At 36.2% G+C, this 72,089-nt stretch overlaps 2 protein-coding genes across 2 annotated transcripts; both read right to left on the bottom strand.

Moving 5' to 3' along the window:
• Positions 1-33,098: 33,098 nt before the first annotated feature.
• On the bottom strand, positions 33,099-35,739 carry LOC124898517. Its single transcript, XM_047412156.1, has 4 exons — positions 35,543-35,739; positions 34,671-34,743; positions 33,551-33,764; positions 33,099-33,232 (listed from the first exon to the last, which is right to left on the bottom strand). Exons 1-4 carry the CDS (start codon positions 35,737-35,739, stop codon positions 33,099-33,101), a joined length of 618 nt encoding a protein of 205 aa, XP_047268112.1.
• A 459-nt stretch (positions 35,740-36,198) lies between these two features.
• On the bottom strand, positions 36,199-46,081 carry LOC107852078. Its single transcript, XM_047412155.1, has 2 exons — positions 45,662-46,081; positions 36,199-37,191 (listed from the first exon to the last, which is right to left on the bottom strand). The coding sequence occupies exons 1-2, from the start codon at positions 46,079-46,081 to the stop codon at positions 36,199-36,201; spliced, it is 1,413 nt and encodes a 470-aa protein (XP_047268111.1).
• Positions 46,082-72,089: the final 26,008 nt, after the last annotated feature.

The following is a 72,089-nucleotide window of genomic DNA, read 5'->3' as shown; positions in this document are numbered from 1 at the left end:
TAAAGTTTTTATTTGTCCTAGTGTTTCCCCATGGGGTGCACCCGTGATCTTCGTATGAAAGAAGAATGGGTCCCTTAGTATGTGCATAGACTACCGCCAGTTGAAAAAGGTCACGATTAAAAATAAATATTCTCCTCCTAGGATTGACGACCTTTTTGACCAGCTTCAGGGTGCCAAATGTTTTTCAAAAATAGATCTTCATTTGTGTTATTATCAGTTGAAAGTTAGGGAGTCAGACATTCCCAAGACAGCCTTCCGAACCCGATATGGTCACTACGAATTTCTGGTCATGTCCTTTGGGTTGACTAATGCCCCTGCAGCCTTCGTGGATCTTATGAATAGAGTGTTCCATCAGTTTCTTGACTTGTTCGTCATTGTATTTATTGATGATATTCTGATCTATTCTAACAGTAAAGAGGATCATGTCAATCACCTCTAAATCATTCTTCAGACCCTTAAGGATCATCAGCTATATGCCAAATTTTCTAAGTGTGAATTCTAGTTAGATGCTATTTCCTTCCTGGGGAATATTATGTCCAGTGACAGGATAAGATTGGATCCCTAAAAAGTTGAAGCAGTGAGAAAATGGCCCAGACCCATGACTCCAACTGATATTCAGAGCTTTTTGGGTTTGGCGGGGTATTATAGAAGGTTCGTAGAGAGTTTTTCTTCCATAACTTCTCCACTTACTAAACTGACTCAGAAAAAGATGAAGTTTGTGTGGTCTGACTTGTGTAAAAATAGTTTTGAGAAGTTGAAGGACAAGCTAACTACTGCTCCCATTTTGACCCTTCCCGAGGGTGTAGATGATTTTATGGTTTATTGTGATGCCTTCCGTGTGGGACTTGGTTATGTATTGATGCAGCGTGGTAAGGTGATAGCTTATACATCTAGGCAGTTAAAGGTACATGATCACAATTACCCCACTCATGACTTGGAGTTAGCAGCCGTGGTGTTTGCACTTAGAATCTGGAGGCACTATCTCTATGGAGTGCATGTGGATATTTGTATGACCATAAGAGTTTGCAGTATGTTATCTCACAGAAAGAATTAAAACTCAGGCAGAGGTGCTGGATGGAGCTTTTGAAATACTATGATATGAGTCTACATTACCATCTGGCCAAGGCAAATATTGTAGACGACGCCCTCAGCAGGTTGTCTGTGGGCAATCTTTCTCATGTAGAAGAAGGAAAGAAAGAGATGGTGAAGGATATTCACCGCCTTGCAAATATCGGAGTGCGACTCTTAGATTCCAAAGATGGAGGGGTGATTGTTCATGAGTTAGCTAAGTCATCCCTTTGTGCTGAAGTTAAGGAGAAGCAGGTTAAAGATTCCATCTTGATGCAAATCAAGAAAGATGTGGGTCAACAGAAGGTTATGCCGTTTGAAATTATTGGTGATGGTATTCTGAGATTTCAGGGTAGGTTGTACGTTTCGAATGTTGATGGGCTATGGGAAAAATCCTTAATGAGGCATATACTTCGAGGTATGTCAGTTACCCAGGATCTACCATGATCTAAAAACCTTGTATTGGTGGAATAACATGAAAAGTGATATAGCTGATTTTATGTCCAAGTGTTTGAACTGTCAACAAATGAAGGTAGAACACATGAGGCCAGGTGGTACTTCCCAAGAGATAGCGCTACCTTTATGGAAATGGGAGATGATAAACATGGACTTCATTACAGGACTTCCGAGATCCCGAAACCAGTATGATTCTATATGGGTGATTGTAGATCGGTTGACAAAGTTAGCCCACTTTTTGCCCGTGAGGACTAATTATTCGGGAGAGGTTTATGCTAAGATTTACATTGAGGAGATAGTTTGATTGCCTGGGGTACCAGTGTCCATTATATTCGATAGAGGTACCCAGTTTTCATCTCAGTTCTAGAGATTTTTTAGAAGGGTTTAGGTACACAAGTGAATTTGAGCACAGCTTTCCACCCTCAAACGGATGGGAAAGCTGAGCGTATCATTCAGACCCTCGAAGATATGTTGAGGGCATACGTCATTGATTTCAAAGGTAGTTGGGTAGATCACCTGCCACTGGTTGAATTTGCTTACAATAATAGTTACAATGCCAGCATCAAGATGGCTCCTTTTGATGCTTTGTATGGGAGGAAATGTAGATCTCTGATAGGATGGTATGAAGTGGGTGAGACTCAGTTATATGGGCCTGATCTTGTTCATCAGGTGATGGACAAAGTGAAGATCATTAGAGAACGACTCAAGACTGCTCAGAGTCGTCAGAAGTCCTATGTCGATGTTTGGAGAAGAGAACTAGAGTTTGAAGTTGGTGATTGGGTGTTTCTCAAGGTTTCTTCTATGAAAGAAGTTATGTGGTTTGGAAAAAAGGGTAAATAGAGCCCTCACTACATAGGCCCATATCAGATTCTAAAAAAGATTGGTACAGTTGCTTATGAGCTAGAATTGCCTACAAGTTTGGGTTCCGTTCATCCGGCATTCCATGTATCCATGTTGAAGAAATGCATTGGAGATCATTCTATGGTATTGCCAGTAGAGAGTGTGAAAGCAACAGACTCCTTGTCTTACAAAGAAGAGCCTGTTGAAATTTTAGATCACCAAGTTTGAAAGCTGAGGAGCAAAGAGATAGCCTCAGTAAAGGTACTGTGGAGGAATCAGAAAGTCGAAGAAGCAACTTGGGAGTCAGAAAATGATATGAGAATTAGATATTCCAATTTGTTTGCTTCGATGGAGGATGAGACAAAAAGTACTATTCCTATCTTATCTTTCCTAGTCCTTTATTATGCTTGAAATCATGTCCTTCTGTGTCCCGCATCATCATTCGGGGACGAATGATCCTAAGGGGGGATAATGTAACGCCCCACATTTTGGGCTAAAATATAGACCATGATTCCGATGTGTTGATAAATCCTGAAGCCATAAGATCCTATGCCAATACAGTATGTTAATTATTTGTGTAGTATGTGAATTCATTAAAGCTTGAATTTAGACAATAGGGGTCTTTCAACTCAAGGACGAGTTGAAACTATTTCGATCGGCTAAGTTTTAGTGGATGTTGTAAAGTGTGTCAGCTTCCATCGACCATAACTCCCTGTATATGTCGAATTAGGGAGCGTACTATATGTAAAATGATAGATCTTTGAGTTAGCTTTCCAACGATACCAATTTTGCTAAAATCCGACACCCGAGCAAGAAGGTATGGCCTTTCAAAGTGATATGCGTCGCCTAACCAATCACCCATGTCCACTAGAAAGCATAGGCAATAGCCTAGGCAGCGCCTATGTAAACATAGGCAATGGGTTGGGCAGCGCCTATGTAAAGAATTCAAGTGACTTAAACACTCTGTTTTGGGGAAAAATGGTTCTTTTCCACCCTTACTTAGACCTAAAACATGAAATTCAGTTCCAAGGACCCCAAAATACACCTTCATTCATCAAAAGTGCTCAAATATTCTCCTTAGAGTTTCAAAATAAAAATCCAAGAAACTCGAGATTCAACCGGGGGTTTTAGGAACAAATTGCATATTTTGAATCCTCTCAACGTAGGCTTTGAGAAGCATCTAATATTCATAGTAATCGAGGTACGTGGGGTTATCCTAAAATCTCATGGGTGTAGTTTTTATAAACATGCATGCTTTTAAATGGGGGTTTTCAATCAAATGCTAATAACTTACTTTCAATATGATTTCTAAGTCATTTACTTTATGTCATGGGAATTTTTTGCCTATATAATTCAATGGTTGAAACCATGTATATGTGATTTGAGATTTTCCATGGAAGTTTGATAAATATGAATGATAAATTGCTCTCAAATTCCCATGATAATGTATTGATACCCCATATCATATTGTGACCAACAAAAAAGAGTATGAATTTGAAATAAATAGTGTTCACAACTTGTAAATGATGAAGCACCTTGGTTTTTACATGATTATGCATATGTGGAAGTGATATTGAGGACTCGCAAGTCGGGTATGACGATACCCTACAGAATATGATATGTGATTGAATCGGATAAAATTTGAATGCATTGATTTTACATGAGAAAGGTGGATGCCCAAAGAAGGCGTTTGAGTGTAAGGGCTCATCGCTGGAAAACGTGTTTGCCAACATGAAAATTTGGTACCAGGCTAAGTGATCTTGTGTACTTGACTTTATGTCATTCCCAAATTGGGACTATAGGTAGAAAACCAGGCTAAGTGATCTTAGGCACTATCAGTGGGTCGATACACCATTCTTTGTGGTCTTGTGTGTCTCTTCCTCACTTATACTCAAATCTCAGCCGAAATCGAGGTTTGATAGTTGGTGTAAATTATGTAGGGTATTCCAACTAGCTCAGTTGTATTTCATTGTTGTTGAGAAACTATTGCATTACACCCATGTGTTTTCAAATAATTTGATATGAAATTGCTTTATAATGGATCTCAACTATATTTTGTAAAAATAATATGTTTTGTTTTGATATTTCTGCATGCCAGTACTTTTGTGCTGACCCCCTCCCCTCTCTAACCTCTCAGGTTTAGAGGCCCAGTCTAGGGGTCAAAAGAATCAGTAGATCATTCAAACAGAGTTGCAGAGACAAGTGGTGATCCTTCTATGTTTTGGAAGGTCTTATGTCCTACAGTCCTTTTATCTTATATTTAATTTTGTGGTCTACTGGGGGCCTTGTCCCAGTTTATATACGGTTACTTGACTCAGTTGTTTGTTAGAGATTTTTGCAGACCGTTTTTTAGAGGTTGATTGATGTTGGGGGCACCTTATTTCCCCATTATTGTTTCTTTTCATATTTATGACCATGTTTCTGAATTATTGTGTTTCCTCCGCATTACTTTGATCATATGAATTAGGTGCATGATTACCAGACAGATAGGGGTGTTTCGGGCCTCCATGGTTTGAAATGTTTGTCACGGCTAGGCCCTTGTTAGGGTCGTGACAAGGAGGCATAGGAAATCTAGCTGGCTGAGATCCCGCCTGAGGAGGTAATAAATAAGAAGGCTAAAATTCAAGCCTTGGAATACCATACTCAGATGCTGACACAGAAGGAGGAACAACTCTCAAAGTTTGTGGATTACCACAAGAAGATGCTTGTACCACTTTAGGTTCCATTCTTGAAGTCAAAAGAACACCATAGGTAGGCCCTGGTATAGACAAAGGTACAATACTCGGAGCTAGAGGAACACCAGGTGCACTAAAAAGACCACCCTTCAAAAGGGTCAGTAAGAGAATCAATAACCCCTCTATGACTAGGGTAGAAAATTATATAGGATCAGACTAGGCCCTACATCTCCAGCATACTCAACTCAAGGCTCTGAGAGGATCCCTCTAGTACTACACATCAACATGCAAAATAAGAAGAGGTAGTAGAATAACTTTAGAATCATAGGTCATTCGCTACCTTTAACATGCTCAAGATATTGCCTGGATCAGCTACCGTGCGGTGTACTCAATCCTGGATCTATACTAAAAAGGCATAGTAAGGGTGAGTATAGTCTTCTTGTACTCGATAGGTATCATAAGCCGATGGAGCAAAGTAGAAAATAAAGAATTTAAAATACACACTATAGGCACACCACCTGTAATCAGAAAATGTCCCAAATTGTAGCCCACGCCATCTCCTCTAATAGTTCTATAATATACATATACCATATACAAGTACGAGAAAGGAACACAAATATACACGTATATAAAATACAAGTATATGAAAGAAGTACAAATAGATAGATATCACATCAAGGTAATGATATAATATAGAATGAGAACAAAATATTCATGAAATACAATGATGATGATGATAATGATAAGGATGTGATGATGATGTGATGCTCGAGGTTATTGCACAACCTCTATATACACCTATTGACCTGTGCTTCTAGGTAGGACCTACGGGGGGTTTGTAACCCATATACAATCCAATAACCGATACCAATATCCATGACTTCCTCTGGCACATCACTTGATAAAGGATATATAAAAATGTCACAAGCCAGTGTTTCCACTATTCCAACATGTACCAATGTTTCTAGTGCATATAATATGAGGATACAATGCTCACAACTAAGCAGAATGAGAAATTCCAATAACCGACCAATATACCAACCATGTGAGCCAAGATTCACACAGTATGCCAACCATTCATTAATTTAATGTAATCCACATGCCTAAATAGAGTAATATACAAAAATATATGCCATTAATACTGCAAAAATTCAAATTTAGGCCTTTCACCAGAAAGGTACCACCAAATACACATATATAAGGCAAACAACATCATTTAAGTTCCCAAACGTTCACATATAGCAAGTAATGTATCAAAACCAAAAAATAGAAAAAACATAAGCTACCATATGGGCACAACATAATCATATATATTTTCTAATGATTGGTTTCCACACGCCTAACATAATTTTATGCCAATATTAAGTATCCATCCTGATATGAAGGAAGTTAAGCCATAAACTAGCTCAAATGTCGAGAACCGATGTAGAAAGCCTTTATCATGAAGCTTTCTTCTCACGCACGAACCCAAAATCAACTAAAATACACAAATATTAAATCTACACATCAAAAGAAAGCCAATGATACCTATATTGTCCGCATTCGGGTGAGGGTCAAAATGAACCCTCAAAATGAGTTTTCAAAAAAGAAGGGTAAAACTAGAATTTTAGTTTAAAAATATATTTCTCATGATTAAAGGAACTTATAAAAGAAAATCCAAGTGAAAATTGGTTGGAATTGGTGTTTAAATTAAATAATTCTCAATTTTAGCCCTTACGGGCCACAATCCTTATATTCCACCTTTGAATTCAAGTTTTAAAAGGATTTAAATGAAAAGAATCAAGAAAAATAATTAAAACAGAATTTTAGAGCTTACCCAAGCTAAAAATAGATGAAATGACCTCAAGCTCCAAGTCTCAAAAATGGTGAAAATTTTTTTAAAATAGGGAATATTATCCACCTAGGTATCACTTAAGCAATCACCGGTCCTCTTAAGTGAAATTCATTTAAATGAGCCTGGTGTAACTTAAGCGACACTTTGGTTGTCAAGACAAGTCTCTCAAGTGACCAAAATATCATTTAAATAGTTCACCATCTGTGTGGTGCACTGACCTTTCGAGATTCATTCGGAATCCCAAGTATGGAAACAAATAATGCCATTAGACTGAATTCGAAGCTCTGGACTCTATGAAGATATCATATTTTTGAAAAAAAAATTATTTTCACAAAGTTGACCCTCAAAAACCAATTTTACAATTTTTTGAATCGAGGGTCGAAATGAGATATAAAATCCATTAAACCACACCAACCATGTTACCAACCTAAATATGCTTGACCTTATTTTTTTATCTTAATTTTTTTGGAAATTAGGACTAGGATAACTATAGGACTTTATTCGGCTTGTAATTTAGGCTTGGTGGCTGGTATTGTAAATTCGGGAACTAATGATTCACCCTTTGACAGCACAATTACATTTTGGGTCTAATTCTCAACCAACTTCCTTTTATTTGTCCCTTTTCTCATTTATTTCTTATTTAGGTTGGGTGTGATTTCTTTATTTTTCCTTTTTCTTTTTCTTTTCTTTCTTTTCGATTTTCTCTTTTTCTATTTTTTCTACCACACCCTGATGATAGGCGAAATTACGCGCCTATATCAATATATTTTGCCCATATTTTAGCCTAGTTTCGAGAACTAATTATCTATTTCGTACACTTTTAGTCCTTTTTCCTGTAAATGAGCTAACAAATGTGATTAGGAAAGTTTCAGGTATAAATGATGCAAAATACAGCAATTTATGGCTTACTTGACGCAAAAGAAAGCTCACAAACGAGATGGAAAGGAGCTGGACGCATAAAGGACTAAATCTGCTGCATGGAAAATCTGTCCCGGGCTAAAACAGCATTTCTGAAGACTTTGGGACTTACAGACACAAAGCTGGATTTTTGCCATAATACATTAACCTAGTGCAATTAGGTTATGTGTTTCATCATTCTATTTGGATTATAATTTTGTAACCTTACCCTAGTACAATTGGGTCAAGGATTTCATTAGTATATTAGGATTTGGTTATTTATTTTATTAGTTTAGTAGGAGTAGGATAGGAGTATTATAAATACCCTATCATGTTAGAGATTTTAAAAAGAGGGAGGGGAGACATTCTGACAATTCATTCATCTCCTTACAATTAAGACATCTTCCTACAACCCATTCTCAATTCTTCATTCTTCTACTCTTAAATTCCACAACAAGAGAATCGTTACTTGCTACGGAATCACTAAAACCACACGCCAAACACCTACTATTCACGCCATCCACCATGCAAAGCGTGATATCCTTCGCATTCATGGGTAACTAAATCTCTTAGTTGGGGTTATGGAAGCCGAATGAGTTACTATCTATAGCTATGAGTTTGTGAGTTCAAGACAAGTATATTGCTTATATCATTATTCTCTTCATCTTAAATCTACATTCTTTGCGGTTCAAACACAAGAACACGCCATTCTAACATCTAACCTGTTCGAGAGAAAGGTTATTTGTCTAGAAAAGAAGACGCATAGACCAACGCCAGTCTAACATCTGACTTGTTCGAGAGAAAAGTTATTTGTCTGGAAAAGAGATAATGTCAAGGTAGTAGGACACCCTTTCCTATTAAAAAGCTAGTGCCGTACCTGGACTAACTTCTTGGAGAATTCGTACCGTTAGTCACGCTTTAAGCTCGAGAGAGTTAAAGTGAAATAGTCCTTGTTTAGGTCGAGAGACGCTTGGATTTACCATCGACTACAATTCTCTATAAGCAATTACATGTCAAGACTCTACACACTCATAGCCAATAGAGACGTATACCTCAGAAGGTGGACATAACCCCAACGCCTCAATTCTCATTGTTTACAACACACGTGACAATCTCTCTTTATTTTGCTATTTTCAGTTCTTACATTCTTGTTTTGGTTACATACTACAATCCCCCCTTTCCTACGAGACTTGCACTAAAAGTCTAGTAATTTCTCTTGCTTGTTGGCCAAGCTATTCTCTGTGGGATCGATACCCAACCCAGGTTGGGTTCTATATTTGCTAACGACCGCTTTACACTCCCACGAGAGCTGTAGATTGAGCGTTATCACACCCAACCTTATAGTCTTTTTTATTATTCAAACGCTTCATTATAACTAATTTTAACTACACACCTCTATGGTATCTAACCTTAACTTAGGATATTTTCTTGAGTTGAGGTGCATAATGTACAAGGAGAGACCAGAGCCAAAATAGGTTCATTATAATCGAATTGGGAAGGTGATAAAGTTAAAACAAGAAAATAGTTTAATGTAGGCTCAAATTCATGGATTAAAGGATACTTATTACGATTTGGATGGTCCCGAATTAAAAAAATAGCCTATGATTATGTCCTAACTAACTATATTACAATATGGGAAAGATTAATTAGGAAAGTTTTGGATTAAATGCACAAAGGGAACTAGGTAAGCATCTCACGCACACGTGGTACATGGTTATATTACCAAAGACTAACAATTCAGTTAATGCAATGCTAGGGTATTATTATTTTGTCCCTAATCCTAATACCATAATAAGATTCACAATAGTCATACACATATATACATCACAAAAATTACAAAAATCTTTTTGGGGAGTTATCAATTTTAAGAAACACTAAAAAACAAATAGAATATGTCAACTGCCCTTAGGTTCCTAATTTTTCTCTTAATTAAACACAAATAGAACATAACACATATACGAAACAAACACAAAATAGCCTAAATATGCTAGTTATACTAGGATAATGCAGTCGACAGGAAAAGAAATATCGCGAGAAAAACCCTCAATTGTTGTATACCCCCACCCCAACTAAAGAATATGCACTGTTCCCAGTGTACAACTATAATATAAAATAAAAGAATGAAGACATTCTTGGGATCCTCTAGGTGTCCGTATCAAACTTGTCTCCATATGGGGCATCTCATTGCTCATCCTAGAAGATGGTGGTGGGGAATAACTAAAATACATGCCTACTACTATCTCATCTCATCTCCACTCCTTAACTACTGTCGACACCTTAAAATCATAGGAAACCCTTTTTAGGGCTTGATCAAAGTCCATGGCGGGGTTTTGTAGCTCCACCTTTCGACCTTTATTGGTCCCATCAATCAGGGCCATATCCTCCCCAGCAAATAAATTAAATCTCATAGGTGGAGGTAGAGGTAATGGTTGTGTAAAGGATGGAATAAATAGAACCTGGCTATATGGAAGTGATCGTACCTTAGCGTGTAATGTATTCATCTTCTTATAGAAGCTAGATAAAGCAGAATTCTTGAACTCACACGACCGTGCAGTCATCATAGGCTCAAAGATATCAATAAGACCATGAAGCTCCTTAGTATAGTCTGCTATTTCGACCTTTCTTCTTGCTACAAACTGGGCCTCAACAATCTCAAGTGTAGTTCATACCTAAGGCTAAATCTTTCCATATAGTGAAACTAACTGACTCTCTGTCTGAGTGATGTGGGTTGTCACATTATCCTATCTCTCAACCATGCATTGAAAAAACTTGCACGGTACCCTAATTTAACTAGTAACTATGGGGTAAGGTGGCACAATAGATGTCTCAGCTAGCTCGGAGGTCGAAGATGGGGCCTGTGTAGATGTGGTCATAGCCATCTTACTTGTAGTATAAGTCTTAAGCTCAACTCTCTACTTGCTTATCTCAACATCCGTAGTAACATTCGGCCTCTCAACAAACACGATTAGAATAGATATCCCCTCAAACTAGATTAGAATAGCAGTAGAAGGTAGTGACACTCTCTATGCAAGGATCAAATTTGTCGTATCCTTTATCAAACTAGTGTTAGTTGTACACGTCACCTCAATTCGATGATCAACCTCAGGTATAGGCGGCACTCCGACCACATCACATAGCTGTTGAAGGAAATAGGAAAAAAAAGTAGTGGTCTCACCGAAAGCTCTAATATGGATCTCTAGCTGGATCAGTCTCGCAAAATCTAAGTTGTAGCTAGTAATCAGGCTGTCAATAAGGGTTGAACTATCCCATGTCACTATGTTGTTTGAAGAAGTCGAACTCAGTTTATGATATACCACAATGCACTAATACTTTTCTGTCAAATAATGCGATGTCTTCTTTATCTCTCCCTTTCCCTAAACACATATGGCCTCAGGCCCCAACTCAGCAATATGGGTGGCTATCAATCTTGCCAAATCAACTCACTGTCTCATGCACTCTAAATCTATCATAGCACACTTATCCCACACTAATCTTATCCTGTAATAGAACTCAATTGTCAATTCTAGTCCCTCATACTGTGGACAATACAATACTTGGAGAATGGTCGCCTTAGAAATATCTACGCCTCCTCTAGATCAATGTATGGGTCAATCGTGGCTTCTCAATCCCTCTACCCTCAGGTGGGGTAATCAAATAGATCATCGAGGCATACAAGGCATAGAATTCCCAAACTAGATCTGAATTATATAAATTTTAGGGCCTAGTCATCCACCCCAAATGATATCTATCAAAAGAGGCCCAGAGGTTTGGTGCTCCTCTTAGCCCCATTAAATCAATCCTAACCTTTTCTATAATACTTCTCTTTGAATGGCCTCCTCCTCCATGAAGCTATCTATCTAAGAAATATGTTGTAGCACCTCCATACAATATTTTGGTGAAATCTCAGTAATAAGCAAAATTGAGAAATATGTGGAATCAGATGTAAGGGCAACATATGGTGGTATAGGGGGCTGAGTATCCTGTGTAACTAGATGAGTACCTTGTACCAATGGTGAAGATATCTAATGGGCAAATTAGGTTACACCCTCTTAATATTAGGGTGCAACAGAGCCAAATATTGACTTACTAACCAAACTATATGTATCCTCCGCCCCCTCTCAGACTGGGAGCGAAGTGTATCCTTCTCATATCCTGAATAAGAATCTGATCTAGACTTAACCTCCTCATCTGAATCATCTTTTTTTCCTCAAACTAAAAAGTCTGTGTTGGTGTCTATATCGTATTCTTCATAAAAGGTCCTATTCAAAAGACTAGGCATGATGGAGCCTGAGCCTTAGCATGTGGTGTTGGTGGGTCCTGTGAAGCATGCGGAGGTTTTGATGATTTCGGATGAGCACACAAATCTACAATAACTACTACAGCTATAAAATATCTCTGTAATCTACCCCTCATATGTCGAGGGACCTATGAGGTGCTATCCTAGCTCATGAGGTACTCCTTTATAGAGCGACTCCGCTCGCGAGACTCATCACTAAGCCTAGACTGAACTCCCTTCTTTTATGCTACTTTTGATGATGTTGTACCTAAAAAATAGGTGTTAGTCCCTGAAAAATAAGAACAAAATAAAAAAATTGTAAAATAATTTGATTAACCAAGGTAGGGTACCTATGACCCCACTTAAGAAGATTGTAAGTAGTACTTATGGGGGTCATAGATACCCTTATAAGTACCAGAAAAAACCCTAAATTTTTAGGGCATCAAGTCTGATACTTATGGGGCACCTTATGCCCCGTAGGTACCACTTATTATGCCAGTAAGTAGCCTTGTAAGTGGCCATCAGAGAGTTGGTTAATATTTCTTAAACATTTTATCCCACATAGTGTATATTTCAACTTTTAGACTAGTTTCTCACCCCACCACAAGTGTCAATTTTAAGATCACAGGTGCTGCATAAGTATTTTTGGCTTTTTCCTTCACTATTCAACTTCTACTTCCATATGTGTTATGATAACATGTATTCCCAAACATAAATCATGCACAATTTCAATTTTTACCAATTTAGGTTGCATAAATTTCAAACTTCCTCATAAAGTGCCAATTTTAGGCTATATCATGCATTAGTTTTCAACTTCAATAATCAAGAACATTTTTTACTATAGTAGGAGCAAAAATTATTACCTGAATTCGAAGAGACATAGAGATAAAAGAAGAACAATGTGAACTTTAACCCTACTCTGTGATGATGCATCCAATGATGGGATTTTGAGAGATATTTTTGTATTTTATAGACTAAGAAGGAAGTTGAGGATTTTCAGTAGTAGTGGGATTTTAAAATTTAAAGTAATAGGGTCAAATGATTGGGTTTGAGTGTTTTCAAGGCGAGGGTATGATTGGATTGGTTTGGTTCAGTTGGGCCCGATAGTTTTTCAAAATTTTGACCCTTGATTTTTGTCAATTTACGGGGCCACTTATGACACGTAATTGATACTTATGGCGACTGTAAGTACCTTCATAAGTGACCTTTTAGTTTTTTTTTATTTCAATGACCCTCATAAGTAGGGTCATAAGTTGTAATTACGACCCCCGTAAGTTGGTCCGTAAGTATAACTTCAAAGAAATAAAAATACCCTAATAATTTCTCTAAACCTACGAAACCACATACTTGTCGTAGGTGGGAGTTACGGCCACCATAAGTGGGTCCATAAGTCCACTTACATGGACTTATCTGAATTTTACAATTCTTTTACCAGGTTCCAGGTGTTTTCCCATGCTTTAAACCTACAAACATAAAAAAAGTGAACACTAAAATATTGGGTTGCCCATAAATAGCACTTGATTTAACATTGCAACTGATGTGGATATGTTGGATACTCAAACGTCACCAACAAACCCATGGGTTGCCTTCTATGAAGTTCCTTCCTTAACATCGCGGCACGACTTGGTTGCCTTGGCTACTCAGACTTTGCCAAGGCTTACATCAATACAAACTTCCACTTTCTCAATATCTCCCATATAGTGCTTAATATGTTACCCATTCACCTTAAATGAGGGTTCTTCATCTCGCTTCAACTTAAGTCTACTATGCGGGAATACTCTAACCAAAGCGAATGGTCCATACCACCTAGAATTCAACTTTCCAAGAAACAAGCGAAGACTTAAATTATATAACAAAATCATGTCACCGGGTTGAAATACTCTTTTCATAATCTTCTTGTAATGATACAACTTCATCTTCTCCTTGTACAAAGATGAACTCTCATAAGCACGGAGCCAGAATAAATCAAGGTCATTCACCTTACTCATCCCCAAATTTTCAGCATCGCTCCACTCAAAATTTATCTTTTTCAACACCCATAGCACCTTGCGCTCAAGTTCAACCGATAAGTGGCATGCCCTTTCATACATAAGATGATATGGAGAGGCACTTATGGGTGTTTTAAAATCTTTCTGGTAGACCTAAAGTACATAATACAATTTTCTTGACCAATTAGTCAAACTAGTATACACAATCTTCTCCAATATGGACTTGATCTCACAATTGGAGACCTCAACCTGCCCATTCATCTGTGGGTGATAAGGTATTGCCAGCTTATGTTTCATACCATATTTTTTTAGAAGGGCCTTAAATAGAAGGTTGCAGAAGTGAGACACACCATCACTAATAATAGCACGTAGAGTGCCAAACCTAGAAAAAATATTCTTATTTGAGAATGCGGTGAAACTTTGACCTCTTTATGGGGAAGCACAACTACCTCCACCGACTTTGAAACATAGTCGACTACCACCAATATGTACTTCATCCCATAAAAACTCACAAATGGTCCCATGAACTCAATTCCCCCTACATCAAACAACTCTAACTCTAAAATATGTGTCATGTGGAGCTTATAATTTCATGAAATGTCTCTTTACCGCTGACACTAATCACAACCCTGAGCATAATCATGGGCATCTTTGTATATAGTGGGCCAATAGTACCCACACTATAAAATTTTGTAGGTTGTATGGGTTCCACCATGATGACCCCCAACTAGTGATGAATGTCAATCCTCAAGAGTGCTCATCATCTTTACCTCTAGAATAAACTCCCGAATAACTCCATCCATACACACCCAAAATATATAAGACTCATCCTATAAAATATTGCATACTTTATGCATGAATCATTTGCACTACTGAAATGACAAATCTTCCAGGACAAGGTCACTTGCCAAATAGTTGACAAAATCAGCAACCAGGGTATTAAGTCTTAAGATGCTGCCAAGAACCACTCATCTAGAAAAGTACCATAAATTTCTAGATCATCATCTAAGTTCAACATTGTCTTTTCTTCGAGGCAGGACAAGTGGTCTGCAACATAGTTTTCAGTGCCTTTCTCGTCTTTTACCTAAAAGACAAATTCCTACAGCAATAGTACCCAACAAATCAACCTTGGTTAAGCATCTTTCTTTGACATAAGATCCCTTAAAATTGCATGATTAGTATAAACAATGACTTTGGTCCCAATAAAGTAGGATAAGAATTTCTCAAAAGGAAACACCACCGTGAGTAATTCCTTCTTAGTAAATATAAAATTTTTTCTATGCAGGATTAATTACTTTGCTGTAATAGTAGATTGGGTGTAGAATTTTCTCACTTCATAGGCTAAGGAAAACTCCTAAAGTCACACCACTATCATCGCACATCACCTCAAAAGGCAAAGACCAATTTGGAGACACAATAATAGGAGCCGAGATCAATTGCTCCTTAAGGCACTAACAGGCCTTGAGATAGGCATCATTAAAAATGAACTTCACCTCCTTCTATAAAAGCTTACACAATGGATTAGCAATTTTAGAGAAGTCCTTGATGAATCTCTTATAGAACCCAACATGACACAAGAAACTTCTAATACCTTAAATTAAAATCGATGAAGGTAACTTTTCAATCACCTCTATCTTTGCCCTGTCAACATCAATACCCCTCTTTGAAATTTTTTGTTCAAGAACAATCCCTTCTTTCACCATAAAGTAGCACTTCTCACAATTTAAAACAAGGTTGCACTCCTTACGTCTCTAAAGTTCATTGGCCAGATGGGCCAAACAATAATCAAATGAGTCTCCAACAACTGTAAAGTCATCCATAAAGATCTCCATAAGACAATTCACCATATAAAAAAATATTGACATCATACGCGTTGAAAGTTGGTGGGAGCATTGCAAAGTCCAAAGGATATCCTCTTGAATGCAAAAGTATCATATAGGCATGTAAAAGTAGTTTTAGTTGGTCTTTAGAGAAAATAGAAATCAGATTATACCCCAAATAACCATTAAGAAAATAGTACCAACTTCTGCCTGCAAGTCTATCTAGCATCTGATCCATGAACGACATAGGAAAATGGTCCTTTTCTGTCCAAGTGTTCAACTTTCAGTAATCTATGCACATTCTCCATCTAGTAACCGATCTCATGGGTACTTACTCATTCTTCTTGATTAGGACCACAGTGATCCCACCCTTCTTAGCTAAACATTAAATTAGGATCACCTATTTACTGTCCGTAATAAGATAAATCACGCCTGCATCTAACCACTTTATAATTTATTTCTTCACCACCTCTTTCATAGGTGGGTTCAAACGATTCTGGCGCTCGATGCTAGGAAAGTAATCTGATTCAAGCTGAATTTTATGAGTACAAATCTCGAGTAAAATCCTCACAATATCTGTAATACTCCATTCGATGACCCTTTTAAAGTTTTCAAATACTGAAATTAATGCCTCGTCTTGTGAATCCAACAAATCAGCAACAATAATAACTGACAAGGTACAGTCGTCCCCCAAAAATTCATATAAAATATGAGAAGGGAGGGCCCTTAATTCTATGACCTGTGTCTCTTCAATAGATGATCGAGCTACCAGAGTCGCTTTATTATTTAAGTTAAGATCTAGATTTTTTGGTGCATAAAAATAAGAAACTCTTCCATAGAGTCCACTTACCATCTCATCACATTCATGAATGCCATCACTATCAATGTTCATGATCAGCGTCGTTAGTGCCTCAACACCAAATCTCTCCTCAATGGTCACACTCACTATATTATCCTCAACAATTTCTATCATAGATACCACTATGATTTCTTTTGGCTGCCGCATTGACTAACCCACATTAAAAGTAACCTGTTCCTCATTGATCTTGAGTTTTATATGTCGTATCTCCATGTTAACTAATGCCCTAGGATAGGAAATTCCTTCCTAAAATAATAGGAACATCAAAATCCACCTCACAGTCAAGAATCTCAAAATTAAATTTGCATATGAAGGATGCTAACTTCACCATGAAATCACATAAAATACCAATTGGTTTCTCCACAGTTCAATCGACCATTAATAATCTCAACTATATCAGCTTAGTGTCACCAACCCCAACTGCTTCTACATAACCAACGACATTAGATTGATACTAGCTCCTAAGTTATGTAATACTTGTGAAAAATTCAAAAACCCAATGATGCAAGGAATAATGAAAGCTCCAAGGTCCTCTTTCTTCCCCCTAACTTCCTAACTCTGTCGACTTATTGTAGTCTATCGAATTATCCCAATACATTGCATGTAGAATATAATAAGATATGTATCACCAACCGTGTTGTGGACACCTTTAGTGAATTTCACTCTTTACCTTTTTAGTCTCAGAGTATCACTTACTAACACTTATCTTAGATCCTAGATTAGCTATTACCATTTTGAGTGTCAATTTAATTAGATGAGGTTTGATAGCCTCAAATTACTGTTGTGATTTTATTTTCCTAATATCTACCTTTATTTTGAAGTAAGTATCAAATACAGGAAGGTTCTAACTTCTACAGTCATTAAGAAAGCAATCAAACCAAAGAAGATCACAATATATGCAAGAATATTGATCAAGAATGGCTTTGTACTTCCTCAACTTCATTATTCCATCAGGGTTCCCACAATCTTAGTTAGGTGGTTTAGCCATACATGTTTACAAGAACATCCATTGAATTCATAAAAGAAAGCACGTGAATAATCCTACAATACTTGAAGAATGAAAACCAAAATTCTCAAATTAATATTTAGTCTTAAAACAAAGAACAAAGGATTCTAGGATCAAAAATCAAATCTCTGAATCAATATAGTGTTGTGAATATAATGAGTATCTAAACTAATACAAAAACACCAAAAAGGTATTTATAGAATACATCAGAACCCTAAAAATTCTAACCAAAACAAAAATAGAAAACTAAGTCGATAACAACTTACGAGCCCACTTACGAGTCGTAAGCACCACTTATGGACCCCTAATGGGTCATAAGTCACAAAAATATTAGAATGATATAGAACACCAACTACAAGTGGCATAAGTGGTACTTACGCCCCGTAAGTGACATTCCATAACTCTCAGAACAAACTGCAGCTTTCAGCTTCTTAGAATATTTTTCTTCTGACACTTACTTGGCCACTTACAGTGGCGGTAAGTGGAATTTGTGGCCTATTAGTGGGCGCATAAGTAGGGACATCTACACACTTTAACTCCTTTTCTTATTTTCAGCTCCAGAACCTAGTTTCTTGCAAAACAAACCCAAAAAACACATCGTATCTAACAAAAAAAAACAAAGTGTTTGCATATTTTTTAGTTTTAAGCATCAAAAGTATCATAAAACCGCGACACACCAGTGACCTCCACAAATATCTGGCTACTCACAACCAATAAGTAGTATAAGCAACCCAATGCAACTCAAGTGAACCAAGGTTCTGCATCTTCTCATGTTAATCTATCAAGAACTCATAGGTAACCTCACCTATAATACCACTAAACCTAGGAGAACCCATGTGAGTAAATCTCTCAAACCTCTTTTGATCCTCAGAATACATAACGATACTTGCAACAATAGGAGACATAAGAAATCTAGCTGGCTAAGATACCACTTGAGGAGGTAATATAGAAAAAGGTTGAACTTCTAGCCTCAAAATACCATACTTAGATATTGGAATAAAAGGAGGAACAACATCAAAGTCCATGAAGTACCAAAGCAGATGACGGTACTACTGGAGGGTCCATGCTTAAAACCAAAGGAACACTATAGGCGGCCCTAGTATAGACAGAGGTATAATACTTAAAGCTGAAGGAACACCAGGTAAACTCGAGGAGCACCCTCCAAATGGGCAGCAAGTAAATTAATAACCCAGCCAAGACTGGGGTAAAAATACTCTGTAGGACTGAAGTAGGTTTTGTATTCCAACATACTCAACCCGAGGCTTAGGGGAGATCCCTCTAGTACTACCACTAGATGGGGCAGATCCTCATTCCCGTCCTCTACCTCGAGCTCATCCATGACTTACTACTCGCCCTCTAAACTGAGCCTTCTCCTCAAATAATAGCTCTAAATTTCTAGCCTCACAGGTCCTAGTCCTTATTATCAACATAAAAAGAGTGAAATACTACTTAGAAGACAAGGTACAAAATATCTGCATAATATAGAATGAAATATGGAAAGTTTTCTAAAGATATCTTATAGCCTCTCAAAGATAGATACAAATGTCTACATACTAATCTGCGAGACTATGCTAGACACCATATTCTCAAACTAATGAGACCAATAAACCTAGTTCTAATACCAATTTTTCATAACCCATAAACCAAGGGTCATGATGGCACTTGTTGTGACAATTCTTGAAAAGTAAGCCAATCACCCAAACTGATATAAAATGAGATATCAATACCAAAACTCAAGGACAATTACACATATATACTAAAAGAAAAAATACATAATTAAAGACACCATATAATATCCCAAAAACTAGTGTCACAGTGTAAGAACTACTTAATACATCTCAAATGTCAAAAATATAATGAAAGTCCAAGAAGGATCAAATCTATCTTTGAATGCAAAATAAGATGTGAAATAGATATGAAGAGGTGGTAAAACAACTTTGGAAATATAAGTCATCCGCTAGATTGAATATTCTCTATATACCGCCTGAATCATCTATTGTGTGGCACACCCATACCTAGATTTGCAATGAAAAGGTACAGTAGGGGTAAGTACGATCTATTTTTACTCGGTAGGTATCATAAGACAACTGAGAAAAGAAGAAAATAAAGCATATAAAATACACATTATGGGCGCATCACTTATAGTTATAAAATATCCCAAATTATAGCCCACACCGTCTCTAGTAATAGTTCTACGATATACATATACCAAATACAAGTATGAGAAAGGAACATAAATATACATATATACCAAATATAAGTATAAGAAGTACAAATAGAAAGTTATCAAATCAAAGTAATAATATAATAAAAAATAACCACATATGAAGATAATAATAATAACGATCAGGATGTGATGATGATATTATGCTCGGGGTTGACATACAACCTCTGTATACACCTACCGTGATGTGCTTTCTGTCAGGACCCATTGGGGGTTCATAACCTATATACAATCAAATAACCAATACCAATATCTATGACCACTATTCAGCATATCTCTTGATAGAGGTTCTATAAAGATATCACAATCTAGTGTTTCCAGTATTCCCTTAGTGGTACCAATGTCTCACAACTGTATAAAATATGAGGATTTAGTGCTCACAACCAACCAGAATGAGAAATTCCAATAAACAACCCATATACCAACTATGTGATCCAAGATTCACCCAATATGTCAACCATTCATGAATTCAATGTAATCCATATGCCCATAGAGTAATTTACACAAAGATATGCTAATGATACCACATAACTTCCAATTTATGACTTTTACTAGAAAGATAATACTAACTATAAATACATAAGGCCAACATTATTTAAGACCCCACATGGTCACACATAACAAATAATGTCTTAAAACCACAAAATAACAACTACAAAAACACCCACACTGGCATAATACAATAATGTATCCATTTCCATAACTGGTTCCCACACCCCTAATATAATTTTATACCAATATTAACTACCTAACCTAGTTTGAAGAAATTTAATCCATAATTTACCTCAAATGCCAAGAACCAATGAAAAAAACCTTCACCATAAAGCTTTCTCCTCATTCACGAACCTATAATCATCTAAGAATGCAAAATCCTAAATTTTGGTCCTTGAAAATTTCTAAGTTTTAGACTCACTTCCCAGACTATGACTCTTTCTATGGGTCGTAACGCGTCATTATGGTTCTTAGGGACCAATTTGTATCCTAGCAAGTATATTGATCTGGAGATCTGTCGTGACTACAACTAACGGCTATGAGTCGTAAAGACTCAAAATAAGTCATAAAGTCCCATCCATAGCCAAACTAGTGTGATGCCCTAAGTATTCTATCTTTACTATAACTTGGACGCTATAAGTCGTAGCATCACTTAATGAGTCATAGGGTAGGAGTCGTAGAATTACCACAAGGGTTCCCTCAGCTACTGTCCAGAGTACGACTCTTGGTGACAAGCCTTAGTGAGTCCTTATGAATCAATCATATAGTGACCCATAGACGCTGGTGATAATTCTTCAATTTTTAAGTTGAGGGCACTTTGGATATTTACCTCTTTACCAACTTTTTACCCATGACCATAAAATATCCTTGGGATGATATTTTCAATACTTTAGCACTCAGACCACTCTCTTAAACTCTCTAAATTCTTCAAGATCAAGATACTTAGGGTTTTTAAGAAGTTGGTCATCTAAGGGCTCAAGGATTGATTTCTCTCCATAAATCTTATTACATCAGGCATTTTACTCTTCCCTAAATCTTATTTTATGAAAATCATATATTTTAAATAGTTTCATTATATGGATTTGAATATGGATTTTGACATAGGTTGAGGGTTTTAGAATGGTTGACGCTTGAATTGCTTTCCCATGCTTTTCATAAGTAGTTCATGATTTGAACTAAATATTTTTGAACCAATGGGGTGCAGGGGTGTGGGAATTGGACTAGGGGTAGAGGTATTTTCCCTAAATTGATGTTTTAAACTTTGAAATTGGTTTTGAATAATTGTGTTCCCTCAACCCACTTGTGTAAATGACTTTGAATTGTGAAGTTGTTACTTGGTTTGACATACTGACCTATATTATTGTATTGCATAATTAGTAAAACAATGAAAATAGATTTTGGAGGCCTGGTTGTCTATGGTAATTTAATAAAAAAAGGGGTTTGAGGTATTTCCCTAAGTTAATATTATTGTTATGGTATAAATATAAGCTTGCAAGTGTAAGGGTGTGAGATACCTATGGTGTTCCATAACGGAATAATTCTTTGGTTAATAAATGAGTTATGTGAAACTTGCTTTAAATTGGGCTTAATGGGGGTTAGGTAGTGAAGCCGTGAATGTGTGAGCCTGGGATGACTTATACTGGAAACTCATATTTATCGACGTAAGGTTTGGTCTTGATGAGCATTTTCATGCATCACAGTTGATACATATATACATTTATATATATAGGGATGACTAGTTTCCTTGATGGCCTTTGCTTTCTCTCGGTATTTCTCTAATTCGTGCAGCTAACACGCACTAGGGCCTTTTCAGAAATAGACCTGATCCCATGTAGCTCGTGGGTACCTTTTTTATGGTTAAGCTACATAGTTGAGGATAATGTTTTACTTCATGCTAATCTTTGTTCCATATCCTAACATATTAATTATGTATGTACATAATGATGTTCATATGGTTTTGAATTAGATTTGACTTGGCATTATATTATCCCTTATCCCTGAGTTACATTCTAGTGCTCAACCCACTAACCATCTTCGGTCATTGTTTGCCCATGCAATGTAGGCACCGGAGATATTTCTAATTTTTTTGTGTAGTATTAGGTGGATTGGCTTGGTTCGTCAATCGTTTAAGGTGAAGTTGTGAGCTTTCATTCATTGGAAGACATGATCATTCCATCGGTTTCCATTCATAAACTAGAATTAAAGAGTTCACATTAACATTTTCATTGTTATTATCATTTTAGAGTTGGGAGAACGTCCCAACCTAGATTATTTTTCAATATGTAGAGGCTTTTTAGATATTACTAGGGATTGGGTATTGATGTTAACATTCTTAGTCATCCTTGATTTTACTATCTTTCTATATTGTTATATATTTAGATTTCAGCTGCTGCCAGGTATGTTATGTTTTATGTAGTTAGGCAAAGGGGGTGATTTTCGATCCTTGTTGAACTTGAGATACCCATCATGGATAAGCCCTATTTGAGTCATGAAAAAATTGGTATCAGAGCCTAGGTTTGGTGTCATTGGGTGTCAACAAAGTGGTGTCAAGTTGAGTCTATTTTACAGATGTGTAGCACACCACACTTATAAGAGAGAGGCTACAAGACATTTAGGAATGTTTCCCTTTCTTATGATCTACTTTCAAGCTGTAGAGTTTGGGGTATTGAAATCTCCTCTAATTCCTATTTTTTTGCTTTTTAAATGATGCCTCCCAGATTATTTGATGCTCATAAAAACTCCTCTATCCCACTTGGGGATAATATAGATAGGGCTCATGCTACTTATGGAGTTTGGGTCTAGGGTCACTGCTTTTGATTTCCTTAGTAGAGTTTTACCTATTCCTACTGATCATCCTCTCGCTGGTGATACTCCTACTCGATTACCTCTAATTGATATTACTAATACTAAGTTTCACCATTTTATTCATTTATTGTCACATTTAGTGGCATCTCAGTCACATTAATTAGGTCCTGTTAGTGCTGCTGTGAGTTCTTCTAAGGTCACCAGGGTTGGCTAGTTTATAAGGTTGAACTCACTAACCTTTGTTGGTTCTAAGGTTGAGGAAGATCCTCAAGGATTCATTGATGATATGGAGAAGACTTTCCATCTGATGTATACTTCTATCTCCGAGGGTGTGAAGGATATAGCATATTGATTTTATAAGGAATGGGATCAGTCTAAGGAAGATGATATAAAGTTGGCTTTATGGGAGAATTTCCTTCGTGCTTTTCTTGATTGCTTCTTTCTTCAAGAGTTTAGGGAGGCAAAAGTTGAGGAGTTCATAAATTTGAAGCAAGACAAGATGAATATTAAGGAGTATGCCTTGAAGTCTTATCAGCTATCCCGTTTTCATCCCGAGCTAGTGTCTAGCATGAGGGCTAAGATGAGAAAGTTTGATTTGGGCTTGTCTTAAGACTTTATAGTGGAGTGCAAGACCTTCTTTCTGAATAGTGACATAGATATCTCTAGGCTTGTGGTGTATATGTAGTAGGTTAAAGATGAAAAAAACAAACAAGCCAAGGTAGAGAAGAGGTAAAGTAAAAGATATCGATATCCTGAGTAGGGTGGTGGCCATCATAATAGTAGTAGAGATAGTAGGCATGGGTCTAAGAAGAGGTGGGGGAATTTTAGTTGTTCAATATCTAGTACCCCATATCCCAAGATATCTAGTGATTGCTGCGTTTTGAGAAAAAATGGGTTTAAGGAGCAAGATGCCTAATCTCAGACTAGTGAGGCCCAATCAACTTCATCTCATCCTTCTTGTAAATTTTATAGGAAGTTGCACCATGGATTTTGTGATAAGAGAAGGAATAAGTGCTTCATATATGGCCATCCTGGATACTTTCAGAGGAACTGTCTCTCAAGTAATATTTCTACGAGGGCTAATAAGGTACCATTTTCTACTTCTTTAGCTCCTGCACCAAAGGGTGCTACTTTTGGCTCTGGTACTGGTCGAAATTATCAATATACTCTTGCCACCCATCAAGATTCTGAGGCATCTCTTGATGTTGTTATCGATATGTTAAAAAATTTCTTTCATAATGTATATTGTCTACTTGATCATCAATCTACCCTTTTTTATCTAACCCCTTTGTGGCTATTCATTTTTGTTTTGGTCCTGACTGTATTCCTGATCCCTTTTTCTATGTCTACCCTGGTGGGTGAATCTACTAGAAGAGTCTATAAAGGTTCTGTGGTATCGATCTATGGTAGGGAAACCTTAGTTGATCTGATTGAGTTGGATATGTTAGATTTCAATGTGATCTTAGGAATGGATTGGTTACACGTGTGCTATACCTCTCTTGATTGTTGGACTCAAAGGGTTAGTTTCTAATTCCCGAATGAACCCATGATTAAACCGGAAATTAGTTCCCTAGTGCCTAAGGGAAGATTTAGTTTGTATATTTAATCCCGTAGGTTGATTTCCAAGGGGTGTTTCTACCATTTAGAGCATAATAAGGATTCGAGATCCGAAGGTCCCTCATTGCAACCCGTCCCTTTAATTTTTGAATTTTCTAAGGTATTTCCTAATGATTCCTTAACATTAACATTTTTGTTTTCTCACTTTGTTATAGGAAATTGTGATTCCTTGATATCTTTGTTTTATGTCTTTGTTAAAGGTAAGTATGGTGGTGTTTGGAGTTATATCGTGCGAATGAAAGCCTTGTCCTATTGTTCTGGGATGAATGATCCTAAGGGGGTAGAATCTAACACCCCAGATTTTGGTTGGTAGAAATTTTTGAGTCTTAGACTCACTGCCTAGACTATGACTCTCCCTACGAGTCATAACGTGTCAGTACGGATCTTAGGTACCAAATCATTCCTAGATAGTATGTTGTCCGGGAGTTTTTGTCGTGACTACAACTAAGGGATACAAGTTGTAAAGACTAAAAATGAGTCATTCTATCCCATCCATTGCCAAACCAGTGTGATGCCCAAAGTATTCTATCTTGACTATGACTTGGACGTTATGAGTTGTAGTTTCTCTTAATGATTCCTAGGGGATGGGGGTCTTAGAGTTACCAGAGAGGGATCCCTCAGCTATTGTCTAGACTACGAGTCGTGGTGACAAGACGTAGTGAGTCCTTACGAGTCATATAGTGACCCGTAGTAAGTGGAGATAATTTTTCAGCTTTTAAGTTGAGAGAACTTTGGACATTTTCCTCTTTATCCATTTAATAGCCATGACCGTAAAACACCCTTGGGATATTTTTTTCAACACTTTAGCACTCAGAGTCTATCAAACTCTCTAAATTCCCCAAGGTTAAGATACTTAGGGTTTTCGAGAAGTTTGTCATCTAAGGGCTCAAGGGTTGATTTCTCTCCATAAATCTTGTTGTTTCATGTATGTTACTCTTCCCTAAATCTTATTTTGTAAAATGTATGTGTTTTAAATGGTTTAATTGTATGGATTTAAATGTGGGTTTTGGCATAGGTTGAGGGTTTTGGAATGGATTACCCTTTAATTATTTTTCTATGGCTCTCATAAGCTGTTCATGCTTTTAGTTGAATATTTTTGAACTAATAAGGTGCATGGGTGTGGTAATTGGAATGGGGGTAGAGGTATTTCCCCAAAATTGATGTTTTAAACTTGGAAATTAGTTTTGAATAAATGTGTTCCCTCAACCCACTTGTGTAAATAGATTGGTATTGTGAAACACTTGGTTTGACTTACTGGCCTATATTATTGCATTGCATAATTGGTAAAACAATAAACATGGATTTTGGAGGCCTTGTTGGCTATGGTTGATTTAATGAACAAAAGGGGTCGAGCCATTCCCCTAAGTTAATGTGATTTTTATGGCATAGAGATAAGCTTGAAAGTGTAAGGATATGAAGATACCCATTGCTTGCCTTAACAATTGATTCTTTGGTTAATAAATGGGTTATTTGATACTTGCTTTCAATTGGGCTTACTAGGGATTTTGCAGTTAAGGCTTGAGGTGTGGGTCTCGAATGACTTATACTAGAAACTCCTGTTTGCTGACATAAGGTTTGGTGTTGATGACCGTGTGCATGTTCCACACTTGATATATATAAATATTTGGATGGCTAGTTTCCTTGATGGATTTAAATTTCCCTCAATTTTTATACGGTTTATGCGGATAACATATACTAGGGTCATTTCAGTAGGGGGAGCTGAACCATATAGCCTGTGGGTGTCTTTTTGACGGTTAAGCTACATAGCACGGGATAATGTTTTACTTTATGCTAAGCTTTGTTCCCTATCTCAGCATACTAATTATGTATGTACATGATGATGTTCACATGATTTGAATGGTATTTAGCTTAGCATTATGTTATCTCTTGTCCCTGAGTTACATGCTAGTGCTTACTCCACTAACCATCTCCGGACATTGTATCCCTATGTATGCAGGCATCAGAGATACTTCTGTTTTTCCTGTACAATATTAGGTAGATCGCCTCTGTTCGTCATACATTTGTAGTAAAGTGGTGAGCTTCCATTCTCCGAAAGAATTGATCATTCCATCGATTTCCTTTCTAAACTAGAATTAAAAATTTCACATTAATATCATCATAGCCATTGCCATTGTCTGAGTTGGGGGCATGTCTCGACCTAAATTTTTTTCATATTTGTAGAGGCTTTGTGGATATTACTGTGGATTGGGTATTGATGTTTACACTCTTAGTCATCCTTGATTTTATTATCTTTCTATTTTGTTATGTTCGGATTTCATCCGCTGCTAGGTTTGCTATGTTCTATGTGGTTAGGCAAAAAGGGTGGTCTCCAATCCTCAATGGACTTGAGATAGCCGTAATGGACAGGCCCTGATACGCCCAAATTACTACTTTCTTATGAAAGTGTAAGTGGTCGCTGTCAAATATAAAACCCAACTGGGTTGGGTGTTGAATCCGACAAGGAATACTGTGTTCACTAAGTATTGTGACTATTATTAGACTGTTGATCTAAAGTTCCGGAGTAAAAGTGGGGTTTTGATGTCTTAATAATGATCTTTCATTCTTGTATCACACAACGGTCCAACTAATGAGAATTAATACAAGTGTAATTTCAATGAAAATGAGTTAACTAGAGTTAGGCTCACCAAGATGTTCAAATAGTTAGGGTTGTGAACTTATGGTTGAATTCTAACTTATAATTTCAATTGCAAGAAGTATTGAATTCTAAGAATTACCCACTTGTTTCTCAACCTAATGGGTATTTTACCCTTTTCTTCTTTCGAACTTAAAGGATCCATGTATCATTCAATAGAACTCTCATGAGGGTTGATCCCATTAGGGTATCAACCCTTGAACCAAGGGGTAAACCTATGGATTTCATGTGAATCATCTCTTTTCCCAACATCCACTTTCTTATCAGACAAATGGTATTCATGGTCTCACTTCTCAAGTTTGCAACCATGAGATGTCATTATAATGAAGAAAGATTCATGCAATTTAGATAGATATTAGAAATCAAATGGATTCACAACTCCAAAGAGCTCTCTACATCAAGGCTCCCATAACCCTAGTTATGGAAGTTTAGCTACTCATCTCCATATAAGATATCAAAGATATATTGATGTTCATAAATAACTTCAAGAGAGTACTTACAAAAGTTATAATATTGTTCTTCTCAATCTTTAATGAAAAAAATAGAGAATAATAATTAGATCTAAATATCTAGCTTCAAATCTCAATGAAAATTGTTACACAACTCTCAATAGAGAAGGAAGTATGAAACTACTGTCAAAAGATATGGAATAAAACCTGATACTTAGTATTTATATGATTCCAGAACTGGGGTTTTAACATTCAAACTCGGAGTTACCAATTTATTTTCGATGGGTCGAGCGAAGATTCTTCGCTGGGGCGACGGTCCATCGCATAGACCATCGCTGGAGCTCCATTGATTCCATGTTCTATTTTTGGGAGATAGGTCGGGCGATGGTTCATCACAGGGTGGACGGTCCATCCCCTGGACCATCGTAGGACTTCTAGTGATTGTGCATACTATTTTGGGTGACAGTTTAGGCTGACGGTTCTTCGCAAGGTCGATATTCCATCGCCTGGACCGTCGTAGGACTTCTAGTGATTATGCATTCTATTTTGGGGCGACAGTTTAGGCTGATTGTTCATAGAAAGGTTGACAGTCCATCGCTTAAGCCGTCGCTTGTCATTTTTTCCTTGTTTTGCCAAGTTTATCCAAGTTATTCTTCACACTCAGTTCTTATCCTGAAAAAACTAAAGTACAATGTTAAAGACAACAATAGTTGCTTTAAAACACATAGTTATCCTAAGGAAAAAACCTAAAATATTCTATCAAAAGCCGGAACATCAACTCCCTCAACTTAAGGCAATTGATGAAGATGCATATACGAACAACATCATGATGGGCACTTCACAGTCAAACTAACAAGATCATACAATTATTCAACTGTCATTTCGGTTATGCAGTCTCAACACACATGGATCTACTATTGGCATTAGCTACTAATCAACATATTCACAGCCACAGATACAACACCCCAAAGAAATAACCAGAACAAAACTAACTGAACATGCCCTCATAGTCAAAGAGGTCCACCTCATATTACACAATTAAATCGTGGACAAAACTAAGACTCTCACTCTCAGAAAAGATGTTACAAACACAGTGTACACCCACAAGCTTGCCCTTATCATCTAACGTTCTCTCATGATTGACTCACCAAGATCAAGTAGGACTTGCTAAGGGTTGTAATGAGGTTTTAGGATCGGTAAGGGTTGATCATTTGGACCAGTGACTTGAAGTACAAAACTTCACTCTCTTTACCCTTTGCAGTATCTACTCACCAGGATTAAAGTTCCTTTACTTATTCACAATCTTTATTATCCATCCACGCCCTTGTCTTAACCTATATTTTTAGAGCACAATAGCATCAACCACCCTTAACTTAAGCTGATGTAGTCAGTTAAAGTACAAAATATCTACTTAGATTTCTAACTAGACCAGGGCCGGATGCTACTTCTTAAACCAACTTCATCTCACCCTCCTAGGCTGCTAACGATCCAACAGTACCACCCTCAACTTAGGCGATTTGCCTAAGTTGAAGTGCACAATGTACAAAATTGGACTAAGGCCAAAGTAAAGCGCTAAAACTTTCTAGCGAGTGATTCACTTATTTGGATAGAACAAACACTAATAAGGCTCAACTGTGTTTGCAAAAGAACAAAACTATTTTTGGTGGGTCATTATTTTGGTTAAGTGGACTGATAAAACATGGAGGCCTACTATCCTATCTTATTGGGTCACACACCCGACAATATTCAATGAATCGGGACATTTCCAGGTGTAACACTTATGCATGAACAGCACAGTACTCACACATGCAGGCACTGAGTTAATTCATATCCTACCAACTCTTAGGAATCAAATCTCATAGCTAAGCTTTGCTTCAGTCTACATTCTAATGCAAATTTAAGAGTCACAAATGGTTGTACAACACTTTACCAAATGGTAAGAAGAAATAATTATAAAAAAACTCAAAATACTTTGCTAATACTTTTTACCAACACTTTGCCACCATCACTTATCATTCATATATACAAAATGATGCCAACATAACATAAAATTACTTATATAAATAATCACTTTGCGATATTTATAGCACATCGCATGTAAATAAAAATGCAAACTAAACATACCGGTTCTCCAAAATAAACATGAGGGAAAAGAACATCGGCAACAAAAACCCCAAAAGTACAAGTATCACCCTCATCAAAATAATGCAATGTCCTCAATACATGCAAAGTAAAAACAAGGGAGGAAAATACTTGCACAACTTCTCATTCAGACAAGGCGTCATTCAAATGGTTTGAGGCTGCTCTGGCCTCGTCTTTAGAAACATTGACCCTTATGGTGGCAGGGGTCCTCACATCAACATCCTCCTAAATTGGAGGAATCTCTCTTCCGGCATCATGGATGCCAATTTCTTTTTCTTGGCTGCTTTTTTTTTTTTACAGTTTTCTTTGTTTTTTCATCTGTTTCTGCTACTTTCTTACCCTTGTCTTTTATCGGTCTCCCCATTAGGTCAAAAAGACCTTCATCTTCATCACTGTAAGTTGGTTTGGATCAAACATAGACTGTTGTGGATGACGTTTCAGTTTTGCTATATCTGCTTGAGCCTGTCTAAACTCCACCATGAACTTGGCAAAATTTGGCATGGGTATGGCATGCAACTTCTTATTGATTTTCACCTCTATATCATCCATTCTTAGCTAAATGTTCCTAAATGAACGTACTACGGCCTCTACAATTCTTTTAACAAAGGGTTTAAAAATCTGCCCCCTATATAGCTAACTATTTTTCAAACCGTTTCTAGGGTCGAACCACCTTTTCAAAGTTCTCCTAGTTCATCTTGTATTCAGAATATTGGGGCAGGAATGATGCTGAGTCTGAAGACCCACCTGTAGGCATAAAAGCTGAACCTGCAGATGTGGTAGAAGGCACATACGTAGTCGAGGTAATGGCATACCTGAAGGAATCTCAAATGTCTAAGGAACTGGTGTCGGCTGAGTCTGATAAGCTGGGGGTCTATTGACTTTCAAATCTAACCTTGTAACATCCCTTGTCTTCTCAATATCTTGTTTATGCATTGCCCGAACCTCATTATCAATTCCACTAATTAAAGGGACATTTGCCTGCTTGCACAATTCAGTAATCAGACATGGAAATAGTAGTGCCGTAGTAGTTCTATGAGCACAGGTAAACAATTCATAGGCAATAATGTGGCCAAAATCCATAGTCAATCCTTCAATCAATGCAGCAACAATCACAACTCTGTTGATTTCAAAACGGTCATCACTACTTGTTGGCATTATCCTCAGCCTTACAATTCCACACCAGAACTTGGCCCTAATGCTTAGGGATGACTTAGATATCGTTTTGCGTGGGTTGTGTAACCACGCAAGCTCACCTTCTTCAGTCAATATTTTGGCCAGCCAAGGCCTTTGGTTGGTCTTCGTGAACAACCGATGCTCCAAATCTGGTATTGTACCCGATATCTGATATTCAGGCCTGAACAAAAACCTATTCAGTGTACGCTCTAAGATATCTATATTGACTCCCCGTACAGCAACTGTGCCTAGATTGTGTATGTCATTGAATGATGCACCTGATGGACAGTCTTTCTCCATCAACGCCAAGTAATTGGCAAAAAATTCATGAACCAAATTCAGTTGATACGATTCGAGTGGTTGACTCATCTATACCAACTCATATTCATTGAATCGGCACTCAAGTTCTGGATATTCATGCAGAGTTGTAGTCATAATCTGATATTCTTCAAAAATAGGCCTCTTGACTTCCAACCTATTATTTTTCTCAAGCCCTTTGTAGAAGTATTTCTGAGGGCCTTCAACCTACCACCTGATATCTTTCCATAGTTATGGGTCTTTGCACCGTACCAAGTTTGGGCCCTCTTGTTCTAAGATCTGTACTTGGATGGGGTTAGATATTTCAACCCGTTCCTTGCCCGAGCTCGAGGTTGAGCTGATACTGTACTACTGTCACCCTCCTCTTCAGAGTTGGAGGATGAAGAAACCACCAGGCATCTTTATAGGGTGTTGTGAGCTAGTGTATCCGAATCCTATGATGGTTCTGGCCTGGCCCTTTGGACCCTACCCCTGACTTTGGTTAGTGGTATTTTTTTTGCCATATCACCTGTAAATGATACATTTATCAGTTTACAAACTCAAACTAGAAGAAAGAAAAAATTCTAGCCAGCGACGGATAGGGTGACGATCCGTTGGGTCAGCAACGGTCCGTCGACCCCAATCATTGGGTCCAATCCATATTCTCTAGGTCTAAGAAAGGTGCAATGGTTTCAGATGACGGATCATCGGGTGTCTGACGGTCCATCACACAAGTCGTCGCTTGCAATTTTAGAACTCAAGCCTCATTTTAGCATTTTGTCGAACACCTAGCATACACTTCATTTAAAGGCTATTTTCATGGCATTTTCATCAATAATACATCACCATATTTTGCCATTTTTGGTCCAGGGGTTACTCAGACTCTCCCCAGGACAGTGTTTTCCAGGTTTTAACTTAATTCAGACCCACACAGTATCAATCAAGAGAAAAGAGAATTATTTCACCATTACAACATTCACCTATTTTCTTTGATCTTAATGTTGAATAAAGTAAAGAGTAATGAAAATATCAAAACTTGATAATAGAGTATTTGATCACTACTCTGACTTGCACACTAAACACAGAACTCAACAAATAGATCTTTGCTTTGGTGAGAAACTTTGCTTCGCTTCTGATGGAAAGGTAAAGAGAAAAGATGGAGTTTAAATAGATAGGAAAGGGACAATGAAATAATTTTAAAAGAGAATGAAAAGGTTCAGGTATGTTGAATGCATGAGAAATAAATGGTCTTAGTCACTTGAACAGTTGCGCGTCACTTAACCGCTTAAAATTATCCAATTAAAAGTTGTTGGGTGGATAAGAATAATCTATTCAACACTTTTATAAATCTGATCCGACCCACTCAATTAAGGTTAAGTGCGGTGGTTTGAACAAAGGTCCGTTGTACTTGCAATGGTACGTCGGGCGACTCATCACCCCTTTCCAGTTCACTCACTTTGTAACTCATTGGCAATGGCTGGGTCGACGATCCGTCGAGCTTGCGAAGGTCCATCGATCAATCCATCGCTACTTTTCTAGTATCTTGGTTTTTGGAATTTTTTGCGATGGTTCCCACGATGTCCCGTCGAGTTTGCGATGGTCCATCGGGTAATCCGTTGGTCTTCCTAAACTCTTTCTTCTATTTTCCTGCACTGTCATACCTGCACACTTACACAAACTCTTCAGCTTGCACAAAATAATGAAATAACTTAAACTAATGCTTTACAACACACAATGTGGGTTGCCTCCTACTGCGCCTGATTTATTATCACGGCATGACCCAGTTATCTCGATTACTCATATTTCATCGAGATAGATTTTCACAATTTTCTTCATCGAGTCTATTAGACCAATATACTATTTTACACGCTGCTCATTAACCTTGAAGACACTTCCGTGTTCATTTTCGAGTTCCACTACTCTAGATGAGTAGACTTGGTTGACTCCAAATGGGAGAAACTATTTGGATTTAAGCTTACCTGGAAAAAACTTGAGTCGGGAGTTGAAGAGGAGCACCAATTCACCTTTATAAAAATCCCGCTTTTCAATTCTACGGTCATAGTACTTCTTCATTGTTTCTCTGTAAAAGTCAGCCCTTTCATAAGCTTCAAGACGGAACTCATCCATCTCCTTCAGCTGCCCCAGTCTCATATCCACTGCCTCATTCCATTTTTGATTAAGCCACTTTAGTGCCTACAGTGCTTTACGCTCCAGTTCAATCGGCAAATGACACGCCTTGACATAAACCAATTGGTATGGTGACATGACAATTGGTGTCTTGAAATCTATTTTATATGCCCATAAGGCATCATCTAGCTTCCTAGACCAATCTTTCCTGCTAGCATTTATATTCTTGGCAAGGATAGCTTTGATTTCCCAATTAGATATTTCCACCTACCCACTGGTCTGTGGATGGTATAGGGTGGCCACCTTATGCTGCTTGACTCCATATTTTGCCAAGGCAGCTCTGAATATCTTGTTGCAAAAGTGTGATCCTCTATCGCTCATAATGGTACATGTTACCCCAAAGCGAGATAAGATATTTTTCTTTAAGAATGCAACAACCCACTTTCCTTCATTATTCGCCAGAGCCACGGCCTTGACCCATTTTGACACGTAGTCAACAACTAATATGTACTTCATCCCAAATAAACTCATGAAGGGCCTTGTGAAATTAATGCCCTAAACATCAAATAATTCTACCTCTAGTATTTTAGACATTGGCATCTCATGGTGCTTTGAGATGGACCTTTTCCTTTGAAATTTGTCACATCTCTTCATGAACTCGTAAGCATCCTTGAACAAAAAGGACCAATAGTAGCCACTCTGAAGCACTTTCCTTATTGTACGATAACCTGTATGGTGACCTCCAACTGGGGAAGCATGACTCTCTTCCAGTATACTCAACATATCTACTTCTGGGATGCACCATCTAATAATACCATCCACATATCACCAAAAAAGATATGGCTAATCCCAAAAGTAATGGGTCACATCATGGAGAAACTTTTTCTTTTAATAAAAGGAAAGATTCACTGGTATCATCCCACTCACCACATAATTTGTGAAATCAACATACGAAGGTATTTAATCCACAACAGCCAAGATTTCCTCATTTGGAAATGCATCATTGATCTCAAATTCATCTCTAACTGCTTGTTCGCTTTCCAACCTGAACAGATGATCCACAACTTGGTTTTCACAACTCTTTCTATATTTGACTTCAAAGTCAAATTCTTGAAATAGCAGCACCCATCTAATCAACCTTGGTTTGCATTCTTTTTTGCCATCAAATATCTCAAGGCTGCATGGTCAGTGTGGATTACCACCTTGGTTCCTATCAAATAAGCCCAAAACTTCTCAAAAGTATAGACTACTATAAGAAGTTCCTATTCTATGACGGTGTAGTTCTTTTGAGCTCCATTAAACACTTTTCTGGCATAATAGATTGGATGAAACAATTTGTATTTCTTTTGTCCCAGCACAGCTCCAAGGGCAACACCGCTTGCATCACATGTGATCTCAAATGGTTTTGACCAATCTGGTGCAACAACCATATGAGCATCAACCAGCTTCCCTTTAAGGCATTCAAATACCTTCAAGCAATTATTATCAAAGGAAAATTTAACTTTTTTCTCCAAAAGTTTGCAAAGGTGGTTTCCAATCTTTGAGAAGTTCTTTATAAACCTCTTATAGAAGTCAGCCTGACCAAGGAAACTATGCACCCCCTTCACTAAAATAGGAGGTGGAAGCTTCTCTATAACCTCAACTTTAGCTCGATCAACTTCAATCCCCTTTGCTGAAATTTTGTGTTCGAGAACAATTCCCTTCTTCACCATGAAGTGGCATTTCTCCCAATTAAGCACAAAATTGAACTCCTCACACCGCTAGAATCTCCTACCATAGAAAAATCATCCATAAACACATCCAAGGTGTCTTCAACCATATCTGAGAAAATAGACATCACGTACCATTGAAAGGTAGCGGGTGCATTACCCAATCCAAACGGCATTCGCTTAAATGCAAAAGTACCATATGGCCAGGTGAATGTTATTTTCTCCTGATCCTCTAGGGCTATAGAAATCTGATTGTAACCAGAATAACCATCCAAGAAACTATACCAACCTCTTTCCACCAACCAATCAAGCATCTGATCTATGAAAGACATTGAGAAGTGGTCCTTCAATGTCCATGAGTTGAGTTTTCTATAATCCATACACACCCTCCATCTAGTAACAGGCCTGTGTAGAATCAACTTTTTTTTCTCATTAGCCACCACTGTGATGCCCCCTTTCTTAAGCACGCACTGAACACGACTTACCCACTTACTAGCTGAGACGGGGTATACCACTCCTGTATCTAGCCACTTGATAATTTATTTCTTCACCATCTCTTGCATAGGTGGGTTAAGATTATGCTGATGCTCAATAGTAGGGACACAATCTTCCTCTAGCTGAATTTTATGTGTGTATACACCAGGTGGAATGCCGATAATGTCTGTAATCTTCCAACCAATAGCCCTCTAATATCTCTTAAGAACAGAGATGAGGGCTTTTACCTATTGTTCACCTAAGTCAGCCGTAATAATAACATAGAGTGTATTCCTACTGCCTAGGAGCACATACCTCTAATGACCAGGTAACTGTTTTAGCTCCAAAGTAGGAAGCTCTTCAATAGATGGCTTGGACGGTGGACTTGGACGATTTTTCAAGTCCAAATCTAGCTTCTTAGGTGCATAAGAATAAGACCCCAAGCCTGTCAGCGCACATACAATCTCCTCATAATCTTCAATACCATCTTGATCCAAATTCATTAATACAACAGCTAAAGTCTCAACCACAAACTTTTCTCCTATAGGCACTTCCTGCTCCTCCTTATAATAAACATCCACAATAGAAAAGACGCTCATGTCTTTATGCCAGTTCATGGACTGACATACATCGAATTGAACTACTTCATCATTCAACCTAAATAGTAGCTCATTTTTCCTCAAATTAATAAGAACACTTCCAGTTGTGAGAAAAGGTTGACCCAAGAATATGGGCACCTCAAAATCCACCTCGCAATCAACAATGACATTATTAGTCAGAAATATGAGACTGGCCACTTTTACTAATACGTCATATAGAATCCCCACGAGAAGCTTCACAGACCTGTCCGCCATAACTAGACTCATGTTTGTGGAAATAGGATCCCTCAAACCCAATTTCTTATACACAAATAGTGGCATTAAGTTTATACTAGATCCCAAATCACATAGAGCTTTTGCAAAATCAAGAGACCTAATAGTGCATAGAATGGTAAATGCTCCAGGGTCTTCCTTCTTCTGCACCAAAGACCTTATAGAAATAGCATCACAATAATGGATATTGTCCATCGGCTCATAACTAACTGTCCGTTTCTTCATGACAAGGTCTTTCATAAACTTTTCATACCCGGGCATCTGCTCTAATGGTTTCACTAATGGCAAATTAATTATCAACTGCTTAAGCATGGCCATAAACTTCTTTGTGTCATTGGCCTTCTTTTTCAATCGATAGGGAATTAGAGGAGGTGGTTTTGAAAGTGTAGTAACCACTACTTCAGTCTCCTTTCCCTTGCTATTCTCTATCTTGTCAACCTACTGATGGTTGGATGGTGTTTCTTAGAATCCACTGGATAACTTTTTTCATTCTGAATATCCTCTTCAATCATGTCTTCAATCACAGCTTTTCCCACAGACGGGCCTGGTAATACCTTGCCACTCCGTGTGGTAATTGCTATGCAAGAGTTATCATTTTAAGGGTTCTAAGCTGTATCACTTGGCAAGGTTCCGCTCTTTCTCTGATTCAATGCCGGTAAGAGTTAGCTTATTTTTTGCTCCAACTATTTGATAGAGGTAGAGTGTGATCTTACCAACTAACTCATGGAAGACGAATTACTTCATAGTAGTCACCCCAGAGTTGGTAGTCTTAACTCCCTTTAATAATTTCTCCATTATTTCCTCCATGAACATCTTTCTAGAGCTAGTTGCAGGATTATCTCTACTTCCAACAGGTACATATAGTCCACTCCTATCATTTTTGCTCTTCTAGTTCCCTCGATCTCTATCCTTGTAACCAACCTTGTTGTAATAGTTATGACCTTGACTTCCTTAGATATTGCCTCGAGAACCTCCTGATTATTTAGATAGTTTGCGTCTTTTTCCGAATGAGATTTAGATCTTCCCTGGGATGCAACAACTTTCACCTTCTTTATTTTTCCAAACAATAGATACTTAGTCAACAAATCCATCTGTGTCTTTAAATGTGCCATACCCTGGTCACATTCTTCCTCCTTCTTGCATTGATCTACAATCATACTACCAGACACAATAGGGATTGCTACCATAAAATCCCTAGTATACCAAACTCTACTCTGTTTGGTCATCTAATCAAGCATCTCTGAAGCCTCTGGAAAAGTAAGGTCGACAAATGACCCTCCTGCAATATTATCCATAATTGGCTTCATAATAGAGTTCAAAGCCTAATAAAGAGTTTCCATTAAAGGAATATCCATCATGTTATGGTTTGGGAAATACATCAGCTTTCTTTTAAACCTCCCCAGGTCTCATGAAGAGCTTCAGTGGGAAGCTATCAAAAGTTATTGATTTCATCCCTCAATTGTACTCTTCTGGAAGGTGGAAAGAACCTTTCTAGCAAAGCTTCTTTCAACTGCCCCCAGTTAGTTATAGAGTTGGGAGTCAGTTCATTTATCCATAGTGTCACTTCCCCACATAGAGACAATGGAGACAAACGCAAGTGGATAGCATTCTGACCCACTTCTGGATTATCAAAAGACTTGCAAATGGTGAAAAAGTTCACCAAATGCATGTTTGGATCATCTCCGGGAAGACCACCAAAAAACCCCTTAAGATGAAGAAGTTATATTATCGTACTGGTAATATTAAACTTTGCTTCTGATGGTAAAGATGGAGGAATGATAGCTCCAGTTAAACCTACTCCATCCATTCTATCTTCATCGTCGTTCAAATCAAACTATACTGTTTGACGTTTTTGCCTTGTCCTAAAGGGGTGATTCCTATTTATATTCTGATTCACTGGTACAACCACATTCTCTGCACACCTTGGTTTAACATGATCTAACAAGTCATCATCCCCCAAATCATCATCATAAGGATTAGGATGACGTGCCTGCTGACCGTCATTCTACTGGTTTAGTTGAGCTCTAACCAGAGCGGCTAAACTTTCAGCATCTTGGGGGTCTGCCATTCTGCCAATTAACTGTGGTTTCGAATGTATTGGTAAAAATAGTGCACCCAATCTCCTTGTACTTAGCGTACATAATAACTCCCCTAAATAAAATAAAACAAAAAACAAAAGTAAAATTTAATAAACTTGACCAAAGGTGAATAAACAAACACAAACTTAACTGACAACCGTATTCCCCAGAAACAGCACCAAAATTTGATACTCCCAAATTACAACTTTCTTGCAACAGTGTAAGCGATCGTTGTCAAATATAGGACCCAATTGGGTTGGGTATCAAATCCCACAGGGAATACTGTGTTCACTAAGTATTATGACTGTTATTAAATTGTTGATCTAAGGTTCCAAAGTAAAAAAAGGGGTTTTGATGTGTTAATAATGATCTTTGATTCTTGTATCACTAATAATGATCTTTGATTCTTGTATCACATAGCGGTCTAACTAATGAGAGTTAATACAAATATAATTTCAATGAAAATGAGTTAACTAGAGTTATGCTCACCAAGATTTTCAAACTGTTAGGGTTGTGAACTTGTGCTTGAATTTTAACTTATAATTTCATTTGCAAGAAGTATTGAATTCTAAGAATTACCCACTTGTTTCTACACTTAATGGGTATTTTACCCTTTTCTTCTTTCAAACTTGAAGGATTCATGTATCATTCAATAAAACTCTCATGAGGGTTCATCCCATTAGGGAATGAACCTTTGATCCAAGGGGTAAACCTATGGATTTCATGTGAATTACCTCTTTTTCCAACATCCACTTTCTTATCAGACAAATGGTGTTCATGGGCTCACTTCTCAAGTTTGCAACCAAGAGATGTCATTACAATGAAGAGAGATTCATGCAATTTATATAGATTTTAGAAATCAAATGGATTCACAACCCCTAACAGCTCTCTACATTAAGGCTCCCATAACCCTAGTTATGAGAGTTTAGCTACTCATCTCCATATAAGATATCAAAGATATATTGATGTTCATAAATAACTTCAAGAGAGTACTTACAAAAGTTACAATATTGTTCTTCTCAACTTTCAATGGAAAAAATAGAGAATAATGATTAGATCTAAATTTCTAGCTTCAAATATCAATGAAAATTGTTACACATCTCTCAATAAAGAAGAAAGTATGAAACTACTATCAAAAGATATGGAATAAAACCTAATACTTAGTATTTATATGATTCCAGAACTGGGGTTATAAAATTTAAATTCGGAGTTGCCACTTCATGTTCAACGGGTCGAGCGACGGTTCGTCACTAGGGCGATGGTCCATCACCTAGACTATCACTGGAGCTTCAGTGATTCCATGTTCTATTTTTAGGTGATGGTTCAAGCTACGGTTCGTCGCAAGGTTGACGTTGGCTGGACCATCGCAGGACTTTTAGTGATTCTACATTCTATTTTAGGGCAACGGTTCATCACAAAGTTGATGGTGCATCGTAGGGATTGTCGTAGGACTTCCAGTGATTCTGCATTCTATTTTGGGGTGATAGTTTAGGCCGATGGTTCATCGCAAGGTCGACGGTCCGTCGTCGAAGCCGTCGCTTGTCATTTTTTCATTGTTTTGCCCAGTTTATCCAAGTTATTATTTACGCTCAGTTCTTATCCTGAAAACACTAAAGTACAATGTTAAATACAACAATAGTTGCTTGAAAACAGACAATTATCATAAGGAAAAGGCCTAAAATGCTCCGTTAAAAGCTGAAACATCAGGCCCTCGTTTAGGTCATGACAAAAACACACAACTATGAATCAACGCATCAAAAAAATTCAATGATACCTATATTTCCCATATCTCGATCAAATTGACCCCGAATGAGTTATAAAAAAAAAGTATAAGACTAGAATTTTTGCCAAAAAATATATTTCCCTTGATTAAAGGAATAATAAAAGAAAACCAAAGGGAAAACAGGTTGGAATTGGGGTCTAAATGAAACAACTCCTAATTTTAGGCCTTATGAGCCAAAATCCCCAAATTCCTCCTTTGAATTCAAATTTTAAAAGAATTTAAATGAAAAGAATCAAAGAAAAATAATTAAAATAGAATGTTTGGAGCTTACCCAAGCTAAAAATGGAAGAAATTGCCCAAAAAGTTGAATCCCCAAGATCCAAGTGTCATAAATGGTGAAAATTACATAAATGGGGGATATAATCCACCTAGGTATCGCTTGAGTGATCGCCAGGTCGCTTAAGAGACATTCACTTAAGCAAGCTTGGTGTTTCTTAGGCGACACTTTGGTTGTCAAGTCAAGTCTCGTAAGTGACCAAAGTTTTACTTAAACGGTGAACAACATGAGTGGTGTACCAGATGGAGACTTGGAGAATTCCAAGTCTCTGCGGACCCCTCAAAATTCATGTAGAAACCTTAGAACACAAATGAACTATACTATTAGGTTAAATTCGATGATTCTAACTCAAATCACACTTTTGAAAAAAATGTTGTTTTCACAAAGTTGACCCCCAAAATTCAATTTCACAATTTTCAGAATCGAGGGTTGAAATGAGATATAAAAATCTTGAAAATACACCAACCATGCTACTAACCTAAAATTAATGTTTTAAATATATTGACGTAGTTTGTTTTTCCATTCAATGTATAGATCAATAAATGTTGACCAAAGTTAACTAACTAGTCTTTTTAACCATCAAAAGTCATAATCTTGTACAAATTACATAGAAATACATTGAGAACTATGCCAATTATCTTCACACTCTAGATATACCACAATACAACCACGAAGAGGGATAAAATGGTCAAATCACACAGAAATAGATAATTCACATAAATCACCAAAAATGAGGTCATTATAATTTATAACAAAGCTCATTTGTGATGTGCTATAATTTCATGGAACTTTCGATGCTTAAAACTACAAAAATATGCAGTTATTTGGGATTTTTTTTCTAGATATGATGTATTTTGTATTCTATTTTTCAAGAAACTAGGTTTGGAAGCTAAACAAGAGAAAAAAAGTGATCGTTGAAGTTTTGGATAGCTTTGGACCACCTACGTAGCACCTACGGATCGCAGGTGCTACCTATTGGCGTAGGTGTCATAAAAAGTGTTAGAAGATTGAAATACAAAGATTTAAAAGCTAAAAAATCAAAGTTTGCTACCTATGATGGGCTCCTACGGTTCATAGGTGCAGTACAAAGTACAGAAGGTTGAAGTTTCAGAGTCCTCTAGGAGTTTTGGGAGTATGACACCTATATGGGGCCACCTATGGCCCGTAGCTGCCACTTACGACCCATAAGTGGCCACCAACTCTAGTTTTCTCTTTTTTTTGGGTTGGTTTCCTAGGGTTTCCATGTATTCTATAAATACCCTTTTGATATTTTTAGTCAGTTTACACATTATTATCATTCACAAACATATATTTTAATTTCAAGATTCAATTTTGATCTTGGGATTGTGTTCTTAGATTTTAGTTTATTATTCAAGTTGAGACTTTGTGTTTTCATCGTAAATTATTGTAAGATTGATTTAATGCTTTCAATTATGAATTCCATTGATTGTTTCACAATAATGACTGACTAAATCCCTTAGCTAATGTTTTGGGAACCCTGGCTGAATAACAAAGTATGGAAAGTGAAATTTTGTTCCCAACTAATATTCTTGCATGTATTGTGATCAACTTTAGTTTCATAGATTTCGTCATAGTTTTAAATGTTAAGAACCTACCTATATTCACTACTTACTTCACAAGAGAGGTAGAGATTAGGAAAAGATAATCACAACAGTAATTTAAATTTAATTATCAATATAGGCTAATCATATTCATCTCCTTAGGCTAATTATATTTATCTAAATAACTCGAGACTCAAAATAAAACACCTTGGCTTTGAACCCTTATAAAATTTCCTAAAATTGAGTTTCTGGACAACGTACGGTTTGAGCATATATGTCGTATGATAAGATACAATTTAATACCCTATTTTTCAAATGATGGTCATCATGGTTAGGTTGCATTCTATCTAAGTTCAGGTTAGGCATCATACTTCTCATATATTAGGGTATGAGGTGTATGTTTCCAAGTCGTATCATGCCTTAAGCTTGACCTAGTGGATTCTGTCTAGTGTATGATTTGTAGGATACTTATTGTATAATAGGATATGAGTTACCCATGTGTGGTCATATGTTGGTAAGTTTGGGGGATCAAGGTGAGGCCTATGGTACAAGATAATGGTACCACTCATAACCTAGGGTACGGTCTAGAGGAGGGGTCGTACCCTCCTGCGAGCAATTCTCAACTTTTAAGGTGAGGGTATTCCAGGTATTTCCCACCACAAAACCCTTAAGTCCCCATGCCTTAAATAATTTTGAGGCCTCTCATAACTCATATTGGAAAGATTAAACACTCCAAAGGTACTCTCTAACTCTCTCTTTAAGATTGGAGGTTAGGTTTTTAAAGAGGTGTTTATCTAGGGGTTAAAGGGGTCAAGTTCCTTTCATGAATCATCTTGTTTAAGGCATGTGACTCTTTCCTCATTATTAATTCTCAAATATCATGTGTTTTGAAGTATGATTCTCATTCCTAAATGGTGGTTGTGAAAACCAAAGTTGGTTGTGAAAACCAAAGTTGAGGGTTTTGTTGCATATGATTGAGTGTTGTTTACTCTTGGTTTAACTTGTGTTTATACATATTTTTGGTGATGGTTTGCACATTTGGGTGATTGTTGATTTTGGTTTAATAAATGGGTCATGTGTATCCCTAATCTTGATGGTTTTCACTTGGGTTTTGGTCATGGTAAAGGTATGCCCTCAAGGTGTTTGTGAAAATGTCTATGGTCATACTAAAGGTATGCCCTCATGGTGTTTGTGAAAATGTCTAAGAGAAATAACTAGTCATATGTTAATGATGTTTTGAATTAAAGAAATGGATTAATGAGTACGGATGGTTGGTGAACGGTTTTGTAAAACCTTGTTGACCATGTAATGAGTTGATTGGTAACCTTGGTGCTTTGATTGGTTGAAAAGGATTTGAGTCCCTAGACATGAAATTGAATTGTGTTTTGAACTAAAGCTTGGCATGGGAATGCTAATGAAAAATGAATTGTTTTGAAAGGGTTTTGATGACCATAAATTGATTTAGTTATGATTTGAACTAAGTCATTGGCTGGTTAAAGTAAATGGTTGACAAATGGCTTCATGAAGACCTTGTGGTCATATATGGTGTTGAATTGTGACCTTGGTGGTTTAAATTGGCTAAATGGGTTAGAGTCCCTAAGTGTTGAATTGAATGGATATCACTACATAGACTAAGGGTTAGAGTCCCAAGGTCTATTAAAAAGGGCCAAAATGGCTTGAGGTTAGAGTTTACTTGCTTAATATGACCGGCAGGTCCAAAGGGTCAAAATTGCTTAAGGTTAGGGTCCACTTCCTTAATATGGATGGGACATTCAAATTTTCTAAACTAAATGAGTGAAAGGTTAGAGTCCTCTATTTTATGTTTCATGATCACGTGCTTCAAAATGCATGCTAAGCCTTGTCCCCTTTCCTGACACTATATGTATATATGTATATACATTTGATTGAATATCATGTTTTAACTTGGTTGAATGAGGGCACTATTTTATCCTTATTCCCGAGTTACATGCTAGCTCTCTAATTGCTAACCATCTACGGACATTGTATCCCCATGCAATACAATGGCCGGAGCTTCTTCTTCTTTTCCTGTATAGTGACTAGGTGTTCGAGCGGTTCATGTGTTGACATTGAAGTGGTGAGGTTCCATGCTTCGAAAGGAATACATTTCGTGGTCTTTCTACCTTATGTCATACACTTGTATTAGACATGGTTTTGGCTATTGTCTGGGGCATATCCTGACATATTATTGACTTTGAATTTGTAGAGGCTTTGTGGATGACTGTGGACTTGGGTATGTTGGTTTAGTATGTTGACATTAATGGATTGATTATATACTTATTAAGTTATGATCAATAGTCTTGTTTCCACTATCTTATTATATATTTGGAGTTTATTTGACTCTTGTGGATTGATATAATGGTTAGGTTGGGTTAACGGGGCAATCTCTAATCCTTGTTGGGCTCGAGATGTCCATTATGATAAGGCCATGGTTCGGGCCGTTTCACGAAACATAATATAATCTGAGATCTAGGATAAGGGTTAGTAAGACGACACTCTAAGACTCAAAAGGTAAAGAGTGAAATTCAGTAAGGCATTTCAGAAGACGGATATTGACACATAACTTATTAGATTTTGCATGCAAGATCTTGGGATGGTTCAATGGAGCACGATAAACCTACTGAGTTAGAAATCCAGGGGGAACACAATCCTAGTGTTTGTTTCATATTATTTACAACTAAAAGCATTCGAGTTTTGTTACAACTTACTGTTCAAAGCAAAAACCCCATTTACTTTCTACACTGTCGGTGGATTCAGCAAGTTTGAGACATAGTTCCATGTATTCCCTGTGGTTTTGACCCCAAACTAGTTTGATTACTATATTTTGACAGCGGTCGCTTTATCCTATAAGAAGGTGTAGTTTGGGCATTCATCAATTTGTACCTGCTGGCTTGCAGCTGCTGCCCTTCTTTTGAAACTTTCCACTCCTCTTCATGGACCTAATGAACTTTCTAGCTAAGTAGGCAACATCTTCATCTTCCTCACTAGACTAAGATTTTGAGTCCTTTAGACCCAAAGATTTTTCCTTTTTAGGCTTTTTCTTTTCTTAGTCCTACTGCTTCTTCAGTTCATAGATCTTCAAGTTACTAATTAACTCATTTATGGTAAGAGTTTTTAGATCTATAACTTCAAAAATGGCATTAAACTTACTCTCTCATGACTATAGAAAAACTCCTTGTATCTTTCTCACCTGTTTTCTGGGTGGAATAACTTCACCAAAATAGAGTAATTTATTGGTGATAGAGGTAAATATAGTGTGCATTTCCTGAATGGTTTCACTTTCCTTCATAGTGAAGGCTTCATACTGTGTAGTCAACATATCTACCTTAGATTCTTTAACCTGACTAGTTCCCTCATGAGCAGTCCATAGACAGTTTGAAATCTCCTTCTCACTCTCACAAGCAGAAATATAATTGTACTCATCAGGTCCTATGATACACACCAAGAACTTTTTAGCCTTGAGATTATTTCCAATCTTTTTGTTATCCTCCTCATTGTATTCCCTTCGAGTTTTAGCAACCAGCCTAGTGATTTGTCCTTCCTTAATTTCTCTCTCAGAAACATGAAGCCCATCAAGGATCATATCCCATAGCTCACTGTCTTTAGCCATGATAAAATTGTGCATTCTTGTCTGCCATCAACCATAGTATTGGACATTAAATCGAGGTGGTCTAGTGGTTTACTGTCCTTCCTCCAAATTTTATGGTGCAACCATAATCAAGGATCCACTCTAAGTGTGAACAATTTAGAATGCACCATTCTGATACCAATTGTTGAATCGTAAGAGTTCATCACCACTAAGGGGACCTAGTCTTTAATAAGAAATAAGCAACAATAAAATGAGAACACAAATTAAATGCTAAAAGTAAATAGACGTACACGATTTTTATATGGAAACCTCCTTGCTTTATCAAGAGAGGAAAATCATGACCTGTCCTCACAGGTTTTCTCAAGATCTACTATAATCAATCAACTCTGACTACAGACTTCGACCAAATTTAACTCTAAATCCTAAGTCTTATAATACCTCTGTTACAAACCTACTACATACAATTTTGTCTCACCTTTAACTCAGTTGACTAACTCTGGCCAACCAACCTTAGGTAACTCTACCTAACCAAGATCAAGAAAATAAGGAGAACTTTACTCACAATACTGGAGTAAATTATTTTCTAGAACATGACTCAATAAAAGAAAATTTAAAGAATCATGGAATTCTATGAACTTGAGGCTAAGGGTTTTTGCTGCCTTCACAAAAATATCAGATGCAATAACTACTTCTAAAATTTGATTTCTTTTTCTTATATAAAAGTGTGAGAATATCGAATGGGATTTTATTGGTCCAAGTGTTGATTTATTGTACACTATGCACCTGCACATTTGTTCTGCTACAGGACAAAACTATGCAGAGTGCGGCAGTGTACAACTGTCCTACAACACAACATATACCAGACCTAGTCCTTACATATTTCATAGTCATAATCAAAACATAGAACAACATATATTTAATGACACGTCAACATTAAGTGTTTAATAGGTGTAATTTGACTTAAGCTTAAGTATTCAATAGGAAGATGAATTAATTGAGGTGTCAACATGGAAAACCCAACAAGTTCAAGTGTATACATATGTATTTATCCTTTTGAGAAATATTATACCATCTTCACTAGTGAGAATGAATTTTATTAGAATGACAACTTGGTAACTGATATTAACCATGCTATTTGCTGCAAAGTTTGCGGAATGTGAGGATTACAAAAGAATTGGTTTATTATATACCATATTAAACTTTGAAAGCCATGAAACTCTGATCATTCTCTAATATATTTTGTAGCAAAATTACAATTTTACATATTTTCAACATACATTAATATCCTCAACAAAATTTGCATTCAAGGACCATGGTTGTATTTCATCATGTGATCTTAAAAGACATATAATTAACTTTTAAATCTTCTACCTTCCTTCTGCCAAGCCGATCATTGAGGAGAGATGTAAAGAGAATGAAGTTGGATTTATTTGTTGATTAGAGTTACTATAAATATATAAAGATACAATAAAAAAAAGAAAAAAGAATAAAATTTGGTGGTGTGGTGGCATGCCACGTGGCGTCCACCTTACCCAAATGTTAGGACATATGGAATTCTAAATTGTTCTTGTGGAAAATTGTTAAAAGTAAGGTGTGTTTGTTAACTTTGATAACAATAGGAGTGTATTTAACACCATAGTATGACATCGGGGTAAATTTCGCTATTAAACAAAAGTAGAACTGTAAATTTGACCTTTTTCCTTTGATTTTAAGCTGAATTCACATCTTTATGCAATAAAAGAAATATCTCTCAAAATTGAATTCTTCCTGATTTTTAGATTGTGGCTTTTATTGATTTCTTGGTCTACATTAAATATCCATATAATACAGATTTGACATTTGCCACAACTGAGTGAGAAAACCTTAAATGATATGACTGACTTTTTTAATTGATGTCTATTTTTTATTTCTTAAAGAACCCTTAAAGTAATTCAGATTTGGATTTTGTTTGCTTCAGTGTTGTTTAGTGGGAAGAAGAGAGGGATTAAGAAAACATATACAAAATATGAGTTTTAGTATTCATTTTTATGCCAAAAAGGTGGAGAAGATGATGGTAGATTTGACAAACAAATGAAGAAGAATAAGAATATCAAAAGAAAGAAACTTAACTTTAGAGCAATTTTGAATCGAAAAATCCAAGTTCTTTTTAAAGAAGTTTAAGCTTGGGAAAATGGTGAAAGACAATGGCTTAAGAAAACCATTGTTTTATTTTAAATTTCAATGGAGAAGATGATCCTCAAGGTTGGGTTGGTGGGGGGGGGGGGGTTAGAAAGAAATAGTTTGTTCTTTTCTTTTTACTTAAAATATCATGTGTAATTATTTAATTCATTGTTTTGTCACATCAAGGCAATGTATTACACTCTCCTTATTATTTTGTTGATTGTTAAAATGTGTTTAAATGAAACAACAGGTCTTATTTGAGGTATTTAAAAGGTAAATTCCTGAAATAGCTAACATTTAGGCAATACATATGCACCAAAGCTAAAGTTTGCCTAATTACAAGACATAACTAGACTTTAATATCCAAATATACAAAATAGAGATAAAATATATAAATAAAAATTCATTTTAGAGATTTTTGTATGAGCCCCGAAATTTGCTTTGTAAAAAAATACAAACGTATATGATCCCTAAAATTAGAGAGCAACCGAAAATTAGAGATTTGTTTGCGAGCATTGAAATATATAAACATACAAATACAAATGAAATATTTATTTAACTATTCAATTTAAATCATAACTGCAAATGATAATTATTTTAAACATTAGTTATGTCTGATAATTATGACTTGATATTTTCCGCCCCACGTAATTTTTTCTATTGGGCATTAAAATCTACAAGGTCTACTTGAAGTTTAAAAGTGAAAGTTGGTGCCAACATAAAGGGGCCACCGATGCTATCTGCCTAAAATTATGTCATGATTCGATTTCTCGAGTCACGATGACACATACTTTAATCTACGAGGCTAAAATTATAGCGAAAATGCAAGTAATGACTAACAGGAGAAGGATAAGAATATATATATATATATACATATATACACACTCACACACACGAAACACATACATACATATATACATACATATGTAAGCATGCTATACAAATGGGGATGAGGACAAAATGCCAAAATAAATCTCCCAAGACCTGATAAGGTCAGTAAATAAGAGTACTAGAAAATATAAAAATGTACACCATAGAATGAATCTCCCAAGACCTGATAAAGTCAGTACATAAGAGTACTAGAAAATATAAAAATACACACCATAGTCTGAGAATATATAAAATAAAACTATCAAGACAACATGAGAAAGAGAATCAACTTTGAACTCTGAAATCTCACCCAAACTCTGATCAACAACATAATTCAAGGATGTCGTCAACAACGGTGACTCATAATTGAATCTTTATTAGGAAAAGATGCAAAAGTGGAGTACGAGTACTAAATTCAGGGACACTCAGTAGGCATCATAGGTAGATCGAGCTAAATTATAGTAAAATAGGAACAAAGTGTGTGTAAGTGAACTAAAGTCAATAATGAAACAGAGATAATAGGCTATGCTAGGAAATTTAATTAACCCAAAAGCTATTTACTCAAAATCGAAAATAAAAGCCCAACTGTAACCTACTGGACCTTCATAATCCTAGAAAGCATACACAAGAAGAAATGTAAACCCGACTGAGCCCCCATAAGCACGGTGAGCATAAGCAAGATTAATATTTCAATAAGAACAAGATAGAATGATAAAGAAAGTAAAGTAAGTCAAATGTGTGATATATGTACCTTATACTTCTTTTCCAATCATAACCACAAATCTTATCTATCTCTACTGGATATCAATAATAGAAAAGGTAATAAATACCAAACTCGAACTGAAACTAGTAAATAATATCATGATAGTAAATATCAGATTCAAACTAGAACTGATAAAAAATAACAATAGAGTAAATTCCAAACTCAAACCAGAATTAATAAATACTATCAATAGAGAAAATACTAGACTCGAACTAAAAATAATAAGTGAGAACAACATGCCAAGTGCTGGACTCGAATTAAAACTACCAAGTAAACCAAATGTAGTGATATCCCAGAATTAGAGTCCCTCTCAAACCTGTTAAACCATAAATTCCCATTTTAAGGGGCCAAATACTTTAAAAAGAAGTGGGTTTCAATTATTATGTTAGAAAGCACTATTTAAGGTCATATACCATCCTATACAGGATAATAAAGCTAACTACGCTTATGGTAATGACTATGCAAACTCGAAACCCAAGTAATGTCCTAAACAAGCAATTAGGTGATTATTGAGCTTAAATGACCATTATTCTAATTATCAAATCATGTCAAGGGCGGTAGGTCCCACCACAAGTCCCAAAAATCATCCTAAATCAAGCGCCTACCCAAACCTAAACTAAGTCTTCTCAGTCCCTTTCCAAGGAACTAATTAAGCTAAATCAAATCCTAAGGGTAAGTAATAGGCTAATTCAAAGGAAAACATGGCTAAAATCTACCCAAGAAGGCCCTTGACCGACTAAATTCAGTGGAAATACACTAAACAAGAATTTGACCTATAAGAAATCACTCATAGATAACACAATGTCACACTAATAGTGTAATAAAGCAAAGTCTAGGAAGAGACTATGCTTAGCCTACCTGGACACCATCGAAAGCACACGAGAACCTCTAAAATGGGGCTTTTCTCTTTCGAGAAGCCTTCAAATATTTCCATACTATAAAAATAATATTCTAAATATCAAGGAAAGAATATCGATATCCATATTACAAAATTATGTCCAGGTCACAAATTAAGCTAAAAATACCTGCAAAGTCCGCTTGCAAAATTTTAAATTTAAAACCATCACAATATCTCTCACAACTAAATGATCATTTGTCCCCAAAATTGAGCTTAATCTGAGCTCCACAACAAACCTAATATACATCAGAAAAATAAGAACTATTCAGAGAATTAGATGAAAAACTAACTAGAAACTTACAAAATAAAAAGCAAGGAAATGATCTCAACGCAAACCTAGCTCCAATTATCAATTCCCACACTGTTTCCAGGCTCCCGCGTCTCTCAATGGTAATTTATGAACTTATATTAAATGAAGGAAAGTGTTTATATACTTCAAGAGGTTTTCTCAGCGCTATTGTGAGGTTCCTTGGTCGTGATTATTGGACCCTACTAACCGGACCATCACGATCACGGTGTCCTATCCATGTAATCACGATGAACAAGATGGTTCGATCCCACAACCCTTCTTTATCACAATCGCAAGCCTCAGTATCATGGTCGCTATGACTAAGGCCTACAAATCCTCATGATCACCACTACAAGAAATTTTTTTTATAGCGGACCACTTCTTAACAAAGAGACATGAATCTAGTTGTTATAAGTATATTTATTAAGGACAATTTTTATTTTGGTCTTAAAGTCAATTTTTAGTACAACAAATAGCAAAGGGGTAGTCTTTGGTTATTTTGAAAGGATAAAATCCAGTTGTTAAAATCTAATTAGAAAAAAGAGTGCAGCTATATTTTCCCTCTATCCCCTTAATTCCCCTTAACTGCATAGTCTTCAAATTCTCCCAACTGTTGGCCACTTTCCCTATATCTTTCCTTTGTTCAAAGCAAAGAGTTAACTCTCTGAGGAGTAATGGCGGACTATGACATATGTTGATAGCAGTGAAGTTATTGGTGTTTTATATTTGAACCTATTATTCAAGCTTTTCGTCCATGAAAGTTTGATTTGTGTTTGGAACATGTAATTTAGCGGTACCTCTATTTTTGAAAAACTATAATTAACTTTGGCCTTATCACTATCGTCCTCTAGGCGATTGCCAACCATGTTTACACTGGCAACTAATTAGTCCTTCACTTGTTTCAAGTTGTAACAAAATCACTTCATATCTTAATTACAGAAGAGTAACAATTAGGAATCTAACATTTTATGAATGAGGTAACACACTTAATCATTCATGTGTCCCTACATAATATTTTTTCTTTCCATTGTTTCTAGAGTCTCTTTAATTATCTATTTTTTTTTTAATTTCCTAGGATATGCAATTCATCAGATGTGATGTGCACAAATATAGATTAATTTTACATTAACAAACTACAATCTAGTGATTTTTTCATGTAGGGGTATCAAATTTCTATTTTAGAAGTCTTATTTTATAAAATGAAAAACATGGATTATGTACCTAATTTGCCATCCCCCGCGCTTAAGCGTTATAGTTGTTCAAGTCAAAAGAATGGATGGGAATGTGCCCTTGAAACTGTATTTATACTGTAAGAAATTCCAAGAAAGTTATATGCTACTCATTATGTATGATATTTATCTAAACAAGCTACGAGTTTCTTTTTAAGTAAACTTGAGTCCCTTTTTATCTCTCTGATCTTTCTCAGAAATTTTGCTGATAGAGATAGTCGTGAGTGTTGTTTTCCAGGTTTGGTAAAATTTTTTATCTTTTCAATTATAATTTCAAACGCATGTTCAAATTAACATATGAACAATTAAAATGAAGTTTAAACTCTTTAGTTACAACTTTGAACTTTTAACAATATGTTTAACCCAAGTTATGAACAAACAAAAATGAAGTTCAAACTATTTTCTTGAAAATAGAAAAATTCAAATGTTAAGAATTTCAACACAAGTTCAACCAACTTATTAACTATCAAAATAAAGTTTCAAGAACTTCAAATACAAGTTCAAAACAGTTGAAGAACTACCAATAAGAAGTTTAAACTATTTTATAAAAAATAGTAAAACAAAATTTAAGAAGCAAAGATGAAACAGAAGATTCAATTCCACCGAATTCACGGTGTGTCCCTAAAGAAATTATTCCCCTCAAGTATCTGAGGCTAAGAAATATATCCTCCCAAGATAAAATGAATCACTTTGACAAAATAGCGGTACCTCAAATTCTGTCGAACCGTGAACGCACTCAACAAAAACAAATCACACTAGAATTTTTCAAGAAAGGGAAGTACTTTTTGTTCCAAATTTCATGTCTACACCTGAGAAAAATTCAGATATTTATATCCATCAAGATATTGCTTCATGAAGAGAAACAATGGTTCAGAAAGGTGCACCCCTTCATAAAGATGCAACTCTTTAGAAAAGGTGTAACTTTACTTTTCGAAAAAGTCATAACCTATTGAAAAGATCATAACCATCCAAACCAAAATGGTGCCTATTCAATTTGCATCCTTTCTCTTGGTGTCTTTTTGAAAAAACACCAATTTATTTTTCAGTCATACCTCTTAAAAATCCAATAATCCTTCACATGAATAGGAAATGACTATTTTTATGAGATTTATGGTCAAGTGTGTGATTTACATGCAAAGACTAGTTGCATTTGGATAAGTGAGTTTCTCTTTGAACTTTTCGTAGCATTAGATACATTAGGTCAATCGATAGCTATGATATATTTGAACCTCCGAACTTTAATGTACACCTACGCAACATAAGTAATACGATCATCCTTTTATCTTTTATGGTTCTCAAAGTTTTGTTCATTTCAAAGATGAACATATTTTGGTTTTATGAGAGCTTTGAGAAAAGGCCTTTACTATCATTCTCTTTGAAGCGACTTTCACTTTACCCTCACATAGGTGATTCCTAAATGTTTAATCCTATAGTTAATTATTTGGTCAAATTTGTCAAACTTTGAGATTATCAAAAATCTTCAAACCATAAACCTTATCCTTGTTTCCTGAAAATTATCTTCATCATGAGAATGAGTTGAGAATATTGATAATGTTGAATTATCAATCACAACTTTATTTGATCTCCTTGAAACTAGCTTTTGTATCTCCAGTCTGCTAGGTAGAGTTACCAACATGATGACTTGTCTTAGGTCATAAATCCACTCCTTTCGATGATCAATCAACTCTCTCTCTATATTGGACTTTTATAAGTGGATCTAACACAATATCCTTTGATTTACATAGTTAATCGTGATATTTTCACAAGAGATTATTTCTCTAACGGTATTATATCTCTATCTTATATGATGAGATTTTCCATTATACATCATGTTCCTTGACCTACCTATTGCCGCTTGACTATAACAGTATATGCATACTTGTGACAAAGGTTTGGGCTAGTAAGAAATATCTTTTAACAAATTTTAGATCCATTTAGCTTCTTCACTGGCCTATCCAATATGACAAATTCAAATTCTACTATAGAGGGGGAAAATATATGTCTATTTGGATGATTTCAAGAGACTTCTCCTCCACCTAAAGTAAATACATATCCACTCATGGATCTTGCTTTATTTGATCCGGTGATCCAATTTGTATAACTATATAATTCAATTATCATTGGATATTTTTTATAATGCAAAACATAGACTTGAGTATGTTTTAGATACCCCAAAAGTCTTTTCATTATAATTCAATGAGTTTAATTGGGAATACTCATATACCAACTCAAATTTACTAATAGTGCATGCTATGTTTGGTCGCGCACAATTCATGATATGTATCAAATTTTGTCACTCTTGTGTAGTCCAACTATGAGACACTTTCAACTTCATTCTTTAGAAGTGCAAAGCTTGCGCCTAACGGACTCTTAGCAATACTGAAATCCAAATACTTGAACTTGTCAAGTACTATTTCAATGCAATATCATTGTGACAATGCCAACTCTTGTGGAGTTCTATGTATTCTTATTTCTAAGATCACATTCACAACTTCAAGGTATTTTATATTAGATTTGCTTTCAAGCATTCATTTCATAGCATTTCATCAGAAATGTCTCTACTTATGATCAACATATCATCCACATACAAACAAACAATGAATTTTTGATTTGGAGTGTCTTTAATGTAAACATATTTATCACATTCGTTTATCTTGAAACTGTTTGCCAATATGGTTTGATCAAACTTTGTATGTCCATTTTTGGCCTGTTTTAGTTCAACAGATTGATTTAACAAGCTTGCACATTTCTTTCTTTAACAGTAACCATAAAAACCTCGGGTTATTCCATATAAATTTCTTCCTCCAATTCTCCATTTAAGATGTTGTTTTCACATTCATTGATGGATTTTAAGATTATATACTGTTTTTAATACAATTAACATCCGAATAGACCTTATCCTTATAATAGGTGAGCATGCGTCGAAGTAATCAAGACTTTCTTTTTGTCTAAAGTCTTTCTGTAATACCCCGATCATTCCTTAAGCCTAAATCTATCTTTTTAAATGTATATATATGACTTCTAAAGTGATTAATGTTTAAACCATGTTTTATTTCTCTAATTTCCACTTTTTTCATGTAGAGCATTGAATAAGCTTTCCATCAATACCAATTTCATCAAAATCTAACATCGGACGAAGGAGTTATTGCCATTTTACTAAATGGTATCAGAACACCCAGGTTTGACGGTCGACCTGGTGGACCGTCAGGTCCTTGGTGGACCTTCAAGTGTCCCGTCAAGATAAGGTAGTAGCTCCCTTTTTGGGATGTCGTGTGACGGTCAAAGTGGTGGAAAGTTGATAGACCGTCAAGGTGTCCGTAAGACTGAGACAGAATGTCTCATTTCTGGCCCTCATGTGACGGATGACTTGGTAGACCGTCACTTTTCTGATGGCCCATCAGGTCAGTCATCACATTGAGGTAGAACGTTCCAGTTTTGGTGTTTGATTGACGGACGACTTGGTGGACCGTCAGTCCCTCTGGTGTTTCTTTTATGAATTCTCTAGAAACCTAGGGTTTCTTCCAAACCCAAAAATCAAATCATCCCTAAGAAATTTAAGAAATCTCCCATAAATTTCTTCAAGTTGTTCAAGAACTAGGATCCTCAAGTCAAAGGCAGCAAGGTCTTGGTCTAAAAGTACGAGAAAGAAGTTTCAAGCAAGTTTCTATATCTTCAAGAATCAAAGGTATATGGGGTTTAAACAAGAACACTCCTTTCATTCTTGTGCCAAAAGATTTACTTTCTATTATTGATTTACATGATATTGCAAGTGAGTTTACACACAAATTTCTCTATTAATGATTTATGAGATTTGAGTTGAATAAGTTTGATACTTATGATTATTTCACCATCATGATTCTTAAATTGAGAATTTGTTTCATGAGCCGTATATTATCATTATGTATTGATGATTTCTAAGCAATTCAAGTCAAGTTCTATGATTGAATATTTTTATTATGAATTGATGATTTTTGAACGATTTGAGACAAGTGTCATGAGTTATGCCTTTCCATGAGAAATTTGACTATTGAATGTATATTGATATGTGAAATTGAGAGGCAAGAATGAGTTTTATGATGTTTCCATGAAGTTTTTGATATTTAAAATTCTTTGATAAACAAATGTACTTGATATTGAGAAAGCTTGCGTTGAGTTGAGTCGAGTTAGGAATCCACAAGATGTTTATAATTTTCAGATGAGATATATATTTATGTTTTGACCTTTATAATAGAACCATGAGTTGACATTGATTGAGGTGGATTTCCTAACGCGTTTTGAGCTAATTCTGGGAGGAGTATTTAGCACTAAGCAGGAAATTTGGTATTTCCCTAAAACTACGTGCCACCATAGGATTGATGTTGATAATTGTGGGCCAAAAGCTGAGTATGAGATTATGAAGATGAGATTGAGGTTGTACTTCCTGGAAAGAGTACAACACCCTTGCCAATGTGGGTTTCTCTCCTTAGGAGGGCAAAATATTAGACTCCATGCGGCTCACATGGTGTGGTCATGTCAGTTATAAGAAACTCCCACGTCCATAGTGATTTTAGTCTCTTGAGTTACCGAGTCACTCTAAGTCATTAGTTAAAGAGTTTGAGTTGAGATAAATGATTTACGAGATTTATAAAGCATGTATTACTACTGATGATTTATGAGAAAAAAATGTTTCAGATAATTCAAGCGAAGAGAATTATTATGGTCAGCATACATGATTTTCTTATACATTTATGATATTATTTAAATATTTCATCCACCCCCGTATACTCAGTACATTGCTAAGTACTGACCCTCATACTCTTTTGTATTCTATATTTCATTGTGAATTAGGTTTAGGTGCTCAGTCTCAGTAGCGAAAGTGATCTTCGAGTACCTACTTCTACACCTCTGCAGTTTATGAGTCCTCATGGTTCGAGGACCTGTATCTCTCATTTTGTCTTGCTGATAGATGGTCGTTTATTTTAAGTTCAATACCAGTCAGTTGGGGATCTGTCCTAATAATTTCTCAGTCTTATGTAGTAGAGGCTTTGCAAATTAGTGAGCAAGTATGTACAGGATCTCAGTAGTTTGGTTGTACAGGACAGTATCATTTTGTCTCTAAGCATGATCATGACATGCTTATTCCTCTTTATCTTAGCATGATTTGTGTTACAGTGAGTTCTGAAAGTGATGACAGGCTTATAGGGTTAGCTTGAGGCCACGTGTGACCTTAAGCACTGTATGACGTCTCGGGATGGGTTTTTGGGGTGTCACAAGCTTGGTATCAGAGCCTAAGGTTTGAAGAGTCCTAGGGAGTCTGGCAAGCTGCGTTACGTAGAGTCTTGATCATCGGTGTGTAGTGTACCACATCTATGAGCAAGAGGCTACGAGATATTTTAGGAAAAGTTGTATCTTTCTTTCAAGAGTCTATCGTGCGTATGATTGTTTCCCTCTGTTATTAATTTGTGCTCTCTTATGACAGAAAATGCCTCCTCGTAGAGCTTACCGAAACAATGAACAACCTCAACCCGTTGATCCTTTAGGTGAGACTGTATCCCATGCCTAATTTTGGGCAGCTTTCCAAGCACTAGCCCAAGCTGTCACCGCCAACACCCAAGCCAAATCCCAGGCTACTGTTCCACCTCTACAAAGGAATAGTTCTGCTGCAGCTCGGGTTCGTGACTTTATGCGAATGAATCCACCTGAGTTCTATGGGTCGAAAGTAGGTAAAGACCCATAAATGTATTTAGATAAAGTGAGAAAGATAACTCAGATTATGCACATGACTGAGGAAGAGAGTGTTAAATTGGCTGCCTATCAAATGAAAGATATTGCTTATGATTGGGTGGAGATGTGGAGGAAGAGTAGAAGGGAGAATGATGCTCCTGTGACTTGGCAATTATTTTAAGATGCCTTCTTTGATAGATTCTTTCCCCCAAAGCTGAGTGAAGCAAAATTAGAAGAATTTATGAACTTGAGATAGGGCCTCATGATAGTTAAGGAGTATTACCATAAGTTTAACCAGTTATCTAAATATGCTCTTGGTTTGATGGCCGATTCTAGAACTAGTATGAGTAAGTTTTTGGCTAGCGTGTCTAGTTATATTGTGAAAGAATGTAGGTCCGCTATGCTTAATAGGGACATGGACCTTTCAAGACTAATGATCCATGCTCAGTAGATTGAAGCGGACAAAGTGAAGGAGAGAGAAAGAGTAAGAGGAAATAAGAGAGTTAGATCTGAGCAGCAGGGGTATAGTCAGGATAGATTTTCTAGAGGGATTCACCCTCAATTATAGAGTCGTTCTCTTGTGCCAGCGCCTTTATCAGCCAGTACTCCTGCATTTAGAATCAGGCTAGAGCAGGGTAATAGGCCTATTATGTCTAGGTCCCAGGATATTATGAGTAACAAACTTCGTCCTCCCCCATGTTCGAGGTGTGGTAGAGACCATCTCGGTGAGTACTTAATCGGTCAAAGGGATTACTTTGGTTGCGGTAAGTGGGGCCACAAATTTAGGGATTGCCCATATGCTAGATAGAGGAGTCGTAATGTTCGTCTCTAGAATCAAAATATTAGTGGTCCAGCCCCTATAGTTCATCCTAATCCTCTTCAGGGTGCCTCATCTAGTACTACAGATAGTCAGCGCCAGAATCAGTTTTATACTATACCACCCCGCCAAGAGTAGGAGGATTTACTAGATATTGTTACTGGTATGCTCTGTGTATTTCATTTTTATGTGTATGTGTTGATGGACCCTGGGTCAATTCTTTCTTATGTCACTCCGTTGGTGGCAGTGAATTTTGAAATTTGTGCTGGAAAGATCCCCGAGCCTTTCCTAATCTCTACGCCCGTGGGAGAATCTGTTGTTGCCAAGAAAGTATATAAAAAGTGTCCTATCACTGTCCTTCGTAGAGTAATGATTACAGATTTGATTGAGCTAGACATGGTTGATTTTGATATTTTTCTGGGTATGGATTAGCTACACTCTTGTTATGCGTCTATAGACTGTCGTACTCAGGTAGTCAAGTTTCAGTTTCCCAATGAGCCAGCTTTTGAGTGGTCCAAAAATTCTGTGTCTCCTAAAAGTCATTTCATATCCTATCTTAAAGCTAGTAAATTGATATCTAAGGGTTGTATCTATCATTTGGTTCGAGTTAGGGATACTATTCGGAATTGATCTTCCCACTGATACACAACCAATTTCTATTCCTCCATATCGTATAGCCCCTGCAGAACTTACGGAGTTGAAAGAGCAACTTAAATATCTTCTTGATAAGGGTTTTATAAGGCCCAGTGTGTCTCCCTGGGGTGCACCAGTTCTATTCATGCGAAGAAAGATGGTTCATTGCGCATATGCATTGACTATCATCACCTTAACAAGGTCACAGTCAAGAACAAGTACCCTCTTCTCACAGTCAAGAACAAGTACCCTCTTCCTAGAATTGATGACTTGTTTGATCAGCTGCAAGGAGTCAGCTATTTCTCAAAAGTAGATTTGAGATCCGGCTATCACCAACTTAAAGTTAGAGAGTATGACATTTCAAAGACAGCTTTCCGCACTTGTTATGGTCATTTTGAATTCTTGGTCATGTCCTTCGGATTAACTAATGCAACAGTAGCTTTTATGGACCTCATGAATGGGTGTCCAGACCATACCTGGATATGTTTGTTATTGTGTTCATAGATGATATTCTTGTGTACTCCCTAAGTGATAACGACCATGCAAATCATCTCCGAATTATTTTGTAAACCCTTAGAGATCAGCAGTTGCTTGCCAAATTTAACAAGTGTGAATTTTGGCTTCGGTCAGTCACTTTTTTGGGTCATATTATTTCTTCTGATGGTATTCGATTTGATCCTCAAAAGGTAGAAGCTATGAAAAATTAGCCTAGACCTATTTCCCCATCTGATATTAGAAGCATCTTGGGTCTAGCTGGACACTACCATCATTTTGTTGAAGGTTTCTCTTCCATTACTACTCCTTTGAATCGGTTGACCCAAAATAAAGTTAAATTCCAGTGGTCAAATTCTTACGAGAAGAGTTTTCAGGAATTGAAGACTCGACTCACTTCAGCCCCTGTGATGACCCTTCCTAATGGTGTAGATTTTATGGTATATTGTGATGCTTCTAGAGTTGGTTTAGGTTGCGTGTTGATGCAGAAGGGTAAGGTTATAGCCTATGCTTCCCGAAAGTTGAAACCTCATGAGAAGAATTATCTGACCCATGACCTTAAGTTAGCTGCAGTGGTTTTTGCTTTGAAAATTTGGAGACACTACTTGTATAGTGTTCATGTTGATGTCTTTACAGATCATAAGAGTTTGCAGTATGTTTTTACTCAGAGAGAATTGAATCTTTGGTAGAGGCGATGGTTAGAATTGCTGAAGGATTATGATATGAGTGTGTTATATCACCCGGGCAAGGCCAACGTAATGGCAGATGCCCTTAGTAGATCATCCATGAGTAGTGTAGCACACGCAGAAGAAGATAAGAGGCAGTTGGTCTACGAAGTGCATCGTTTGGATAGGTTGGGCATTATATTGCTTGTTCATCTAAGGGTAGTGTTTGGGTTTAAAGTAGTTCCGAATCTTCCCTAGTTTCAAAAATAAAGGAGAAACAGGATATGGATTCTCGTTTGGTCGAACTAAAAGAATCAGTTAAGGACAAAAAGGTAGAGGTTTTCTTCCAAGGGGGAGATGGTGTCTTGAGATTTTAGAATAGATTGTGTGTGCCTGATGTTGATGATCTGAGGCAGAGAATTATAGTTGAAGCACATGGTGCGTGGTATTCTATTCATCCCGATGCTACCAAGATGTACCGCAATTTGTAGGAAATTTATTGGTGGAATGGTATGAAAAAAGATGTAGCAAAGTTCGTAGGGGAGTGAGCAACTTGCCAACGGGTAAAGATAGAGCATCAGAGACCTGGCGGTATGATGCAAGAATTTAGCATTCCTACCTGGAAGTGGGAAGTAGTGAATATGGACTTTGTGACCGGTTTACCTCTCTCTCATGTCATCATGATTCTATATGGGTCGTTGTAAACAGGTTAACTAAGTCAACATATTTTCTGCCAGTACATACATCTTTTACCGCTGAGGACTATGCTAAGCTGTATATCCGAGAGTTAGTCAGGTTGCATGGAGTTCCATTATCTATCATCTCTGATAGAGGTACTCAGTTTACTTTTCAATTTTGGAGAACCTTTTAGAAGGGTCTTGGCACCCAAGTTTATCTTAGCTCTACTTTTCATCGGCAGATAGACTATCAGGCTGAGAGGACTATTCAGACTTTGGAGGATATGTTAAGGGCATGTGTTCTTGATTTCAAAGGAAGTTGGGACGAACATTTGCCATTGATAGAATTTGCTTACAACAATAGTTTTCATGCCAATATTAGAATGGCTCCATTTAAAGCTTTGTATAGGAGAAGATGTAGATCGCCTATAGGTTGGTTCGAAGTGGGTGAAGCTACTGAGATTGGGCCTGATGCTATGTTCGAGGCCATTGAAAAAGTTAAGTTGATTCGGGAGAGGTTGAAGACAACCCAGATTCGTCAGAAGTCGTATGCAGATGTGAGAAGAAGAGCTCTTGAGTTTGAAGTCGATGATTTAGTGTATTTGAAAATCTCACCCATGAAAGGGGTGAAAAGATTTGGAAAGAAAGGGAAGTTGAGTCCCAGATATGTTGGCCCTTAAAGAGTTTTGGATCTTGTTGGGAAAGCAGCTTATAAGGTTGAGTTGGCTGCAAAATTGTCAGCTGTCCATCCTGTGTTTCATGTTTCTATGCTCAAGAAGCACATTGGAGACTCTGTTGTTGTTGATCCTTCGGAAAGTTGTGATGTTTAGGATAGTGTTTCTTATGATGAAATTCTGGTCGAGATCCTAGACTATAAAGTTCGTAGATTAAGAAATAAGAAAGTTCCCTTGGTTAAAGTTCTATGGCGAAATCAATTAGTAGAGGGTGCCACTTGGGAAGCAGAAGTGGATATGCGAGCCAGTTACCCTCATCTTTTTCCTGTGAGTTCAAATCAAGCTGAAGGTACTATTCTCTTAATTCAGTTTCCTCCTAATCTAATGCATTCAGCTATATCGTTATTCCCTCTATGATTCATGCATTTGGTAAAGCACTCAAGAGTATTAGAGTAAAGTGAACCCTTCTACGTGAGTAGTTCCAGTTGTGCGTCCTCATTTTCTCTTATTCTTGGCCTATCTAGCGACATTCGAGGACGAATGTTTCCAAGGAGGAGATATTGTAATACTCCGATCATTCCTTAAGCCTAAATCTGTCTTTCTAAATGGATATGTATGACTTCCAAAGTGATTGATGTTTAAACCATGTTGTATTTCTCTAATTTTCACTTTTTTCATGTAGAGCATTTGATAACGCTCAATCTACAGCTCTCGTGGGAGTGTAAAGCGGTCGTTAGCAAATATAGAACCCAACCTGGGTTGGGTATCGATCCCACAGAGAATAGCTTGGCCAACAAGCAAGAGAAATTACTAGACTTTTAGTGCAAGTCTCGTAGGAAAGGGGGGATTGTAGTATGTAACCAAAACAAGAATGTAAGAACTGAAAATAGCAAAATAAAGAGAGATTGTCACGTGTGTTGTAAACAATGAGAATTGAGGCGTTGGGGTTATGTCCACCTTCTGAGGTATACGTCTCTATTGGCTATGAGTGTGTAGAGTCTTGACATGTAATTGCTTATAGAGAATTGTAGTCGATGGTAAATCCAAGCGTCTCTCGACCTAAACAAGGACTATTTCACTTTAACTCTCTCGAGCTTAAAGCGTGACTAACGGTACGAATTCTCCAAGAAGTTAGTCCAGGTACGGCACTAGCTTTTTAATAGGAAAGGGTGTCCTACTACCTTGACATTATCTCTTTTCCAGACAAATAACTTTTCTCTCGAACAAGTCAGATGTTAGACTGGCGTTGGTCTATGCGTCTTCTTTTCTAGACAAATAACCTTTCTCTCGAACAGGTTAGATGTTAGAATGGCGTGTTCTTGTGTTTGAACCGCAAAGAATGTAGATTTAAGATGAAGAGAATAATGATATAAGCAATATACTTGTCTTGAACTCACAAACTCATAGCTATAGATAGTAACTCATTCGGCTTCCATAACCCCAACTAAGAGATTTAGTTACCCATGAATGCGAAGGATATCACGTTTTGCATGGTGGATGGCGTGAATAGTAGGTGTTTGGCGTGTGGTTTTAGTGATTCCGTAGCAAGTAACGATTCTCTTGTTGTGGAATTTAAGAGTAGAAGAATGAAGAATTGAGAATGGGTTGTAGGAAGATGTCTTAATTGTAAGGAGATGAATGAATTGTCAGAATGTCTCCCCCCCTTTTCTCCCTCTTGAAAATCTCTAACATGATAGGGTATTTATAATACTCCTATCCTACTCCTACTAAACTAATAAAATAAATAACCAAATCCTAATATACTAATGAAATCCTTGACCCAATTGTACTAGGGTAAGGTTACAAAATTATAATCCAAATAGAATGATGAAACACATAACCTAATTGCACTAGGTTAATGTATTATGGCAAAAATCCAGCTTTGTGTCTGTAAGTCCCAAAGTCTTCAGAAATGCTGTTTTAGCCCGGGACAGATTTTCCATGCAGCAGATTTAGTCCTTTATGCGTCCAGCTCCTTTCCATCTCGTTTGTGAGCTTTCTTTTGCGTCAAGTAAGCCATAAATTGCTGTATTTTGCATCATTTATACCTGAAACTTTCCTAATCACATTTGTTAGCTCATTTACAGGAAAAAGGACTAAAAGTGTACGAAATAGATAATTAGTTCTCGAAACTAGGCTAAAATATGGGCAAAATATATTGATATAGGCGCGTAATTTCGCCTATCATCAGCATTGAATAAGCTTTCCATCGATACAAATTTCATCAAAATCTGACATCGAATAAAGAAGTTATGGCCGTTCTACTAAACAATATCAGAACGCCCAGGTTTGACGGTCAACCTGGTGGACCGTCAGGTCCTTGGTGGACCGTCAAGTGTCCTATTAAGACAAGGCAGTAGCTCCCTTTTTGGGATGTCGTGTGACGGTCAAAGTGGTGGACCGTCACAAAGTTGACGGACCGTCAAGGTGTCCGTCAGACCGAGACAGAATGTCTCATTTCTTGCCCTCAGGTGACGGACGACTTGGTGGACCATTAGGTCAGCCATCACGTAGAGGCAGAACGTTCCAGTTTTGGTGTTCGAGTGATGGATGACTTGGTGGACCATCAGTCCCTCTAACGGACCGTCAGGTCGACCGTCATAAGCACCGATCAATAAATTTCAGCATTTTTCAAAAGGGCATCTTGGTCATTTCCGCTCATTGTGGCCTTATATATATACATACATACATATATATATATATATATATATGTAGAGAAGAGAAGACCATTCCTCTCCATTACTCTCCAAATTTGTTTCAATAATTCTCTAGAAACCTAGGGTTTCTTCCAAACCTAAAAATCAAATCATCCCCAAGAAATTCAAGAAATCTCCCATAAATTTCTTCAAGTTGTTCAAGAACTAGGATCCTCAAGTAAAAGGGAGCAAGGTCTTGGTCGAAAAGTGTGAGAAAGAAGTTTCAAGCAAGTTTCTATATCTTCAAAAATCAAAATCTAAGGTATGTGGGGTTTGAACAAGAACACTCCTTTCGTTCTTGTGCCTAAAGATTTACTTTCTGTTATTGATTAACATGATATTGCAAGTGGGTTTACACCCAAATTTCTCTATTAATGATTTATGAGATTTGAGTTGAATAAGTTTGATATTTATGATTATTTCACCATCATGTTTCTTAAATTGAGAATTTATTCCATGAGCATTATATTATCGTTATGTATTGATGATTTCTAAGAAATTTAAGTCAAGTTCCTTGAGTTGAATATTTTTATTATGAATTGATGATTTTTGAATGATTTGAGATAAGTGGCATGAGTTATGCCTTTCCATGAGAAATTCGATTATTGAATGTATATTGATATGTGAAATTGAGAGGCAAGAATGAGTCTTATGATGTTTCCATGAAGTTTTTGATATTTGAAATGCTTTGATAAACAAATGTACTTGATATGGAGAAAGCTTGCGTTGAGTTGAGTCGAGTTGGGAATCCACAACATGTTTATGATTTGCAGATGAGATATATATTTATGTTTTGGCCTTTATAATAGAACCATGACTTGATATTTATTGAGGTGCATTTCCTAACGCATTTTGAACTGAGTCTGGGAGGAGTATTTAGCTCCGAGCGGGAAATTTGGTAGTTCCCCAAAACTACGTGCCACCATAGGTTTGATGTTGATAATTGTGGGCCAAAGGCCGATTATGAGATTGTGAAGATGAGATTGAGGTTGTACTCCCTGGCAAGAGTACAACACCCCTGCCAATGTGGGGTTCTCTCCTTAGAAGGGCAAAACGTTGGACTCCATGCGGCTCACATTGTGTAGTCATGTCGGTTATAAGAAACTCCTACGTCCATAATGATTTAAGTCTCTTGAGTTACCGAGTCACTCTAAGTCATGAGTTAAAGAGTTTGAGTTGACATAAATGATTTACGAGATTTATGAAGCATGTATTACTACTGATGATTTATAAGAAGAAAATGTTTCAAATAATTAAAGCGAAGAGAATTATTATAGTCAGCATGCATGATTTTCTTACACATTTATGATATTATTTAGATGATCCATCCACCCCCGTATACTCAGTATATTCCCAAGTACTAACCCCCATACTCTTTTGTATTCTATATTTCATCGTGATTTAGGCTCAGGTGCTCAATCTCAGCAGCGACAGTGATCTTTGAGTACCTTCAACACCTATACAGTTGGTGAGTCCTCATGGTTCGAGGACCTGTATCTCTCATTTTTTCTAGCTGATAGATAGTCGTTTATTTTAAGTTCAGTACGAGTCAGTTGGGGATCTGTCCCAATGGCTCCTCAATTTTATGTAGTAGAGGCTTTGTCAGATTAGTGAGCCAGTATGTATAGGATCTCAGTATTTTGGTTATGCAGGACAGTATCATTTTGTATCTAAGAATGGTCATGACATGCTTATTCCTCTTTATCTTAGCATGATTTGTGTTAAGTGAGTTCTGAAAGTGATGACAGGCTTAGAGGGTTAGCTTGAGGCCACGTGTGACCTTAAGCACCGTGTGACGTCTCGGGATGGGTTCTTGGGGCGTTACACTTTCATAATAAGTCTTACCTTGTATTTGTTAATAGTATCACCAACTTTCATTTTCCTTTTAAAGATCCATTTAGAACCTAAAGGTATATTTCCTGGAGGAAGATCAACCAATTTCCAAGTATGGTTGCTCAAGATTAAATTAATCTCTCTTTTTACCTGCCTTTTTCCACAAGGACGAGTCTGAAGATGACTTCACTTTTTAAATGTTTGAGGCTCATTTTCAAGAGGAAATATTACCAAATCAGATCCAAAGAAAGTTAACGTTCTTTGATGTGTACTATGCCTTGGATTCTCATTATTAAGGAGATTCTCATTTGGTTCATCTCGAGGTCGTTTAAACCCTTAACTAGACAACTTATGTCTAGTTTAATACGAATAAATGTGTTCAAAGAACTCAGCATTATCTAATTCGATTATCTTATTTTCATGAATATCCAAATGTTTGGATTTGTGAATAAAAAATCGACATTCTTTACTACTTGTAACATATCCGATGAACACACAATCCACAATCTTATGTCCTATTTTTATATTTTTACGTATAGGAACTAGGACTTATCTAAACACCCCACACATTGAAATAATTTGAGTTGAGTTTTCTTTCTTTTAATTTTTCATGGAGTAAAGTGTGTCTTGCTATATGGCATTCTATTGAGTGTTCAGTTTGCTTTACGGATAACATATATCTACAAGTTTTCAGGTAAACCTAAACTTCTTAGTAATGCATTCTTCATTTCCTTTAACATTTAACTTTTCCTTTATGCAATCTTATTTGGTTGAGGTGAATACGGGGTAATAGTTTGATGAAAAATTTCATTTCTAAATATATCTACTAAAAGGAGATTCATACTCTCCATCCCTAGCACTTCTTATCATTTTGATATTTTTATCCAACTAATTTTCAACTTCAGTTTTATATTGTCTAAATGCGTATATTGGTTCATCCTTATTATTAAGCAAATAAACATAACAATATCCAGTACAATTTCAATAAAAGTGTTGAAATACTTTTTCTAACCACGAGATGGTATTGGCTTCATATCACAAATATATGTATGGATTAAGTCTAAGGGATTAGAATTCCTTTCAAAAAACTTATACAGATACTTTGCATTCTTAGATTCCACATGTTTGATACTTTAATTTATTGCACTCGTAGTGGGAAAAATTTTTTAAATTAATTAGATTTTGGATGGTTTGTAATTGACATGTCCTAAATATTCATGCCACAATTAATTTGACTCTAATAAGTAAGAAGAGGCCGCAACTTTCTTCATTTCAATAGCCATTACACCAAGTTTTAAAAGTCCCTCGTTCAGATAGCCCTTTCTTACATATATTTTGTTATTGCTTATTACAACTTTCTTCGAAATAAACACACACTTAAATACATTTTTAACGAGAAGTGTTGTTGACACTAAGTTCTTCCTAATAGTAGGACATGGAGAGCATTGTTGAGAGTCAACACCTTGTCGAAATTCATTTTTAGGAATATCTTTTCACTTTCTTCAATCTTGGTTGTTGCATTATTATTCATGAATATCACTTCTTTAGGACTAGCAGTATCATAAGTAGAAAAAGCTTATTTGTCCACACAAACATGTCTAGTGGCTCCTGAATCAAACCACCATTCATTTGGATATCAAACTAGATTGCTTTTAGTGATGATAGCATACAAATTTTAATAATTTCAGTTCTGTTCAACATGTTTATCAGATCTCTCTTATTGTTCTTATTCAAAATATGACTATTTAGAGCTTTGTGGCCAACATCACTATAATTGTGGCACTTACCTTTGAACGCTTTCTTATTATGCTCTATCTCCTGTCCATAAGACTTCATCATTGTCTTACTATTTGGAACATCATTCTTCATAGGATTTGCAACAATTATTAGTGATTTTTCATTCAACTCATTATCCTCTTCTTCTTAGGGTTTTTTCCCTGATTCTCTTACCCAATCAGTTTTATGTTTTCTTAGAATGAAAATAAAAGTAATACCATCATTACTTTTACTTTTCCTAAAAATAAAAATATAAAACTTTTCCATATTTGGCAAACCTCTTTCTTGGAGGAAAGGTTTTAGAACTCTATAAATAGAAGGTCCCCCTTCTCATCCATAACACAGTAGCAGCATCCACAATGTCGTCTTTTAAGAGTTTTGTTTAGGGGGAGATTTTCTCCCAATAGTGTTATGTTTTCTCTAATATTAGTTTTCATGTGTAGGACAATTGGCCAAATAACATCAATATTATATTTTTAGTATATTTGTATTTGTCTTCTGAATTATCACCATCTTGGTTTACAAACTATAAGCTTCCGTATGACGCCCTCTCAATTTTGAACCCAACAAGTGGTATCGGAGCTTATAGTTCAACGGTATGATTGTTCAGATTGAGGGACATGCAGAGATCAAAGTTTCAACCAATTTGATGATAATGAAGATCTTTTTCTAGCTACATTTAGAGAAAAAATTCAAAAAAAATTTCAACAATCCTACTGCTAATCCATCTTTAAAACCAAATCAATTTTCAACCCATGTTTATGGGCTCCAACTTTATTAACCTGCTTACTTTTAACGCTTGGGCTCCTTTCAACTCGTGCATTTATTTTTAACGCATGAGCTCCACTGTTATCCTGGGACTTGGTACACTTTCAATGCACAAGGCTCCACTTTTAAACCTGTTTACTTACAACGCAGGGCTCCTATAGTTTCAACCCATGTTTTTATTTTTAACGCATAGGGCTATAATTTTGAACCCATTTCAATTTTAAGCTTGGTAAGAAACAGTGATATATGAAGATAGTGTGAAGTAGGAAGATCAAGATTATTTTTCCAGAAAGTCAAGCAAAAAAGGGGCGATTTATTAAGGTTTTTGCCCAGATTTTCTTACCAAAATTAAGATTTATTTATTCATAGAAGGAAAATAAAAGTACAACCATAATGACTTTTACTTTTCCACAAAAGAAAAATATAAATTTTTTTCATATTTTACAAACCTCTTTCTTAGAGGAAAGATTTTGGAACTCTATAAATAGAAGACGTCCTTTCTCATACCATAACACAGTAGTATCAACAATGTAGTCGTTTAAGAGTTTTATTTAGGGGGAGATTTTCTCCGAATAGTGTTATGTTTTCCCTAATATTATTTTTCATGTGTAGGCCAATTGGCCAAATAACATCAATAATATGTTTTTAGTATATTTGTATTTGTCAACTGAATTATCATCATCTTGGTTTGCAAACTATAAGCTTCCGCATGGCGCCCTCTCAGTTTTGAACCCAACACTTCTATCTAGAGATAACTCACATGGTCTTTCAATCCATACAATTGGTTTTCAATCATTACTTTTTTTTTCAAATATGAGGATCTATGCTTGTGAATATTTGCATTCAAGATTGGTCAGCCAATATTATATCATTTACTATCATATTTTGATGTTCACATCAAAATTTTTTTTTATTTCTCTGCCATTTTCATTGGTAGAGCAATATGTGAATGACTTGATAATGCAAAATTAGCTGCCATTGGGACAACACCATTTACAACCGAATCAAGTTGTTGTTCAGTATTATTCATCATTTTCCTATCAATCTTTGACATACACTTTACTATTTCAGAATACTAACAATAAAGACTTTAATCTTTAACCAACTTATGTCTAGTCAATGATGAATTTTTTATAGCTTCAAATCATCAACTGATTGAACTTTAAAACCTGATAAATTTTTTACGACTTCAAATCAGAATCAAATTCAAACAGAGTGAAACCCCAAAAGTTTCAAACTCCAGAAATCAATACATATATTTTAATGAATTGATGAAATTTTTATTTTCTTCAAACCATATTCCTACACTGATTTCTCAGTAAATTTTTTATATTCTTCTAACTGAGGGTATAGAAATTAAAATATTTTAATCTCCACAAAATTATATCCAATACAAATTAACCAAGTAATTGATTTATAAATGGTGATAGAATCTCTTTTTCTTTTCACCAAACAACCACAAAAAATAAATATATATTTTTTTAATTTTTTTATGATTGTTATTTTTTTAATATAGTAAAAATCTGTATTTTTTCAACTATAATTCCAAACACATGTTCAAATTAACATATGAATAATAAAAATAAAATTTAAAATCTGTATTTACAACTTTGAATTTTAATAATAAGTTCAATCAAACATATGAACAACCAAAAATGAAGTTCAAACTATTTTCTTGAAAATAGAAAAAATCAAATGTTAAGAACTTCAACACAAGTTCAACCGACTTATGAACTATCAATATGATATTTCAAGAACTTCAAACATAAGTTCAAACAGTTGAAGAACTATCAATATGAAGTTTAAACTGTTTCCTGGAAAAACATTACAACCCACTTTAAGAAAAAGAGATAAAACAAAAGATTCAAGTCCACTGAATTCACGTTGTGTCCTTAAGAAAATTATTTCCTTCAAGTACTCGAGATTATGTTATATATCCACGCAGAATAAAATGAATCACTTCGACAAAATAACAATACCTCAAATTTTGTCGAACTACGAATGCACTCAACGACAATAAATTGCACTAGATTTTTTCAAGAACGGAGAGTACTTTTTCTTTAAAATTTCATGTTTATACCAGAGGAATGATTCAGATATTTATAGCCATCAAGGTATTGCTTCATGAAGAGAAACAATGGTTCAAAAAGGTTCACCCCTTAATAAAGGTGCTACTCTTCGAGTAAGGTGCAACTTTTGGAAAAAGTCACAACCCATTGGAAAGGTCATAACCATCCAAACAAAAAAGATGCCTATTCAATTTCCATCCTTTATCTTTGTATCTTTTTAGAAAGAAACCTCTTTTTTTTTTTCATTCACACCTCTTAAAAACCCAACTGTGAGTTCATTAAGAATTTCTTTCATGATTCATTCATAAAATTTCTAAAGAATTTTTCTTGCTAAAAGATTGATTGATTTTAAAAGGGAAAAAGAGAAGCTAGAATGCTACTTCAGTTGCAGAACTTTAATCTCTTTTCTTCGTAAACATAGAACCTGTCTTATATAAATTATCTTCAAAATTCCTTTTTTAAAATTAAACATACAACACTGTAATTATGCCTAATTATCAATGAATTTAATCTCTTTAATTGATGTTAGTTTCAGAATCTTGTCATGGATTATCAGGTTATAATGTTGTTACTATCACATATGTTCTCAAAAAAAATATTTATTCTTTAGACAAGGTGTTCTTTAGTTTGTTATAAAGTGCAAAAGGGCATTGTAGCTGAAAAGAAAGAATAATATTTGATACTACGCGTAACAAGTTAATATGTACTAGTTTTGCCACTTTGTTCACCGATAACTAACAATTTCTATCATAAAAATAATTAGGAAATATTTTGAAAAATCTAGCGAACAAATTTTTAACTCTGTAGAGAGTAAAGTATCAAACTAAATATGCAGTATAAGCAAACCATGCATATCATAATTGAGTAACTTGATTAAAAAAGTGAACCACCTTGTTTAATAACAAATAAGAAGTTTTGGGTCTTTCTTATGTATAAAACAGATAATGAAATCTTAAAGTTTTCTCTTAATAAGACAAAGTTTAATAACAAATAAGAAGTTTTGGATCTTTCTTATGT

This window comes from Capsicum annuum, chromosome 5 (genome assembly GCF_002878395.1).
Source record: "Capsicum annuum cultivar UCD-10X-F1 chromosome 5, UCD10Xv1.1, whole genome shotgun sequence".
Taxonomy (NCBI): Eukaryota; Viridiplantae; Streptophyta; class Magnoliopsida; order Solanales; family Solanaceae; genus Capsicum; species Capsicum annuum.
This window is presented reverse-complemented; position numbering and strand designations above follow the sequence as displayed.

Bases quoted from the DNA above. Each gene is read 5' to 3' on its own strand.
- LOC124898517 (XM_047412156.1), bottom strand. From the start codon at position 35,739: ATGTCTTTCATAGATCAGATGCTTGATTGGTTGGTGGAAAGAGGTTGG. The intron at 33,765-34,670 runs GTTGTGGATTAA...AAAGCACTGTAG, and splicing joins CAAATGAGGAAATCTTGGCT to GCACTAAAGTGGCTTAATCA. The intron at 33,233-33,550 runs GTAAGCTTAAAT...GTAAGTGTGCAG, and splicing joins CCGACTCAAGTTTTTTCCAG to GTATGACAGTGCAGGAAAAT.
- LOC107852078 (XM_047412155.1), bottom strand. From the start codon at position 46,081: ATGGCTAAAGACAGTGAGCTATGGGATATGATCCTTGATGGGCTTCAT. The intron at 37,192-45,661 runs GTGAGAAAGATA...AACCATCAGTAG, and splicing joins TTATTCCACCCAGAAAACAG to GTTGACAAGATAGAGAATAG.